General features: G+C 39.4%; 1 long non-coding RNA gene and 1 pseudogene across 2 annotated transcripts; one reads left to right on the top strand and one right to left on the bottom strand.

Annotated features, from left to right (window-relative positions):
* Window positions 1-16,297: 16,297 nt before the first annotated feature.
* Window positions 16,298-57,312, top strand: LOC137204866 (uncharacterized). 2 transcript variants are annotated; one of them, XR_010933897.1, is made up of 6 exons: window positions 16,298-16,454; window positions 18,012-18,093; window positions 20,055-20,145; window positions 22,558-22,619; window positions 27,283-27,325; window positions 52,429-57,312. It is a non-coding gene; the product is annotated as an uncharacterized lncRNA (long non-coding RNA). The 2 variants fall into 2 exon arrangements; XR_010933898.1 differs by lacking the exon at window positions 52,429-57,312 and adding an exon at window positions 31,748-31,762.
* A 1,364-nt stretch (window positions 57,313-58,676) lies between these two features.
* On the bottom strand, window positions 58,677-59,321 carry LOC137204865 (centrosomal protein of 78 kDa pseudogene; annotated as a pseudogene).
* Between the last annotated feature and the right edge of the window lie 12,768 nt (window positions 59,322-72,089).

Genomic DNA, 72,089 nt, shown 5'->3' with positions numbered 1-72,089 from the left:
CAGTCTTTTCCCCCTTATTCTAATTGTTGCTACCATAATTAAGCACTTGCAATAATCAGCTATTTTCACTATCTGGAGTCCTGGCTCTCTATAATACATGATGTTCTCCACTTATAAATTTCAAAGGTTCAGCCCCTGAAGTTGAATGTAAAATACTACAATCAGATTTTGATCTGATTTTTAGAGGAAATCTATGATTAGAAAAAAGTTAAAGATTCCTTCTGTAAATCATCTTCTGGCACATTGCTTTAAATTTTTAACATTATTCTATACAAGTCTGTATGGATGTTCAGAGTGGACAGCTCATCTGTGCAATAGGATGTTTTATTCTAGATCAAAGAACAATTACCACTCTTAGTGTGTGAGATATTTTAATGGTTATATTTAAACAGTTTCTTTTCTTTAAAGTTTTTGTTGTCTATTCAAAATCATCAGTGAACTCAAATGCCAATCAACAGGGGCTTGGTTGAATCAATAATGCTGTATCTGCAAAGTAGAATACTATGTAACTATTAAAAGAGATAAATCTACCTGGCTTAACATAGAAAAATCCCCAAGATGGATTGTCAAAGAAGAAAGCAAGCTATGAGGGATTTTAGAGTAGATACACAATTTAGTTGAGAAAATAAGTATGTGTTTACATATGTACATCTGTATGTACAGACAAAGTTTGGAAGGCTATACCCTATTTTATTAAAACAGCTACCTCTTAGAAATAAATGTAAATAGATTTTTAAAAATTTATACATTTAATTACTGATTGCAATTTTCATTAGGAGCTTGTATCACTTTTATATGCAAAGTTGAAAGAAAAAAATGACATATACCATGAGCGTTTGTAACTATATAAGCAAGTCTAAAGTTAATATTCAAAGCTCCTCATAATTTAGCCTCTGCTGATATTTCCACCATTACTGTTCACCTTGTTAGGATCAGTTACAGTTTGCTTCTGGTTTACTAACTCTGTTTTGGCCAAAGCGATCTCCCTTTTCCCGAATATGCCTCATGTGAATGTCTCTGAACACCTCCATTCACAGGGATGAATCCTGGCCTCCTTTACATGTTAGCATGTGTTCTTGCATCATGTTTTCACATACCTAACACTCCTGCCTACCGATACCAAGAGCAGAATTGTCTGAATGACAGGGATTGTGTACCACTGCCATTGTTTTCTCCAGATCCCTGCGCAACCTGTGATTTACATAATTTATTTAGATTGCCCCATATTTTCTTTTTTTTACATGTTTATTGGAGTATAAATGCTTTACAATGTTGTATTAGTTTCTGCTGTACAACAAAGTGAATCAGCTATATGTATACATATATCCCCATATCCCCTCCCTCTTGAGCCTCCCTCCCACCCTCCCTATCCCACCCCTCTAGGTCGTCACAAAGCACCAAGCTGACCTCCTTGTGCTATGCAGCAGCTTCCTACTAGCCATCCATTTTAAGTTTGGTAGTGTATATATGTCAGTGCTACTCTTTCACTTCATCCCAGCATCACCTGCCCCCTCCCCTGGCCCTCAAATCCGTTTTCTATGTCTACATCTTTATTCCTGCCCTGCCACTAGGTTCATCAGTATGGCTTTTTAAAATTCCATATATATGTGTTAGCATACGGTATTTGTTTTTCTCTTTCTGACTTGCTTCACTCTGCATGACGGATTCTAGGTCCATCCACCTCACTACAAATAACTCAATTTCGTTCCTTTTTATGGTGGAGTAATATGCCATGTATATATATATGCGCCACATCTTCTTTATCCATTCATCTGTTGATGGACACTTAGGCTGCTTCCATATCCTCACTATTGTAAATAGAGTTGCAATGAACATTTTGGTACATGACTCTTTTTGAATTATGGTTTTCTCAGGGTATATACCCAGTAGTGGGATTGCTGGGTCATATGGTAGTTCTATTTTTAGGTTTTTAAGGAACCTCCATACTGTTCTCTGTAGTGGCTGTATCAATTTACACTCCCACCAACAGTACAAGAGGATTCCCTTTTCTGCACACCCTCTCCAGCATTTATTGTTTGTAGATTTTTTGATGATGGCCATTCTGACCAGTGTGCTGTGATACCTCCTTGTGGTTTTGATTTGCATTTCTCTAATGATTAGTGATGTTGAGCATCCTTTCATGTGTTTGTTGGCAATCTGTATATCTTCTTTGGAGAAATGTCTATTTAGGTCTTCTGCCTATTTTTGGATTGGGTTGCTTGTTTTTTTGATATTGAGCTGCTTGAGTTGTTTGTATGTTTTGGAGATTAATCCTTTGTCAGTTGCTTCATTTGCAAATATTTTCTCCCATTCTGAGGGTTGTCTTTTCGTCTTGTTTATGTTTTCCTTTGCTGTGCAAAAGCTTTGAAGTTTCATTAGGTCCCATTGGTTTATTTTTGTTTTTATTTCCATTTCTCTAGGAGGTGGGTCAAAAGGGATCTTGCTGTGATTTATGTCATAGAGTGTTCTGCCTATGTTTTCCTCTAAGAGTTTGATGGTGTCTGGCCTTACATTTAGGTCTTTAATCCATTTTGAGTTTATTTTTGTATATGGTTTTAGGGAGTGTTCTAATTTCATTCATTTACATGTAGGTTGTTTATTTGAGATGTTTCTTCTTTCTTAAGGTAGGATTGTATTGATAGAAACTTCCCTCTTAGAACTGATTTTGCTGCATCCCATAGGTTTTTGTGTCATCATGTTTTCATTGTCATTTGTTTCTAGGTATTTTTTAATTTCCTCTTTGATTTCTTCAGTGATATCTTGGTTATTTAGTAGTGTACTGTTTAGCGTCCATGTGTCTGTATTTTTTGCACATTTTTTCCTGCAATTGATATTTAGTCTCATAGCGTTGTGGTTGGAAAAGATACTTGATACAATTTGAATGTTCTTAAATTTACCAAGGCTCGATTTGTGACCCAAGATGTGATCTATCCTGGAGAATGTTCCATGAGCACTTGAGAAGAATGTTTATTCTCTTGTTTTTGAATGGAATGTCCTATAAATATCAATTAAGTCCATCTTGTTTAATGTATCATTTAAAGCTTGTGTTTCTGTATTTATTTTCATTTTGGATGATCTGTCCATTGGTGAAAGTGGAGTGTTAAAGTCCCCTACTATGATTGTGTTACTGTCGATTTCCCCTTTTATGGCTGTTAGTATTTGCTTTACGTATTGAGGTGCTCCTTTGTTGGGTGCATAAATATTTACAATTGTTATATATTTTACTTGGGTTGATCCCTTGATTATTATGTAGTGTCCTTCTTTGTCTCTTGTCTTTGTTTTAAAGTCTCTTTTGTCTGATATGAGAATTGCTACTCCAGCTTTCTTTTGATTTCCATTTGCATGGAATATCTTTTTCCATTCCCTCGCTTTCAGTCTGTATGTGTCCCTAGGTCTGAAGTGGGTCTCTTGTAGACAGCATAAATATGGGTCTTGTTTTTGTATTCATTCAGCCAGTCTGTGTCTTTTGGTTGGAGCATTTAATCCATTTACCTTTATGGTAATTATTGATATGTGTGTTCCTATTCCCATTTTCTTAATTGTTTTGGGTTTATTATTGTAGGTCTTTTCCTTCTCTTGTGTTTCCTGCCTAGAGAAGTTCCTTTAACATTTGTTGTAAAGCTGGTTTGGTGGTGCTAAATTCTCTTAGCTTTTGCTTGTCTGTAAAGGTTTTAATTTCTCTGTTAAATCTGAATGAGATCCTTGCTGGGCAGAGTAATCTTGGTTGTAGGTTTTTCTCCTTCATCACTTTAAATATGTCCTGCCACTCCCTTCTGGCTTACAGAGTTTCTTCTGAAAGATCATCTGTTAATCTTATGGGGATTCCCTTCTGTGTTATTTGTTGTTTTTCCCTTGCAGCTTTTAATATTTTTTCCTTGTATTTAATTTTTGATAGTTTGATTAATATGTGTCTTGGCATGTTTCTCCTTGGATTTATCCTGTAAGGGGCTTTCTGTGCTTCCTGGACTTGATTAACTATTTCCTTTCCCATATTAGGGAAGTTTTCAACTATAATATCTTCAAATATTTTCTCTGTCCCTTTCTTTTTCTCTTCTTCTTCTGGGACTGCTATAATTCGAATGTTGGTGTTTTCATGTTGACCCAGAGGTCTCTGAGACTGTGCTCAGTTCTTTTCATTCATTTTTTCTTTATTTTTCTCTCCAGTAGTTATTTCCACCATTTTATCTTCCAGGTCAATTATCTGTTCTTCTTCCTCAGTTATTCTGCTACTGATTCCTTCTAGAGTATTTTATTTTCATTTACTGTGTTGTTCATCATTGTTTGTTTGCTCTTTAGTTCTTCTAGGTCCTTGTTAAATGTTTCTTGTATTTTCTCCATTCTATTTCCAAGATTTTGGCTCATCTTTACTATCATTACTCTGAATTCTTTTTCAGGTAGACTGCCTGTTTCCTCTTCATTTGTTAGGTCTGGTGGGTTTTTACCTTGCTGCATCATCTGCTATGTTTTTACCTTGCTCCATCATCTGCATGATACTATGTATAGTATCATGTCATCAGCAAACAGTGACAGTTTTACTTCCTCTTTCCAACTTGTATTACTTTTATTTCTTTCTCTTCTCTGATTGCTGTGCCTAGGACTTCCAATACTATGTTGAATAATAGTGGCGAGAGAGGACATCCTTGTCTTGTTCCTGACCTTAGAGGAAATGCTTTCAGTTTTTCACCACTGAGAAAGATGTTTGCTGTGGGTTTGTCATATATGGCTTTTGTTATGTTGAGGTAGGTTCCTTCAATGCTCACTTTCTGGAGAGCTATTATCATGAATAGGTGTTGAATTTTGTCAGAAGATTTTTCTGCATCTTTTGAGATGATCATATGGTTTTTATTCTTTAATTTGTTGATATGGTGTATCACATTGATTCTTTTGCATATATTGAAGAATCCTTGCATCCCTGGGATAAGTCCCACTTGATCATGGTGTATGATCCTTTTAATGTGCTTTTGGATTCTGTTTGCTAGTATTTTGTTGAGGATTTTTACATCTATTTTCATTGGTCATATTGATCTATAATTTTCTTTTTTGTGTGATATCTTTATCTGGTTTTGGTATCAGGGTAATGCTGGCCTTGTGGCATGAGTTTGGTATTATTCCTCCATCCACAATTTTTTGGAAGAGTTTTAAAGGATAGGTTTTAACTCTTCTCTAAATGTTTGTTAGAATTTGCCTGTGAAGGCATCTGGTCCTGGACTTTTGTTTGTTGGAAGGTTTTTAATTATAGTTTCAATTTCATTACCTATGATTGGTCTGTTTATATTTTCTAATTTTTCCTGGTTCAATCTTGGAAGGTTGTAATTTTTCAAGAATTTGTCCATTTCTTCCAGGTTGTCCATTTTATAGGCATATAGTTGCTTGTAGTAGTCTCTTTTGATCTTTTGTATTTCTGCGGTGTCGGTTGTTATCTCTCCTTTTTCATTTCTAGTTTTATTGATTTGAGTCCTCTCCCTTTTTTTCTTGATGAGTCTGGCTAAAGTATTATCAATTTTTTTTTATCTCCTCAAAGAACCAACTTTTAATTTTATTGATCTTTGCTATTGTTTTTGTCATTTGTATTTCATTTATCTCTGCTCTCATCTTTATGATTTCTTTCCTTCTACTAACTTTGGGTTTCCTTTGTTCTTCTTTTTCTAATTGCTTTAGGTTTAAGGTTAGATTGTTTATTTGAGATTTTTCTTGTTTCTTGAGGTGAGGTTGAATTGCTATGAATATCCCTCTTAGAGCTGCTTTTTCTGTCCTATAGGTGTTGGACCATCGTGTTTTCATTGTCATTTGTTTTAAGGTATTTTTTAAAATTGCTCTTTGATTTCTTTAGTGATCTGTTGGTTATTTAGCAGTGCACTGTTTAGCTTCCATATATTTGTGTTTTTTACTGTTGTTTTTTTTCCCTGTAATTGATTTCTAATCTCATAGCGTTGTGATTGGAAAATATGCTTGATATGATTTCAGTTTTCCTGAATTTTCCAAGACTTGACTTGTGACCCAAGGTGTGATCTATTCTGGAGAACAGTCCATGTGCAATCAAGAAGAATATTCTTCTACTTTCGGGTGGAATGTTCTAAAAATATCAGTTAAGTCTCTCTGGTCTATTGTGTTATTTAAAAGCTTGTGTTTCCTTATTTATTTTCTGTCTGTATGATCTGTCTGTTTGTGTAAATGGGGTGTTAAAGTCCCCCACTATTATTGTGTTACTGTATTTTCCCTGTTTTTTGGCTGTCAGCATTTGCCTTATGTATTGAGGTGCTCCTATGTTGGGTACATAAGTATTTATAATTGTTATGTTTTCTTCTTGGATTGATCCCGTCATCATTATATAGTGCCCTTCCTTATGTCTTGTAACAGTCTTTATTTCAAAGTCTATTTTTTCTAATATGAGTATTGCTATTCCATCTTTCTTGTGATTTTCATTTGCATGGAATATCCTTTTCCATCCCCTCACTTTCAGTCTGTATGTGTCCCTACGTCCAATATGGGTTTCTTGTAGACAGCATATATAAGGATCTTGTTTTTGTATCCATTCAGCCAGTGTGTGTCTTTTGTTTGTGGCATTTAATCCATTTACATTCAAGGTGGTTATTGATATGTATGTTACTATTACGATTTTCTTAATTAATTTGGGTTTGTTTTTGTGGGTGTTTTTCTTCTCTTGTGTCTCCCACTTAGAGAAGTTCCTTTAGCATTTGTTATAAAGCTGGTTTGCTGGTGCTGAATTCTTGTAGCTTTTGCTTGTCTGTAAAGATTTTGATTTCTTCAGGCTTCCCTGGTGGCACAGCGGTTGTAAGTCCGCCTGCCGATGCAGGGGACACGGGTTCGTGCCCCGGTCCGGGAAGATGCCACATGCCGCAGAGCGTCTGGGCCTGTGAGCCATGGCCGCTGAGCCTGCGCATCCGGAGTCTGTGCTCCATGTCGGGAGAGGCCACAACAGTGAGAGGCCTGGGTACCGCCAAAAAAAAAAAAAAGCTATGAAAACAAAACCTATGGATGGAGACCTACATGAAAGATGGAAGAGTATAATAATGGTCAGAGTACATTATTCTGGCAGAAGCAACAGCCCTTAAGGAGGACAACTTTATAAATTACAAATTGGATTTAAATAGACAGGGAATTGAAAGTGGAGACATTATATTCTGCAGAAGATGATGGACAGGGGAGAACAAAGAAAATAAAACTGAGATTGTTAACAAAATACAATGCTAAGCATATAAGTTAGGACTGAGTCCTTAACTTTCATTTTTATTAATGACTGGGTGAGTATAGATTACTGACTACACAGAACCAAGCCTGGGAACACATTTTATATTTATGATCTTTGTGCCTAAAACTAGATTCTCCTGCAATTTAATATGACACTAGGACAATGACTGGCCAAGTTTTAGATTAATCACTCTTACACAAAGATTTTTCATTCATATAATCTCAAACAAATACTGCGTCATCAATTAAGTTCCAGATCCTATGCACTCTGGCTGAAGATATAAATATCTTGCAAGCCCAGCGTCACTTTCCTCTTTCTCTGGTAACAAATCACGCTTTCTATTATGACAATGGCCCCAGTTATTGGCCCAGGAATAAACACTTGACTCAGGAAGAGCCAATTAAAGCCCTCCTTTAGAGTTGATCAAGAGCTTTAAGGTTAGAGTATTTCAATCTTATGAAATTTTTGTAAAACAAAATTATTTCAAAATCTACTAATTATTCTTTAAGTTCTAGAAACTGCATTCTGTGACTAAGAGGACAATTTATTTGCTGTCGTTTCTGCTCTGCCCACTTTATGTTTCTGTTATTGTGAGATAAAGGCAGTGAGGAATGGCAAACCAATTCTGATTCATTCAACACATGAGTGCTTCTTAGGTACAAAACACCATTCTGAACATTGTCCGAGGTAAAAAGATAAATAATACCTAGCCCCTTATAATACCTAGCCCCTTACCCTCAAGGATCTTCCAGCTTAGCAAGGGAAATAAAACATGCACACAGATGACTGCAACAAAAAGAAGATAATGATTGCTGCCAGATGTTTGGGGAGAATGAGTAAAGCAAAGAGAGAACACAGAATAAGGCAACATTCAACAGTCAGCCAAGAACTATTTGTTGAGCAATTGCAAGCTGTGACCTGGAAATGGAAGAGGAGAACATAGATCTTCACATGGGCAGGTGAAAACTCAAGTGTTATTACTTGTAACACAGCTCTTCAAATATATTTTTTGGCACCAAGTGCCTACTAAATAGCTTTAAATTAAAAACTAAATAAGGATACAGTCTCTATCAAATATAGCCTGAGGTACTGATGCCTAAATACTAGGATCACAGTATTTGTGTTCCCAAGGATGCCTTTCTATTGCTTTGCTTCTTTCCCCCTTTCCAAATTAGCTAATGCTGCCTTAACAGGATATCTATTTCACTTGTTCCAGCCTTTTGATCCAATGTATTGAATAGCAGAATAGGTGAGTTACAAGAGGATATTTTGACTTCAAACAACAAAAATAAAATACTTTATAATTGAAAAAAAAGAGGCAATCTTTCAGGCACATGTGGATCCAGGAGTTCACATGTTTTAACCAGGTCCCTTTCTCTCTTCCCTACCCCTTCTTCTCTCTGCCTTTTCTCCTCTCTGGTATCTCTCATTATGGGATTCAAATATTTCCCTGTTTATGTGGGAGCTTCTGGCACAGCTGCGGGCTTATGCGCTCGCAGCTCCAGGGCTGGCTGGAAGGGGCGGGCGCATCACAGCATAAGGTTGCACAAGGTGTGCACTTATATAGCAGGGCATCACATCTATGAGTGATTGATGATCACATTGTATACAGGGGTAGCTTCACGTAGTTTTTACACCACTTTTCTTGAAGATGGCAGTAAAATGGTATGTGTTTACAAAATCAAATAGTGTAACATTGTCCAAAAGATATACATAAAGCATTTAGAGGAAGGAGGCTCCTTTTTCTTTTAACTCCGGCACGGATTGTCTATTGGACAGTGGTAACCCTATGTCATCAACCTCGTTACTCCAGCAGAAGTCCAGGGATTAGCCCTGCATAACTCTTGTTAGCCTCTATTCCCTTCCTAGAACACTGTAGCCAGAAGGTTTTTTTTCCTCCTCAAACCTTAAGTATTGAAACCTGGAGGAGGGGCATGTCTGAAAAGAAAATGATGGACTGGACTCTCCCTAGAAGGAAGATAAATGGGTGGTCAACAAGAAAAAAAGAATCCTCTGTACCAGGAAACGTCTGAAGTGTTGTTTGGGTATCAAAAAACGGGTGCCCTACACATAAAGCAACAAAGGATATTGGTCTAAAAAGAACACCATGGCCAAAGGTGCATGGCCTATTTCAACAGAGGATTTGAAAGTTAAAAGTTAACCTGTAAAACATTCAATTCAATGTCATCATTTTACAGATGGGCAAAGTAAAACTCAGGCACAGGAACAGAAGTGCCAAGGTCAGACAGGTGGTTGGTGGAAGAGACAACCAACTTCCCAACTTCTGACTTTTTAGGTGCGTGTGTGTGTTGTTTTGTTTATGTGCAAGGACATTTTTCTTTAGTACACTAACATTACAACAGAAAGTATAGTCTTGTTTTGGTTTTCTCTGTGCCCTCAATTCTGTATAAGACAGTTTCGCTGCACTCCAACAGAAAGGCTCAGCAAGAGTAGAGACCACCATAAGCAGTACACGTGGGCACCAAGGGCAGATACATTGCCCTTCCTTGTGTAGGAACTAGGGCCACTTGTTGCTTTAATGGGCCAAGTTTGGGCTGGACCTGCAGGAGGGGACACCTTTGAAAAACAGCTTCCTAACTGCACTACAGCCTGCTCTGGCATCCTGATTCCACTCCCCAAACGCCCCAAATCTTCAGCCAGAAAAAAAAAAAAAAGAATGGATCACTGGATCGATGGGGAGATTTCTGTCTGCTCCTCCTACTGTCACCTCTTTCTTGCTATTTCCTACCCGAGGAAACCTGACATCAGCCCAAAAGCATCTCTGGAAATGGGCAGGAGGGAGCCTGTCAGCGCCAGAGAAGAAAGTGCGCTCTGCAGAGTTCTCAGTTGTTCCATCTCTCGCGATGAAAGGAAGAAAAGGAGCGAATCCGCCACAGATTTACTGGAGACCAGGGTTACTCCATCCGGCTCCGGCCACAGTAACCCCTGAAGACCAAAGATGCATTTCCATTCCCAGCATTTCTTGTTGGCGTCTTTCCCTACAGACTAGCCCAGTGCCTGGCCCCGGAGAAGTCCCTGCGTAAAGGTTCTTTAGGTCATAAATCAGGCTCCTGTGTGTATGTGTGCTTTTCTTAGGAAAAACTGGCACAGACGAATTAGCAGTAGAGACTGGGGTCTCCCTACTACCCTTCACGCTTGGCGGCATCACCTTCGACTACCTCGCATTCTCCGGGCGCTGACAGCCCCGGCTCCGGACCTCAGGGTTGGAAGCAGTTAGCCCCAGCTAGAACCGCCCTGTCCGGGGCTGATGCCACCCTGTGCCTAGAATGTGCGTGTGGGTGCAGGCGGGCGAGCGAGCCGCTTCTACACTGAGACCGAAGCAGGAGCTCAGCCTTCGCCTGCGACCTGCAATCCCGATTCCCTGGGGACCTCGAAACTCCCAATCGGAGGTACTCCCCCCCCCCCCGCAGCCGCCCACCCATTCCCTCCCCCCTTACCTCAGCACGCAGCCCCTCCCTGCGTGATGAAACAAAACCGTGGGGTGGGTGGGCGCTGGGAAGGGTGGGGAGAGCCTGAGAGCGAGCGAGGGTGGGAGGGAGTGGGCGGAGGAGGAGAGGGAGCCGAACGCGCATTTAAAGCGATAGCCATCCTCGCTCTCTCCCCAGTGCTGGGCTGTTGGAGAGCTCGAGCTGCTAGCCACCGAGCGCGAGCTCGAGCTCGGCGCGCTGGCCGGGGAACTCGAGAGCGCGCGGCGCCCCAAGCTGGCAGGCGCCGCGGGAGCCCCCACCCTCGCCGGCTGCCCTTCCCCGGGCGCCCCTACCCTCCTCGCCCGCAGGAGACCCTGGGCTTCCCCGGCGGAGCTCACCCCAAGGGGCCAGGACTCCGGCGAGCCCGCCACCGTCCCCTCGAGTGCCGCCGCCACCACCGCAGCCGCGGAAGCAGCATGGTCCAGCTGGGGAAGCTGCTCCGCGCCCTGACTTTGATGAAGTTTCCCTGCTGCGTGCTGGAGGTGCTTCTGTGCGCGCTGGCGGTGGCGGCGCGCGGCCAGGAGATGTACGCCCCGTACTCCATTCGGATCGAGGGGGACATCACCCTCGGGGAGCTGTTCCCGGTGCACGCGAAGGGTCCCAGCGGAGTGCCCTGCGGCGACATCAAGAGGGAGAACGGGATCCACAGGCTGGAAGCGATACTCTACGCCCTGGACCAGATCAACAGCGATCCCAACCTGCTGCCCAACGTGACGCTGGGAGCGCGGATCCTGGACACTTTTTCCAGGGACACTTATGCGCTCGAACAGTCTCTCACTTTCGTCCAGGCGCTCATCCAGAAGGACACCTCCGAAGTGCGCTGCACCAACGGCGAGCCTCCAGTTTTCGTCAAGCCCGAGAAAGTAGTTGGAGTGATTGGGGCTTCGGGGAGTTCGGTCTCCATCATGGTAGCCAACATCCTGAGGCTTTTCCAGGTAGGGGGGCGCTCCCTCCGGGGCAGAGCGCGCCGTAGCTCCCCGCGCTCTTTATCCTGAAGGCTGGCTTGGACTCCAGGGGTGCGGGGTCTGGTCAGCCTTCGCTCATTTCCACCCTGGAGATCCTGCCGAATCCCTCCCACCTCACCCGAGGAGGTACTTTCCCTGCTTGATTCATTTCCCTTCCATCTCTCCCCTGTCCGCGCTCCACTCCATCCGGCTTGACATTCTGGATTTATGGCCCCATTGACAAGAAACAGTCTCCGAAAAACAAGACGATGATTTAAATGAGTTTGCATTAGAGTGAAATATGGTTCCAAAACAGGCTTGTAAAAGTGCCGGGCTCCTGTGAGAGCCACTTAGGCGCAAGGAATATGAAAGATGAGAAGACGCCTAGAAACTAGGCATTTCTCAACTCCCCAGCTTCCCTGCCCCAAGCCGCCCGACAAGCTGCAGCTCCCTTGGAAAATTTCGAGAAGCGCTTAGGGAGGCAGTTCTTAAACCGAAGGCTAGGTCTTCACCTACATTTGGACGTGAATTGCCCATTTCGCTTGGGTTGGATTTCCCGACCTGTAACCTGTCTCTGCGAGGGTATGGGGCGGAAGGCGTGGGGACTGTCCTCAAGCGGGGAGAAGCCACCCGCAGACGTGCCCCCAGGTGATTTGCTCTGGGCAGTTGTTTGCACCGTCTAAACTGCCTTTGCGATCCGGCCACTGGCAGGAGCCGGGCGATCCGCTTTCTACTCCTGCCAGCTCAGAGTCCGGAGGTGAGCTCCTGCTAACTGCGAAACACAGTCGCTTTTTCTGCACCCACCCGGTGCCCATCCTTTCCCACGACCTCCCTAACGCAGCCCCCAGCCCCAGTCCTGGGTTTTGAGGACGATTCTCAGAGCCAGACAAGAAGGCGCCTGGAGGGAGGCAGTAGGGTGCACTGAGCAAGGCCGGGCGGTCCTCTAGCTCCGGGCGCAGGCGGGCAATGGCGGAAGATGCGAGGACGGCGGATCGGGCCCGCTGAGCGGTGGGCGGTGCTGCAGTGCTCTCTCACCGCCTGCTCCCGCAGCCTCGGCCCCACGGCTCCTGTGCCGCCCTGGGTATAGATGGATGGCTTCTGGATGAAGAAATTGAGTTTCAGGGGCTGCGTGACTATGGATTCTCTTGTTTCTCTGTCTTTCTTCCTGTGTGTCTCTCTCGTTGTGTCTCTTTCTCCCTGCTTTTTTTTTTGTCTCTCTGTTTTTATGTTCTCCCTTTCAATTTCTGCCTCTCTTTTCCTTCTCTACCCCTATCTCCAAGTTTTTTGTTCATCTCTGTCTTGAAGTGATCCTTTCCTAATGCACAGCTCTCTCCCTGCCTGGTAGGACCCAAGCTCAGTTAGTCCCTTCTCCAGATGTTCTGGCTGACCCTTATGCTCCCCGTAGCTAAAAAGTTGGCTCCCTCTCAAGTGCCTTTCCTGAAGCATGTTGGGTTTCTGGAGGGGACTCCTTGTGAGATTCAAGCTGTCACTACATCAGCACCCAGGGGTATGAAGTTTGTGTTTGTGCCAGAAGGAGGGGTGCCTGTCTAAGGCTGCAGCCTGGTATGGCCCCTCTGGGCCTCTGAGCATCCCTAGCACCTGTTGAGTATGCCACCTCTAGATGTTTGCAAGGCCAAAAGTGCTTCTGGGCAGCCTTCACTTTGAGGTAATGCTTTCAGGAAGAGCCTGGGTTGTTGTAAGCAAAACCCAGAAGCACTTCCTTTACCTCTGAGCTTAAACTAGAGAACCTGAGGAGGCAGCGCTGCAGGGAGGATGAGGCCAGAGGTCACCTGAGAACCACAGGGGCAACTCACAGTATTTTTACTGGAGCTCTGGGGGTTGAAGGCACATTTGCTGTTTGACATTTTAAAAATTATTTTGGTGCCTTCACTTGGAGCTTGGGCAGTACTGCAGATGGGCCTGCCTGTTGAAAAAAGAGTGAAATCTTAAAGTCAAGAGAGAGCTTGCAGACTAGGCTGAAGGATGGTGTTTGCTGAAAAAGATTCCAGGGGGAGCTGATTCCTTCTCTGGTGTGTGGATCTGAGGCACTTGCAAGAAAAGAGAACGCTTGCCTTATGCTTAGTTCCCCCGTTCCCTGGGCTGGGAAGGAAAGGAACTGAATACCAGCATTAGCAGTGTGCGTTGGGACCAAAACCATTCAGAAAAAACACTGTCATTTTCCTCTAATTTGCAAATTGCAGCTATTCATGTTGGATTGAACAGCTGAGGGAAAAGAGCCCCCAGTTTTCACCTGCATTTATTGAGAAGAGGCTGGTAGTAGGAGGGATGCACCAACTTGTAGCTTGTGCTGCAAGCTGGATATAAGCTTGGTGTGAGCATCCTGGTTAACCACTGCCCATGGTCAAATATACAGAGATAGATTCCAACAATCTCTTCCAGTAGCCTTATTTTTGCATGTGATCTTAGAAGCTCCTGGCATGTAAGTCCAGTCCCCAGTTTCCCAGCCTCTGTAAACCTGCAAAATGAATAGAGAGAATAGTGGAACACAGACCCCTTGTTCAAAGACACAGTCACTTTAGGGAAAGAGGAAAAGAACGGGTAGGTGAATCTTCTCTGGGATTGCAGGGTTCAGCTCAATGAAGACTGTCCTGTATAAAAGAAACTCCTCTAAATGGTTGAATTCTTAGCTCTCCGGAGATTTGAGTTTTCCTTTCCCCAGTCCCTGTGGGTTGCTGTGGGGAATGTGCCAAACCTATCATTTGAGATAAAAATTTATGGTGAGGTAAGCTTCTAGGCTGGGGGAAGGAAGACTTAGTGACTGAAATGGGGGATGCTAAGCACTGGGGGGCAGGAAGGAACAAGGAGCTAGTAATGGATGTAACAAATGCTGCAGCTGCCAGCAAAGCCTGGATTGAAGTTCCTTCCTGAAAATGAGGACCCGGGCAAGAATGACCACTCAGATGTAAACAGTGTCTCTGACTGGGAATTCTCATCTGCCTGCCGGTGGGCCAGAGCTGAGCAAGTCCTTTCTCTCCTCTGTATGCACACTGAGTTGGTTAGTAAGTGACATGTCACAGGACATGAATCATATTCAGTGGATCTTTCAAATCCAGGAGTTTGAGGCTAATGAAATTAGTGTGTGGCCAGGGCTCTGCCAACTAGAATTAAGTCACTGCAGCCACCCTGCAATGCATTTTCAGCCTGAAGGGAGCATCAGGAAGGAATTTCGGGAGATTTTTTTCTGAGCCTGTACAAAATAATACTCTCCTAATGCTAAGAAAGATTAAATGTAAATTAATATTGACTACGAGTAACATATTTAAAAAATAATCGCCGAGTGGGGGATGGCTTAAAGTGGAGAGATTATATAATATGGTGTCCAAAGAATAAATCTCCTCTGACCACTGTTTCATGGGCTATAAGTAAGATATATTACAATGGAAAGTAATGGGAACGTTTTTATTCAAGGCTTCTCTGCTATTGACTTGAGAGCAAACACTCTGAGAGTATAAATTACTCTTGCTATGTGCTGACTCTGAATGAACAATATTTCATGTGCAGTGACATGGTCTAAGCTATAGACTTGGAATTGAATGGCATGTTTCAATTGTTTCGTTCTCTCAAGAGCAACTAGATAGAAAAAAGTGGTCAATTTGACCCTTGTGGGAGCGTGTTGCAAATCTAAACCTGTGTCCCTCATACCATAAATGAAATACATTTGTAAATTTGTAAGTGTTTTCCTTCTGTTCATTGATGCTTGAGTATAATCTCAAACTTTGGGAGCAACATTTTATACATAAGTACTTGGTTTTCTTCCTTTCTTCTTTCTCTTTCTCCTCTCTCTCTCTCTCTCTCTCTCTCTCTGTTTCTCTCTCTCTCTCTCTCTTTCTCCATCTTATGTAATTGGATAGAACTGGGCACCTAGGATGATGTGGTGTTACTATAGTGGGATTTTTTTTTTTTTTTTTTTAAAAACAACTCTAACTTACCCTTTTAAAAATTTCATAAATACAGGTGTCAGTGCCATTTGGAATAGTCTCTATAACAATTTCTGTCTCCACATTTACTGTGTTTCAGCAAATTTACCTAACAGACGGTGAGCGGGCAATTTTTAAAGGGGCATTTTTTAAAAGAGCGGAGAGGGAAGGAATAGAGACAGGCACATTCTACATTTGAAGTTACCTCCACGTGTATTTTATGTATGTATACCCATACAATTAAGAAGTCTTTGGATGTTTTATCTTCAAGAATAATTCAGATAATGGATTACTTGAATTATCATAACCATTTAGGGTTTAACAGATTTGTTACATATAGACGTTGTATCATGGATTTAAAAGACCATAGCCAGCGGGCAGCGGCGGGCGGAGAGACCGAGGGGCGGCGCGGGCTGGGCGGCGGGCGCGGGGGTCCGTGCTTCCTCGCGGTGGAGGGCTGGGGTTCGCCGGAGACGCCGGGTTGCTCCGCGTTGCCAGGTTACCGAGCGCGTGCCCCGCGCCCGCTCTTCCGCCCGGGCCGCCCTCGGCGCCGCCTGAGCCGCGGTGCGGGCTGCGCGGGGCGCCGGTTCCGCGGAAGCCTGGGTCGGGCGCTGCGTGCGGGACTCTCGTCGCGCGTGGACAGGTAGCGAGCGTGCGGGGGACGTAGGGCCCCGACCTGAGGCTCCCCGGCGCTCCGGCTCCGCTCAGGGCGCCCGCTCAGGGGCCTCCGGCGCGAGGCCCCCTTTGTGGTCAAGATGGCGGCGCCCAGGCGGGCCGCGCCGAGGTGAGCTGGAGCCGGGCCCGGAGAGGGGCGAGTCTGCCACGCCCAGGACTTGGACCCCGGGCTGGTCTCCCGTCTCCCGGGGAGCGGCGGGTGAGTGGGCGCGGCCGCGCGTAGGTCCCTCTCGTGGGGTGGTCAGCTCTCCGTGCGTCCGCGGACTTCTGTCGTCTGATAGTCAGATCTGGGGTGGCTCAGGTTGGAGGCGAGGGTGCTTGATTGTGGAAACCTGAGGGGTTTAAGGACTCTCTTGGGATCGTTTCAGACCCCAGCAAGAAGCTGAGCAAGTTTCCTCCTGACTCTCTTCCCGGCTAAGTTTTCTCGCTTCTCTGAAGGCGCCAGGTTTTCTGAATCACCTTGTTACCCGGGGGGATACAGTTGGTGGTTGTGACCGTGGAACGTAGGACCCGGCGCGGGGAAGCCTGAGCTGGTTCTAGTTACTTTGTTTGCAAAGCGCTTGTCTTGTCTTTGGAATCTTTGTGTATGTAACCAACGTTGGGAAGAGCCAGCGTTTTCTCCTCCAGAACACTGCGAGGGGTAACTTTATACGTAAGAAACAAGTGGGCGTTCACATCCATCTCTTTTCCAGCCACTGAGTTTTGGTTGTGTTTCCTTTCTTTAAGTTTGTCTCGTTCTGAAGTGATAACAACAACAACAAAAAAGACCATAGCCAATTACACAAAGTATACTCTAGTCTCAGTCCTGCCATTAATTAGCTTAAGTCATTTAATTTTTCTAGGCCTCATTTTTCTCATGTGATGTTTTTTCTTTGAAAAAGTGTAGTTTCTAGAAGTCTCTAATCTCTGTGTCATAGTTCAGCTTGGAGAAAACCTGTTCTTATCCAAACTCCATGACATTGTATTTCCAGTTCCAACTTTGGACTTTGAGTGAGTTGGGGGCAACTTTTTAAGGATATTTTCACACAGCTTTTTTAGTTAATATCAGTCTAGCTGACTTGTCATACTCAGACTTTCTCCCATATTCTTTTACCAGTGTGTTCCTTAGTCATATATATAAAGACTGTTGTGGGAAAAATGACCTCCTGGGTCAGCTTACTGCTGATCCTATTCAGTGGAGTGAGAATTTCCATGGCACTGATTAAAACAAATCCTGAATTGCATGGACTTAAGATAGCAGAGAGGGGCTTCCCTGGTGGTGCAGTGGTTGAGAGTCCGCCTGCCGATGCAGGGGACACGGGTTCGTGCCCCGGTGCGGGAAGATCCCACATGCTGTGGAGCGGCTGGGCCTGTGAGCCATGGCTGCTGAGCCTGTGCGTCCGGAGCCTGTGCTCCGCAACGGGAGAGGCCGCAACAGTGAGAGGCCTGCGTACCGCAAAGAAAAAAAAAAAAAGATAGCAGAGAGGCTAAGAGGTTTGAAGTTAGACATCCCCAAGTGTGAATTCTACTCTGACCCTCTTCTAGCTCTAGAACCTTGAGGAAGTTGCTTAAACTTTTGAGCTTCACTACTAGTTTCCTCATCTGTATCTTTTTCAGGACTATTTATCAAGCATCTTCCTGTTCTCTATGCTTGGACGTATCAATGAATAAATTAGACAAGAGCCTTTGCCTGCGTGCTCCTTCTTGCATGCTTTCTCCCTCCTTACACTCTCGTGTGGAAACGGATGTTATAAATAAATTCTATGCTTTGTCACAGGTTGATGGGCGCTACGGGAGAAGGAAAAGGATGTGAAGCTCACTGAAGAGGCTTGGGTTGGGAGTGCTGGAGGAATGTACAGGTAGGTTCTGATTTTAAATAGGGTAGTCAGGGTGGATTTTATAAGTTGACATTTGAGTAAAGACTTGAAGTGAGGGAGTTGTCAGAATGTATGAGGGGGAGACCACTCCCTGGGAGCAAGAATAACCAGTCCCAAAACTCTAAGGCAGAAATATGCCGGGCAGCTTGGAGGAATATCAAGGAGGCCACCCTGGCTGACTTAGTCAGTGGGGAGGAAGAGACAGCAGGACGGCTGGAGGTCGGATATGTGATGGGATGGATTGGGTAAGTCCTGGGAGGCCATCACATGCATTGTGTCTTTTACTCTAAGTGTAGGCAGCCAGGGGCAGGATTTCAGCCGAGGTGTGGCATGAACTGTCTCTTGTTTGAAAAGCATAACTGTATCTGTGGTCTTGAGGATGTGGGGAGAGAGTGGAGTCAGGGAGAATCTCGGGAGGTGACTACAGGATCCTCGAGGTCTATGTTGGTGTCCTGCACCAGGCTGCTAGCGGCTGGTAATTCTCAGAAGTGGCACATTGGGAAGGTTGTGACAGCATTTCGTGGTAGATTGAATGCAAGAATGGAAAGGAAGAGGGGGTCAAGGGTGAATTCGAGATTTAGGGCCTGGGGAACTGGAAAGGTGTGGTTACTGTCACCTAAGATGGAAAAAGTTTGGGGTAGAGCATGTTTGGGGGATTAAAGACCAGTTTTGGAGGTATAAGATTTGAGATGTTTTCGTGACGTCCAAGTAGAGATGCTGAGTACACAGTTGGATACACAAGTCTGCAGTTCTGAAGAAAGGTCTAAACTAGAGATACACTTTAATACAATGGAGATATTAAGAATAATTACATGGAAGCGCTATTTTAAAGATAAAATGAAGTAATGCAATTAGCACTCTGTCTTCTCAAAACATTTAATAACTGTTAGCTAAAATAATTACCTGAAATGAAAAAATACCTATAGTTTCTTTTGTTGTTCGCAGTAAAAGTGAATAAAACGTCACAATTATTTTAATAGTATTTGTGACACAGTAGTTTTAGTTAAGACACCATGACTACAAACATTTACAATAAACCTTTCGATCTCCTACTTTTCACTCTGATAGGGTACTTGGAACCATATTTTGTAAGGTTTAAGTTAGTTGTTATAGGGTACCTCTTTAATTAGAAGTAATTCTGAACTGCCTAGTTCCATGCAGTTTTATATACATATATGTATAATTACTATTTTATGATTTATCAAACTCAGTTGAAACTTTGCATCACTGATATACATTAGAATTTAAGCATTTACCCAGGTATTCAAGGAAAAAAATGTACTTGTCTTGTAATTTCCATAGGGGTACTTACTTTCCCATCTTCCCTTCACTTTGCAATTGAAAACATGGCAGGGGAAATATTATCTTACTGGTCTTTGAGTTCCCCTTAGCTATCTGCAAGTCCTTAAACAGCCTTTGTGGCTTAACCAAAATTCTCTTCCATCTTCATTCCGCTAACAGATATTGGTCTAAGCATGTACTTATACTAAAAAATGCATGACCACGTTGTCTCTACACATCTATAATTTTATGTTAACACTATCATTATGTAAGCTATACTTTAATTGTAATTATAACAGATTTTATGTCAACACACATCCATTTCTAGTGTTCATCTGGTGTTCAAGGGGAGAGCAACATGTCGTAAATTTTATCAAAATATAACATCTGAAGAATAGAACAGAGGGTAATTGTGTAATTCTGTATTCACTCTAACTAAGTTCAGTGGAGTTGGCATAATAGAATTAAGATGAAAAAAAAAAGACATTGAGGTACCATGGCTCCCTCTCCTAACACACCCTGTTTGTATCCGAGAGCAGAGACTCGGCACCTTTCTGTACAGAAATGGAGACAGGAAGAGGCCAGAGGATGAATGACAGGCACGAATGAGGTGGAACTTGAAGAGCAACATGGAAATGAAATACTCCTTTTGTATTTGGTAGGTGGGGAAAATGTACCAGTGTGTATGCCTACTGGGACCACGTTTTCCAGAACAGTTAAGCCCGGTGTCAACTGTGCTGTCCCACCTTCCTCGTAAGTAGGAACATACTGTTACTTGAATCCTTGCTTCCTGTTTCTTGATACCTGGTTGAGAAGATTATCACAGGAACTGCATCTTGTTAGCAAATACACTGTTTTGAAATGATTGACACTCACTGAAGAGTGGCAACTCCAAGCTTGCTCTCTCTTGATCTTGGACTATTTAAGTCTGGAGTGCAGGAGTGGGTTATGGGGAAAGACCATTGGAATTCTTATGTCTTCAGCATAATGGTTAGGAGTGTAGGTGCTGGTTCAAATCTCTGCTTTCCACTTGCTAACCATATGAGCTTGGGCAATTTACCTGATTACCTGAACCTCAATACTCCTGCCTATAAAATGATGTTAATAATATTTCATCCTCATAGACTTGTTTTCAATGTTGAAATGAAGTCACTTACACCAAGCACTTAATACAATGCCTAGAGCATAGTAAAGTCTATTATTATTACTATTACTACTACTACTACTACTATTATTATTATTACTATCACGATGCCAGGTGCTATTTTTCCTATTCCTTATTCCATTATCTTCTGCCCTGTCCCCCCATTTCTGTCTTGTTTCTGTACAAGGGTAGGTTTGTCACAGAGCATTTTCTTTCCCTAGTGTCTGACTCTTAGTCATCAAGGTGACTGGTCCACGACCCGGCATTCATTGCTGCTCGTTGAAGCAACCCATTTTGAGAAGGGGAGTTGGATATTGATGCCAAGTTGGGTCAAGGAGAGAGAATTTTCTCTCTTCTGCACTCCGAGCACTAAGTGAAATATTCAGGCCTCAGAAGGAGAATCAGGCAAAGGGCAACATGCTTAATTTCATACCTTGATGATTAAGAACAAGTCAGACAGGCTGGATTTGAACTCATTTCCGTCATGTACTGACAACGGGATCTTAGGTGCATTTGTAACCCCTCTGAGGCTCAGTCAACATCTGAAAGAGACGAATAACATTATCAGGACCTAGCGTATAGCCTCGTTGTAATAAGTGAGTAAATCCTTTTAAAGCGTTCAGCACGTTGTTTGGCATATAAACACTTAATAAAATTTAGCTTCTTTGACTACTCCCGCTGCTAATATTATTAAGTAGCTGAGCAAATCTGAGGCCCATTTTTTTCTTAGATTGCACATAATCGTTTGGACAACCAGCTCACATTGATCAACCGTTGCTTATATATAAACCCCCATGAACCCAAAGGTGCTTTAACTCTCTCGCAGTCAGAGCCTGTTCTGGGGGCAGAAGCAACACCGGCACTACCCCCGTCATCTTTGCCTTTATTGTCACTACACTCGCCTGCCGTACTGAGCACTTTCTGTGTGCCAGGCACCAAATTTAGCCCTGCGTATGCACTATATCATGTAGTTCTCCCACTCAGGTGGGAGACATTATCATCATCCCCAGTTTTCAGATAAAGACGCTGAGGTGTTGGAAAGGTAAGAAACTTGACCCACAGCAAGAGATGGAGCCGGAGTATTCAAACCCTTCTCTCTGACCTCAAGAACCCTTAAATATTAGCCTACTACTACATCCTGGTGAGAAAATCTGCTTCCAGCCACTCTGGTGAGAGTAGAAATGATTCTCAATCCCCACATTCCTCTATTGCCCATGCCATCCTAGCCTCAGGACTAGGGGGGAAAGGAAGTGATCTCTTCAAAGAGCAGCCAAAGGGAACCTACTCCCTTCTGCCTTTTCGTAATCAACTAACCAATATTTTACTTCCTTCTTAAGAGTCCCCACATGTTCCTTTTGGTACTTAGCTTGGCGTTTTAGAATTCTGACGTTCTGTACATGACTCATCCACTGTATTTCATGTTAATTTATTGAGGTCAAGTATAGGGTCTTACTCATCCTGAAGTCCAGTTATCCCCTGTCGCATCTAACTCTGTTCTTTTCTTCTTGTAGGACATCTGCAGATATTTATTTGAATTTTGTTGAATTGTTCTCATCAATAGTACATTAAAAGTTATACAGAAAGTGCTTTCTTATAAGGAAAACCATCTAAATAGATTTCTAGCTGTTTACTTTTTATAGCACTATTATAGAGATTATAGATCTCCAGGTAATATTTTTTAGATTGAGTTCTTCATATCATCTTATTTTTACATATAATGATAAATCTGAATTTTCTCTATCAAAGCTCCGAGACTTCACTGGCTGGTAACTTAGCTTGTTGATTATGTGTTGTTGACTTTTCCATTTACAATGATATTTGATCCTGGTAAGGATGGGGCTGGGTGGGAAGGTACATCTTAGGGCCATAAATTGGTTTTGTAGAGAACTAACATAAAGATCTAAAGTCTCATCATATTTCTGCAGAACTCATGAATCATTTTATTATAATTCCATTCATTCAGGGAGTATAAAACCATTTTCAAATTGTTATTCCTAATTTGTTCATCTTCTCTTCCTTAGTCTCAGTGAGAAGAGAGCAGGCTGAATGGAAGAAAGTCATTACGACCACTGGGGCCACTAGGGTAGGCATCAGTCCCAGAGTTTTGTTTTCATCTCTCCGCTATTAATATTGGCTAATGTCTTGAGTGCTTACTTGGTGCAAATTACTTAGCCGACCATGGCAAATGGATTGTGTCATTTCATCCCCTGATAGTCATACAATTAATGTATGTATTATTATGATATCCCATAATGCATACATGGAACAGAGCCTCAGAAGTAGTTATTTGCTCATGAAAATATGGTAGATGTGGAATTTGGTCTCAGGTCTGATAGACTCCTAAATCACTCCTAGTGATTTTTACCACTAAATTAAAGTTGTATACCTCTGGAGAGTAGATAGTTTCTAAAATTTCCTCAGCTCTAACGTTTTATAATTAAATTTTTGTCTGATTGCAAGCTTAACAATTAAGATGGGTAGGAAGGAATGCCAGCCTGTTGAATGGAATTTCCCTGAAATAAGCCTGTTTTGTGACACCAGTTCACTCATTCATTCACTCAGCATGTATTGAATGTTTGCTCTGTGCAAAGGCATTTTAGGCATCACAGTGGCGTGAGCGCCACTTCCATAGACTCTCCTGCAGCACTCAGAGAAGTCTTGGACTGGTTTGCCTGTTATGGAATGGGGCTTGGTGATAGAAGCCTGGTTTGTCCTCCACTGATAAAACTAAGACATACTCATATGAGTTTATAGGCATCTTGAAGCCGTGGGATAGTAACACACATGAATCTTACCATTTTTGCCTGGAATTAATGATATAAAGGCTTTGGATTTGGGTATGGAAAATGGGTGCAATTATGGGCGTGTTGGTTCTACATATATATGGACATCACGTGTCATCAGCCTGCAGCTACCTGCCATTCCTCACTACTCCTTTTCACAAACCAAACAAGTACCTTCTTACCTCTCCTGTGGATAAGCTCTTGACAGTGGCACTAGGGCCTCCCTCAATAAGTACATCATTGGCTAAACCAGTGGTTTCTCAGATATGCTCATTGAACAGCCCTTAAGGTGGATTGACATTCCACTGCCTAGAATAGAATATGGTGTTCTTTAGAAATCGGGGGGAAAAAATAGGCCACCAGATGTACTTTCTTTAATTTAAATTGTTTTTTTTATATATATATATATATATATATATATGAACAATTGTTATATATGTGTATGTATACTTGTTCATATATATGAATGATTTAAAATTGAAGATATATATGTATATATGTACATATATTTGTGTATAAATATATATAAATATACACACATATATGTATATAAATATATATAAATATACACACACACATATATATGTATATTTAAATTTTGGCTTCTGTTAGCAAGTAGTAAATTAAATTATTAGCAGATCCATACTGCAGGGAAATAACCAATCAGATTTCATTCAATAGCTTGCTTTTTTGTAGATTTATGGTTGTGATTTTATATCTGCAGGTCTGTTTGCTGAAGAAAATATTTCTACCACTTTACACAAAATTAAATTCATTTAATACCAATGCAGCATGTCTCAAATGTCTTAATACAGTTTTAATCTTGAATCGCATCAGAAGTATGAAATTAGAAACATACCCCAAAATCATTTGAAGATACAATTACTTTCATTTCCCTTATACTTTTGAGACTTTTGAAAAATAAGTATTTAGTTGTACTTATCTGTTTCTGTCTCTCTAAGGATAGCAAACACTGAAACACAATTCTTTTTAAAAGTCAATATTAAAAATATATTGTCCAAGATGATCAAAACTAAGGAAGTGGCAAAGAAATTCAAAAATTTAAAATTTCAAAGGGTGCTTTTTCTGTGAATGTGTAGTACTTGTTCTTCTGAAGGAATTAATCTTTTTAAAAATTTAATTAACTTATTTTTTATTGACGTATACTTGGTTTACAGCGTTGTGTTAATTACTGCTGTACAGCACAGTGACTCTGTTATACATAGGTATATACATTCTTTTTCATATTCTTTTCCATTATGGTTTATCACAGGATATTGAATATAGTTCCGTGTGCTATATAGTAGGACCTTGTTGTTTAGCCAATCTATATATACCAGTTTGCATCTGCTAATCCCAAACTCCCAGTTCATCCCTCTCCCACCTGCTTCCCCCTTGGCAGCCACCAGTCTATTCTCTATGTCTCTGATTCTGTTTCTGTTTCATAGATAGGTTCATTTGTGTCATATTTTAGATTCCACATATAAGTGGTATCATGGTATTTGTCTTTCTCTTTCTGACTTACTTTGCTTAGTATGATAATCTCTAGTTGCATCCATGTTGCTGCTGCAAATGGCATTATTTCATTCTTTTTTTTATGGCTGAGTAGTATTTCATTGTATATATGTACCACATCATCTTTATCCATTCATCTGTTGATGGACATTCAGGTTGTTTCCATGTCTTGGCTATTGTGAATATTGCTGCTGTGAAGATCAGGGTGAATGTGTCTTTTTGAATTATAGTTTGGTCTGGATATACGCCCAGGAGTGGGATTGCTGGATCATATGGTAGGTCTGTTTTTAGTTTTCTGAGGAACCTCCATACTGTTTTCCACAGTGGCTGCACCAACTTACATTCCCACCAACAGTGTTGTAGGAGGGTTCCCTTTTCTCCACACCCTCTCCAGCATATGTTATTTGTAGACTTTTTACTGATGGCCATTCTGACTGGTGTGAGGTGGTACCTCATGGTAGTTTTGATTTGCATTTCTTTAATAATTGGCAGTGTTGAGCATCTTTTCATGTGCCTATTGGCCATCTGTATTTCTTCTTTGGAGAAATGTCTCTTTAAGTCTTCTGCCTATTTTTTTGATTGGGTTGTTTGCTTTTATTGTCATGAAGTTGTATGAGCTGTTTGTATATTTTGGAAATTAAGCCCTTGCTGGTCGCATCATTTGCAAATATTTTCTCCCATTCTGTAGGTTGTCTTTTCATTTTGTTTATGGTTTCCTTTGCTGTGCAAAAGCTTGTAAGTGTGATTCGGTCCCCTTTGTTTATTTTCATTTTTATTTCTATTGTCTTGGGAGACTGACCTAAGAAAACATTGGTATGATTTATGTCAGAGAATATTTTGCCTGTGTTCTCTTCTGGAAGTTTTATGGTGTCATGTCTTATGTTTAAGTCTTTAAGACATTTTGAGTTTATTTTCGTGTATGGTAAAAGGATGTGTTCTAACTTCACTGGTTTATATAAGGCTGTCCAACGTTACCAACACCACTTGCGGAAGAGACTGTCTCGTTCCCATTATATATTCTTGCCTCCTTTGTCAAAGATTAATTATCAAAGATTAACTGAGGTGTGTGGGTTTATTTCTGGGCTCTGTATTCTGTTCCATTGATCCATATGTCTGTTTTTGTGCCAATACCACGCTGTTTTGATTACTGTGACTTTGGAGTACTGTCTGAGTCTGGGGTGGCCATGCCTCCAACGTTGTTCTTTTTCTTCAGGATTGCTTTGGCAGTTCTGGGTCTTTTATGGCTCTGTATGAATTTTAGGATTATTTGTTCTAATTGCGTGAAAAATGTCCTGGGTAATTTGATAGGGATCGCATTAAATCTGTAGATTGCTTTGGGTAGTATGAGCATTTTAACAATGTTAATTCCTCCAACCCAAGAACATGAGATGTCTTTCCATTTCTTTGAATCATCTTCACTTTCCTTTATTAATGTTTTACAGTTCTCAGCATATAAGTCTTTTGCCTTCTTGGTGAGGTTTATTCCTAAGTATTTTATTTTTGGGGTTGTGATTTTAAAAGGCATTGTTTTTTTACATTCCCTTTCCGATATTTCATTGTTGGTATAAAGAAATGCAACCAATTTCTGTATGTTAATCTTGTATTCTGCTACCTTGCTGAATTCGTTTATCAGTTGTAGTAGTTTTCATGTAGAGTCTTTAGGGTTTTCTATATCTAGTATCATATCATCTGCATATAATGACAATTCTACCTCTTCCTGAAGGAATTAATCTTGAAGTTCTACTAAGACGTTTGGGATACCTGTTTTAATGAGCCACTACTTCCTGCCTGAGATTGCACTATGCACCAGAGATTCTAGAATTAGCATAATAAAACTAATAATGCAAACAACAACAACAAATCTTCACAAACCTTCCTTGCAAGGAAGTAAAGTCCACTGGAAAAGCAGACAAGTGAAACACACATTCAAAATGGCAGTGATTCTCAAACATTTATGTGCTGAAAAATCATGACAAGCATGATAACCAGGGCAATTACTAGACCCCTTCTCCAGCTGGTCAGGTGTAAGGTCCTGTAACTCTATTTTTGGTGAATGCCTCCAGGAGAGTCTGAGACAGATGTTCTCAGTTGTCGTCGACCTTTAGTGTGCATCAGATTTGCCTGAGAATATCGTTAAAACACAGATTGCTGGGCTCCAGTGCCAGAGTTCTAACCAGTTCCCAGGTGTGGCTGATATTGCTGGCCCAGGGACCACATTTTGAGAACCACCTTTCAAAACTCTGCAGTATGCGATTGTGTGTGTTGTGAATGAGACGGGCCCAGAGAACCAAAGGAGGGCAAAGGGACTCTGCCCTAAATTAGTCAAAGGTAACAATAGCAGCTAGAATTGGTTGACCCAAGAAAAAATTATAAGAACTTTACCTGCATTTGCTCATTTAATCCTTTCAGTAAGGTACATAGGTGCTACTTAGTGTTCCTCTTTTACAGGGGTGTCCAGAGAAGGTAACTACTTTGCCCACGTCCTAAACTGGTAAGTAACAGATTAAGAATTCAAGTCTAGGAAGTCTGATTCCAGAGCCCACACCTCTACCCTTTCTGCATGTAGAGAGGAGTAAAGGGTTGTCAGTGAAGCCTTCCTGGGGGCCCTGGCCTCTGAGTGTAGATAGAAGGATGAGTGGACATAAAGATCATTATTTGTGTGTGGTGGGGGGTAGGGGGGAAGTATCAGGGCTTCCAGAAGAGCCCACCCTCCCCATACATCTGCTATAAGCAAGTCTGATGATCAGGAGTCTGGAACATGAGTATGACTATGGGATACTGAGAAGGGTTCTAGAACCCTGAGGTTAGAGTTCTGGATCAGTTAGTAGGTGACAGAAAGTGAATGAGTGATTTACCTTACTTTCCACGGGTAGCAGGAAGTTTGGAGTTAGTCCCTCTAGCGTTAGTCCAGCAGCTGAAGGGCATCACCAGGGGACTGCGTTGCTTAGCTCTTCCAGCTTCCACATCTCTAGCACGTCCACATAGCTTCAAAGTGACCCCAGAATCTCCAATAGTGTTCCAGCAATTTGGGCAGGAAGAAAGAAAAGGGAAAAAAAAAAGAAATTAAGTAAGGAAAAAAAGGCAGTGTGTAAATCAGAGAGCAAATTTTTTACCACAGATGGTCAGCAGACTTGCACTTAGATCTCATCAGCTCGGATTTTAAACTGGCCACCTTAGCCTTAAGGATAATGGGGTCTCCTAAACCAGGGCTCTGATAGTAAGGAATAAGGAGAGAGTGGTACTGATTAGCAGTGCCTGCTGTCCCAAACAAATATTATCCCCAAACTATTTTTTTATCCTATATTTTACTTTAAAGAATGGAGGGGAAACATTATGTATCTGTAAATAGCCTTTTAGAAAGGGTACAATTATATAGTTATACAACCCCCTGGAGGGCTCCTTTCTTCTAAAATCTCTTTAAAAACTGTTCAAGGTTAAGGACATTTTTATCTTAATTTAGTAACTTGCAGTCGATTATCTTGGAATGACATCCTCTCTCTGCAGATGTTCTGTCAGGCTTTAGAAAATTCTAGAAGTGGACAGAGAAGTGTTATGGTACATGTATTTGCAATATGCACGTCTTTGAAATGAAATCCATTTAGGGACCAAAAGGCATTTCATGTCTTTGCTATACATTTTCACATATTTTCCTTTCCAGAATTCCTTTGAGCAAATCTGTTAGATGTAACCCATCCGTTTCTCCCATCTGAATTCTTTATTACTAAACATTCTTAAGTATGCTCTCACTCCCCTCTGTCAAAGGCGTTTCTCTGGGTCCTCACCCTTCTCATCTCATATGTGAATGTGTATCTTAAACTGAAGCAACAGTCTGCTATGACTTCTCCATAACTTGAAGAACCCGTCTTTGTGGGAAAAAAAGTAGACTTACTAACTTAAAATGCGTGCAATGTTTCTGAGAATTAAAAACTAAGATAAAAACATAAGCAATGGAAAAAACTTACAGTTGATCCTTTTCAAATACTTTATTTTACAGAGAAGGCAACTGAGGTTTAAAGAAAAAATGCGTTAGTTAAACACTAAATAATAAACCTTAAACCTCAGTGGAGCAACACATGGACGGTTCATTTCTCACTCACTCAGGAGTGTAGTATGGACTTTGGTGGTCTGAGGGTCAGTTTTCTGCTCAGTTATTCAGGGACCCACCACCTTCATCAAGTGGCTCTACGTTTGTCCTAAAAAGGAAAGGAGAGAGGAAGCTGCAAGCTACAATTATCAACTCGTCATCCTTCAGACATAAACTCTTCAGGTCACCTCTGGTCACATTCTTTGGAATAGAACCATACCCAGATGCAAGTGGAGATGGAGAATGTTGTTCCTGTCTTGGTCCTAGTGAGGCCTCTGCAGGCTGGAGGAGCTAATTAAAGTGTAGTCAACAGCTCGTTGTTTCTGCCACAATGAGTGATTAGCCTAAGACTGTGGATTAATTATGTGTGTGTGTCACATATACATATAATACACACAAACATATATATGTGTGTGTATATATACATTTTTTAGCATGAGTTGACACATGGGGCTTCTGCCGTATCAAAAGAGTACAAACTGCCTCTTGTTGCTTTTTCTTAATTGAAGTTGACTACTACTATCTATTTCCCTTCATTTTGCTACCTCCCCCCCGCCTTTCAGTATTATATGAAAATTCTGAAAGAAAGAATTTCAGAGTTTCCAGTGCTTTTAAAGGTAATAGAATACTCAGACCTTAACAATTTTCCTGTGTGAAACTTTTGCTAGACTAAAATAATTAACTTATGAAAAGAGAAAATAAGCTGATTTTTTTTTTTTTTACACAAATACCCTGAGCCAGGGTGGAAAATAAATGGAAAATTGGAGGAATTTAGATCCTTTTGTTGTAAATTTAAATATTTTTAATTGTAAAAATAATACAGGCTCATTGCAGAAACTCCAAAATTGAAAGGATTTAAAGAAGAAAGGAAAAATAACTCAAAATCCCATTTCTGATAAATCATCTCTGTAACATTTTTGAGGGTATCTTTTGAAACTTTTTTGTGACGGGGTGCATATAAATACAATGCAAGTATAAAATACCTTTAATTATTATATCAAACTACAAAACAGTTCTATAAGATTTTTATTTAGTAATATAAGTATGATTACTCATCACCTAATAAAAATCTGCAGCATCATTTTTCATGGTTGAACAGCATTCTGTTATTTATTTAACCAGTCCCTACTGTTCAACATTTAGATTATTCCTGTTTTGCTTTGCTAAACAATGAGACAAGCATCCTTGTTCATATGTCTTTGAGCATTGTTTATTTCCTTAGAGTGGACTTCTAGAACTTGAATGGCAGGTTGTCAGTTCTGGTACATACTGACATGTTGTCTTCCAGAAAGGTTACCGTGCTTTTTATTTCTACCAAGAATTTAACATCCAGTGTGGTTTCTTACACACACTCATCAGTACCAGTATTATCAATATCAATACCAGTAGTATCAAGTTTTTTAAAACTTTGTCATTCTAGTCAGTAAAATATGACACCTGAATTATTTTATTTGTATTTCTTTGATTAATAATAGCAAGGTTGAACATATTTTCATATCTTTATTGGCTGTTAATACTTTATGTTTGTGACTTTATGACATCCATTTTTCATCGATGTATAACAGCCTTTTATATATCAATGTGTTTATTTTGTTTGTTGTAAATGCAATTTTTTTCTCTTCATTTATTAATTTTTATTTTGTGTGTGTTGAACTTTTTTAATACTGTCAAGTCTATTCAAAAACCCTTTAAGGAACACAACAAATGTGGAAAATCAGTCATTCTCCTGCATTTTGTAATCAATGTATTTCCTTTTGGGCAGTATGGAAATGTAAGTTCTTATTTCATCTTATGGTTGGAAAGAATCTATTCCCTTGGAAAGGGATTATAGTCTCCATGATGCAGTAATGGGAGATTTTATAGGGTAGGCAGGGTCTACAGAAGAAAAAACCCTAAATCACACTCCATTGGTGGTTGCCTTATTTATAAAAACGGCATTTGAGGTTGTGTGACTGCCATCAGGTAAGCAAAATTAATTTTTAGCATGAAATACTCCTATCAGCAAGAACAGCCTAGGATAGGCTAGCAGTAAGAAGTGAGGGGTTATGGGATTGGGGCATAGCCTCTGTTTCCTCCAATGCAGCTGGAAATTTAAACTCTGGGGCTCCTGCTTGATCCAGTCAGCCCAGCTAGTATGTGTTGCCAGGTAGGGTGAATAGACTCAGAGGTACAAGAGCTCATCCTTGGTCCCCTCTGGAAATGAGCAGAGAATACTGTGTCAAGCAGAGGTGATCAGTCCATGGTCTGGAGACTTGGATCTCCTCACATAGTCCTTAAAGTCAGGGTGAGACAAAATGCCAATACAAATTATATTGATGACATTATCAATGAGGTGACATTGAGTCCTTTGACCCAACGTGTGTCTGCAGTGTGCCATCCATTAGTAAATGGGCAAAGCCATTTGACAGATCTATCTGATACAATGAATGAATGTGACACTCATATTTTGAAAAACGGAAACTGTATCCATTTGTCAAGAACAGTGGCTACTTGTTCTGCTTTATTCCCCCTGGTAGAACTAGATAGCATTGCAGACAGTAAGACGTTCCGGCATTTCACCCTGGAGTAGCCCCAAAACTGAAGAAGCTGTCTTATCGGTAGTTAGCTCCTTGTCACCAAGAATATTAAAGTAGATTTGTATGATTAGCAAATTAAAGAGACTGTAGTGCCTACCACTACTGTAGTCACTAAGGCACCCAAGTTATTCTAAAGAAATCCTCATAATACATTAGGACCGTTTTGAATATTTTTATTTGATTAGCCATAATCTTCTAGTTATAACATCCATCACCATCTTGACCGCTGAAACTTGGCCTTCTTTTCTTACAGCCTAGCCCTGTGGTCTTGGGCTAATCACTGACCTGCTTAGATACAATTTTCTTCTCTATGAAACAGAAACAATATTATATGCTTTGAAGGACTGCAGGAAGATGAGCTGTAATGTTTATCAAGTGCCTAGTAAGTAGCCTGGCCCATAACAAATACTTGGCTAATTGTAGATGTTTCATTTTTAGTTTCATTTCCAAACATTGTTCTTTACTTTTGGAACTCTAAAATTTGTTTTGAGAGTGGAGGACTTGTTGTTTGGATTCCTCCAACACTCTCTGTATATTCTGTACTTCTATCCCTACATCATTTATATTAATGGAATAAATGATCTTCGGTCTGGTGATTCCAAGGTGACGAGGAGCTAAGTGGAGGTTCAGTATACACCTGGAAGTATGGATTTTCATGCCCAGTGCAAATGTGGGAAAGGCATTATTCCCACATTATAAAGGGGGTAAAGACCTCCAACTTGAGGAGCCTCTGGGTTGAGAGATGAGAGATTTACAGGTACTGTGTTTATCCTACAGGGTACCACAGGGGCTTTTATGTTGTGTAGCAAGAATTTGCACCTTATACCCTTGTAGTTAGAAGTAAAGCATACCACATAACTAATATCTAGTAAGCATTAGAGTTAGAATAAATACCATTTATTTAACGTTTCCTTTGTGTTAAGCACTTTACAGTTACAACATATGGATGGATACTATATTGTAATGGTTAAGAGTGTAGTTTTTTGAGCTAGATAATCCTGGATTGGAATCTCGTCTTTATTACCTCTTTTTTTTGTTTTATTGAGGTATAATTGACAAAATTGTAAGATAGTCAAAGAGTATATCATGATGATTTGATATACATATGCGTGGCAAAAGGATCCTTCCCATCACGTTAATTAATACATCTAACAGCTCATGACACCTTTTTCCTTTTTTTCTTTTTGTGGTGAGAACACTTAAGTTCTATTCTCTCAGAAAATGTTAGTTATACAATACAGGATTATTGACTGTAGTAACTATGTTATACAGTAGCTCCTCAGACCTTATTCATCCTGCAGCTGAAAGTTTGTACCCTTTTACCAATCTTCCCCTCTTTTCCCCACCCACACCCCAGCCCCTGGCAACCAGTTTTCTACTCTCTCTTTCTATGAGTGTGGCTTTTTTTCTTTTTAGATTCCATATATAAATGATATCATTCATATTTATCTTGTCTGGCTTATTTCATCAGTATAATGCACTCCTGTTTCATCTATATTGTCACAAATGAAAGGATCTCCTTCATTTTTTAAGGCTGAATAATATTCCATTACCTCTTAAATGAGTGACTTTTGGTACATTGTTTATACTTTCTAAGCCTCAGGGTTTCTTTTCTTCTGAAAAAAAAAATATGTATATATATATATATATATATATATATATATACACTAACAGGTTATTTTCTGATATGTGGAATGTTTGTTGAATCAACAAATAATTAGTTGAGATCATAAATGTGACACTTAGCACTGTATTAACATTTATTAATACTCTCCCTGTTAATTTCTACAATAAATTGTATAATAAGTAACAATAATAATAGTACTAGTAGTAGTTTTAGAAAATGCATAGGATGTGCCAGGCATCATATACTGTACTACCCTCCTTCATGTGTACCACAAGTTACATGTGGATATCATCTTCCACGTTGTTTCCTTTAAAGAAAATTGAAGCTCAGCAAGATTGAGTAGCTTGCTCCAGATATGAACTCAGGTCTGAATCACTCCACATATAGGTTCTTAATTACTCCATGTCTTTAATTCCACATCTGCATTTGTTTGTTGTTGTTGTTTTTAACTTTTCAAGCATCTGAAATTCCTTTCTATTTGGGGAATTTTCCACTTTGTGGGTCTTGATGAGAAACAGAGCCTTCCTCTCGTTATACAAGCTGAGCATGTCAGATACACTGTTTACTCACATGCTCAGTCTCCCTTACAGATGGAAAACAGTCGGGCGACCTCGGGTTGGCCAACTGCACTCCTCTCTTGGATTTTGAATTACAAATAAATGATGTAAAGAGGCAAGGCCAGCAGTGCTGGGTCAACCTCCTGTTTCCTGTTCCTGCTTGGTAGCAAGGCCAGCTAGGACTTATAACATCACTTTGGCCTGATCCTATAATTGCAATAGCATAGCCTTGGCTTTCGGTTGTTTAGTCTGCTTCTAGTTACTGAGACCTAACCATAAACTACCAAAAGTTTCCTTTTCTGCTCAAATTAGCCATATATGGTTCCTGATGATTACAAATAAGACCTTTCCTGATATACAATGGTGACCTACTTATCCAGGCAGATGTAACATCGTCCTGGCAGGGACAGAGGGCAGGCAAGTTCCTTGAACAGCTGAACAAGAAGGAAAAGACCTAAGAAGGAAGAATTGAAGCCAGTTCTGCTTGTGTTATAATTCTACCCGCAGCTGCCTCTGTTTCACAGACCACATGCTAAGGACCATGTCCCTTCCCCTGTAACAGACAAGCAAAGTAGACCCAGGCCTTCCAACCCAGAGACCAGCTGAGCTGTACCGTGGACAATCTAGGATGTGAAAGACTTCACTCAGTGTCTTTGTCACTTGACACATTGTTCCTCTCTTTGGGAAGTAGTTTCTTTGTGTGACAAGAATATGCTAAACCAACACTTAAGTGGACAGAGGTGAAAGATGCCAAAATTAGCTACAGAAAAAAAGGCTAAAGACTTGTATTTTCTGTTATTTGAAGGTGTTAAGACCCCACATAGAATATGAGTCCTTTAAAGGAAAGTTGTGAATGGCCCAGGGAATGTTGGAATTTCCATGTGGCAATATGTTCTTGATCGGTCATGATGATGATGATGGTAGCATCAGTAGCATTTATCAGTGTTTCCTGGGTGAGAGGCACTTTATCCTAATGACCTTTTATCCCCATGACGACCCTGTGAGGTAGGAAATACTGTTTCAGCATCTTCAGGGTTTTTCTTCTTTTTTTTTTTTAATCAGGAATTTATCCTACATCACAGTTGGGTGGTAGAACGACCAGAACTGGACACTAGCCTTTCCTGAATTCCCAGAGTGTGATCTTAGCAGTTGTATTGCCTGATGCAGAGCCATGTAAATGTTGCCAAAGCAATGAAACGTATACCTATTTCTAACAGATTCTAACTCAGAAGCTCTGGGGTTAAGTGCAGAGCAGTTGAGTGTGATTGTCTTTACAGACAGTAGATAACTTAAGAGAAGTTGTTTAAAAGTATATTTGCATATTGCACTACACTGTCATATCTGTGATTGGTTAGCTATTGAGTAACTAACACAAATCCCAATCCCATCTCTAATCTCATTCATCTCTTGTATGATATTTGACCTAATAGAGGCAGTTTTTTTTTTTTGTTCTTTCCCACAAACACACATCGAACATCCAAAACATGCTTACCATTTGTGAGCATATTCTCTTAGTTATTTAGGAGTTGAGTAAGAGTGAGAGGGAAGGGCTTCCCTGGTGGCGCAGTGGTTGAGTGTTCTGCCTGCCGATGCAGGGGACGCGGGTTCGTGCCCCGGTCCGGGAAGATCCCACATGCCGCGGAGTGGCTGGGCCCGTGAGCCATGGCCGCTGAGCCTGCGCATCCGGAGCCTGTGCTCCGCAACGGGAGAGGCCACAACAGTGAGAGGCCCGCATACCGCAAAAAAAAAAAAAGAGTAAGAGAGAAAAAGACACATAAATATGAAATACGGTCATCATTTTTTTAATATGCTTTATGTTGTTAATCCCTCTTAGCATTTACTGCCATTCACTCATTTGTATTATTTGGGGTATAGCAGTTTATTCACACAGCATTTTTACATATGGCTTATCATTTGTATTCTATTTTAATAACACTAATAATTATAGACTATCGACAAACTCATCAGACCCTACATATTCATTTCAAAATCATGAAAATAAGGTGGAAAATGAGGTGTAAAGTGGAAAATCTATGTGTATGTTTTCATTGGTGGAGTGAGCAGCTACCTGAATATCACTCCTTTAGCTTTTCCTTCAAATGGTGCACTTTTTCCTCCATGCATAGGAGTCACTTCCATTAGGTAAACAGTAGTCTTGAGGGCAAACCTCAGAAGTAGAAACAGGAGAACTTTTCAGTTATGGTAAAATCAAACATATTTTTCTTCAGTAGTGAAAAAAAAATTCTTCATGAGAAGTTCAACCACTGTGAGTTCCATGGTGAAAAACTTTCCCCTTATAGATGCAACTTCCCCCAGAATTCTGAGAAATGTTGGTAGTAGAGAGGGGTGTTGCATACACCTGTTTCATTTCCCTCTGACTTTTCCTTCTCCTTTCTCTATTGACATTAAAATCTATAGTGAAAGCACGTAGTAAGCAGTCTAGGACAATTGATATGACATTTGATCTAAATCTCCAAAGTCTATTTTAGATGGGATGCTATGAGAGTCACAGGAGGGGAAAAAATCTAGAATTATTCTTATGTGATCAAATGTACTAAAATAACAAAAGCAAATCTTATTTCTAGCTAATGAAATAGCATTCCTTATATGATGTCATATTATGGCAGAAAAGAAATATATGCGTCTATTTTCTTCTATATTAAAACTTCTAAGGAGTGGGGACCGATGAACTAAATCAATTGTTTTGGGTTCAAGTTGTAGTTTTTAGTAGCCATGCTTCTTAGCAAGTTTTCAGAAGCAAATGTAGTTCGTTTACTATCACCACTAAATGTGCAATTGTGTAGATTTGTGGAAAAAAGTATTATCAAATATATATACTTTAAAATGATTTGTGTAAATTTATCTATTCATATGATTATTCTCCCCAAGTAAATCAAAATCTACTATATACTATGTTTTTCTTCTATAGCTTAAAAGGGGAATGTATGTTGAAACTTATTCAAATATTTATTAGGTGTCTACTAAGTGCCAGGCACTCTACTAGGCAGTAGAGATGTTGTATTAGAGGTGGAAAATGTCCTTGACCTCCAGAACTGATACTCTTGTAAGAGAAATACTGGGTCAAACTAAGTCAACAGTTTCTTTGGCTACAGAGCTTTTTACGAGTCTTGTGAATTATGAGTCTCTGATAAGGAGATGTAGTGGACAACAGATCCCAAATTTACTTGAAATCTTTTCCTTCATGGACTGTCTCATAGGATTTATGATCCACTGAACACACCTTGAGAGACACTAGTATTCTGCAGTGGTTAGTTAATTGTTTTCTATTAAACAACTATATACTGAATCCATGATATTATTGTCTGGATTTTTTGGAGGATACAATGATGTACATGGCCACTGTGATGATAAGGGGGTCCAGTTTAGTTAAGAAGAGAAACCACAGGAGTTATAACTTAATGTAACAAAGAAATACACACACATATAATATATTTATATGTAAATTACTATTTATATAGTATACAATGTCTTCTGAAGAAGATAGAGTTGTTTGTAACTTGGGATCTCACAGGAGGTTTCACAGAGAAGGTAGACCCTGAGCTGGGCAGAATTTCAGTAAGTTAATTTGGTTCTGACCGTACGATAAAATCAGGTATTTGCACTGGTCAATCTGACCTTGATGGAACAGCATTCCATTTGCAGGGAATAGTGTGATCAAACATGCAGTGGTGGAGATTGCCATCAGACTGTAATATTCCAGTACCTGGAAAGTGTTGGAACATCTGCTTTCTCCACGGTCTAGAAAAGTGAATCTCGAGTGAAATGCAAGTATAATGGAGGCCAGTGCTCTTTGCTTTGCACACTGCTTTGATTCTACAGCATGCAACCATGTAGTGATCTGTTTCAGATTGTCATTATTCGAGAGGGTTCTTAGTAACAGGAGTGGAAAAGGAAGACCTCTCTTCCTGTGTTTCTGCCCTATGCTCTTAAGCCAGAAAAGGTACCAACATCACTGACCTGACCTTGTCTCAGGTATCTATCAGGATCTACTAGAATCATTCTAGTGAAAGGTAACTAGACGTCCAAAGGACTCAAAAGATACACTATAACCTTTGTATACTTTATCTACCTGGTGAAACAAAAAGGTCACCTGAGTGGTCCCCTTCCCTAGAAATACCAGTATGTTTTTCCAGTGCATGGCAGAACTTTGCAGGTAAAACTGGGATAAAGGTGAAGAACAGTCTTAAAATTCTAGTCCTTGAACAGCACCTAACACACAACAGGTTTTCAATAATCTTAGCAACAGTATTCACAAATAATGACCATCAGCGTAACTGCTCTTTTGTGCCAAAATACATTACCATATTACTTTTTTTCCTTCAGCTTTACAACTTGGGTTCTATTATTGTTTCCATTTTACAGATTAGGAAAGTGAGGCTCAGAGATGCTAAGTCACTTGGGCAAGGTCACAGAGCTTGTAGGAGATAAACCTGCACCCTTACTGTTGGATCCTACAAACCAGACCATAATTTAAGTCCTTCAAAATATACCTCAGAACATTTGAGTAAATTAATGAATAAATCCTCCTAGTCAGACTGACCAGATCATTATATTAGGTTCAGCTGTAAGTGGAGGAAAGTCATAATCATAGTTGGACAGTTAATACAGTAATTTACTTGCTTTGAATTTTCTAAATGATGTTTAGCTAGTAGTTTCATGATGATAACCATCGAATAAAAACAGGCATATTTTTGGTGTTTGGAATAAGATCTCATATTGAGTAAAATACATATTGATTCCTAGACCTATATGATGTGAGTAACAGATGACATTGAGATGCCATCTAGAAGTACTCCTGTGCAGTTCATCATGTCAACCCAGCTAATAATTTTAGAATGTTCAGAGTGAATAATATATGCAACCATAAAGCATATTTCTAATCAATGCAAATAAAATTTTTCCTATGCTAAACCCAGAGTTAAGTTATAACACGCATCATAAGATTAATGGGCCATTTTTTCTTCATCACTTTGCTAAATTACTTAGTCTGGAAACCATTCAGAAGGTTGCGAATTGGGGCTGAGCAGTAGTAGTGAGACTGTGCCTCTGATGATGAAACTATTTCCACCCCGACCCCTACCGCTCCCTTCTTGGGAAAGAAGGCAACATTTCTCCTAGAAAAAGTCACAGGTTCATAAGCTGGCTTGTATAATACGTTTGGAGGAATAGTGTGTCTTTTAAGCAGAGCCTATCTCGGCATATAAAATAATTTTTACCTACCATTTAATGAAATTAACACTCACTTTGAGGCTAGGTCTTTTGCCATTTGACTCCTGGATCACGTCTATGGATATATTTTTTTCTTGAGACGAAGTGTGAACCTAATATAGTATCCATCATTCAGTCTATCTAGCTGATGTACATCCTCTGAAGCACAAGCTCCGTGAGGCCAGGCACTTTATCTGCTCTATCAGTGTAGCCCTGATGCCTAGTGTCTAGCTTTTGGAGATTCTTAATAAACATTTGTACTGAATAAGGTATGTATATGGTGAGCAAAAGTTGGCTTCCCATTTTACCGTCAAGAGTACCCCACTCATGTTCTGTGAACACTGGATAGCAGAATCTTACTATGTTATTTTTCTGTTCCCTTTGCAAGTTTCCTGAAAGGGCATTCCTGTCCTTAGAATGTCCATCTCCTCCCATCTTCCTGGAGAATAACTCTTCTTTCTTAAATACTTAGCCCCATTATTGACTCTTTAAGATTGAATGTATTACCTCCTTACAAACAGAAAAATGCAGTTTTTTGGACATTGAATGTATTACCTCCTTACAAACAGAAAAAAATGCAGTTTTTTGGACATTTAATGTATTACCTCCTTACAAACAGAAAAATGCAGTTTTTTGGACATTTATCACCAGAAAATTATTCTAACACCTGAAATTCTGGACCTAAAATGCCTGGACTAGTGGTTCTCAAAGTCTGGTACCCAGACCAGCACATCAGCTGCACGTAGGAATTTTTAGAAATGAAAGTCTTGGGCCCTGCTCCAGACCTACAGACTCGGACACTCTGTGGGTGGGGCCCACTACCTGTTTCAGCAAGCTCTCTTGGTGATGCTGATGCATACTCAAGTTGGAGACCCACTGCTTAGACCTAGAACTTAAGGTTTAGGCTTTGGACAGATCTGAGTCCTAAACACTACAGAAACACTGGAGTGACCACGAGCAAGTTACTTCTGGGAACCTCTTAGCATCTGTGTGCCTTGCTTAGCTAATAGTGATTTTAATTAATTAGAATAATGCACACGGTGTACTCGAGAGTAACCAAAGCATACTTTATGTTCCATAAGTTCTAGCTGTTTACCATTATCATCAATCAGAGCTTACTGACACGTCCTGAAGACATTCTTCTAATAAGTGTAATAATGTGGTTTGTAAAATTAACAGCTTAAAAGAGCATATTACGAAGTTCATCAGACAGGGTCTCAGCAGCAGATCAGGGGTACATCAGTAAGGATAAATTGAGCCCAATGTAGAGAATCAAGAGATAGTGTAGTGCCCTGGGTTCAGTAAAAGTGTGGCTACTTTACAGGAGATGAAAGAGAAAGGAAGCCTTGCTGGAGAGAGAGTCCTCCCCAAAGATGCTGTGACGCCCCACAGAGAAACACTATACGTTAGTTGGGGGATGCGGCCAACTCCCAGCAATTTGGCAAGAATTAATACCCTAACTTCACTCCCCTCCTTCATTCCCTACAATCTTCTATTGGTACTCTTCATTGGTGAGCCAAACAGAAGCCAGAGCAAGGACACTTACTAAGCTAGGCCATGCAAGCCATCCATATAGAGTTGGGTGGAGAAAGGATGTGGAAGGGCAAATAGGACATATTTCCCACAGGTGGTGAGCGAGCTGTAAAATCACTCGCCCTTCTAACATCATTGCCATTGCAGGAGCACGGAGGAGCAAGTGGTTAGTTCTGACTTGGCAGATCCAGGAGACTGCAGGACAGAACTGGTATATGAGCTGGGCTTTAAAGGTAGATTTGAATTTTAATGGAGAGTATGGAGTAAGAAATGGTGAAGAACCAAGGGAAAGGGAGATTCATTGCAAATGGAGAAAAGAAAAGTGGCATAAAGACAAGGAAAGTCAAGACTCATGGAAGAGATAGCAAATACTCTGCGTGTGACTGGAGCAGAGAATGGGTAGACGAAGGCTGGAAGTTAAGATGAAGTCATCCTTGAATAACATTAAAGTTTCCTCCTTTAACCTCAATTTCCACCTTCTACTCGCTTCATTAACATTGGAAAATTAAAAGTGAATTTGAGTGGGCTGGTGACAATGGCAGTATGAAGCAAAGAGAAGAGAATAAGAGTAAAAAATTTAGTAGTACCTTGGTGAAGCTGGGTAAATGATGGGTGGTGGTGTCATGTCAAAGCATGGGCAAGTGATTGTGACAAATACAGGCTTATTTCTTGACTATATGACTTCAGTTAAGGTACTTAAGCCCTCTAGGCTGCAGTCTCCCAACCTGTAAAATGGGGATAAAACCTCGCTTCCTCCAAGGTTTCTGTGAGGATCTAATGATCAATGGAAGTAAGAGTTCAGTCCAGTAATCAGTTTTTAATACATATAAACTAATGTGAGGATAAGGGTAAGAATACTTGCTATCATTTATTGAATACTTATTATGTGTCCAATATTGTGCTAGTCTATTTACATATCTTTTCTCACTTAGCTTTCTTTTCTCTTATCTGCCTTTCTATAGGCAAGAGATAACTGATGGCTCAGTTATGAGGAAACGCAGTTGTGAGGAAAATGTCAGAGGGAAAATGTACCAGAAAGTTAATTCCTAATGGATCTGTCAGCCTTAAACAGAGCATGTCTGTGCTAAAATGTGTAAAATATCTGTGCTAAAACTACTTAATTGGACAAGTTTTGATAAAGTATTAACTTAATGAATAGGCATAAACAGCTTGGAGCTTTTTGGAGGGTAGGTGGTAATATTAGTATTGGTGTGATGACTTTTGAAAGTTCTATGGCGTATAGAATTCAAAAAGAAGACCCGGAAAGGGGGAAAACTCTCTCTGAAAGTTATTGGGGAAGTCTGGCTAGTAAGACTCCAAAAGGGAGAATCAGTAAGAGGCCAGGTTATTCATAGGCCTTCTAAGAATGTGTCCATGAGAAATACTTACAATGATTGGATGCCGGAATAAAGGAGAACACTGGCTCCATAAATGGTAACTTATTTTATACAAACAGGCTAATGATAAAAATAATGAAAATCTGATGGATTTTTGAGAGTTTCACTGACCAAACTGAGACAAAAGTGCATAACAGCTAGATGCTCATAGTTTTAATCAGTTCACTTTGGAGTCAAGTAAAGATAGCACCTGAAATGGTAAGGGACGTTTATGCAAGGTCACAAAGATTTGTGGTGGTGCATTTGGGATATAAACCCATTTCCATAAGAATTCTTTCAGAAGTCAAATGTTTGCTTGTCAAAAATAGCATGAACTTACTTCCAGGAAAAGTTCCTAAGAAAAAATAATTTGAGTAATGAAGCACACTGATGTAACAGTTAATTTAAGAACCCAGAAATAGAGGTAAAGAGTACAGCAATTATGGGTTAAGAGTCTGCATAAATTCCCCTGGAAGGGGGATATGGTCAGAGATGGCAATTTGAAAACAGTGAGTCACCAAAAGTAAAAGTTTAAATTACAAGCTGTTTTGGGGGTCTTCAAGAGAGATTTTATAGATGGAACAACAACAGCAGCAAGGATAAGATATAACGCTGTCATGTAGACTGCAGCCTGAAAAGAAAGCATTGAAGAGAAGCCACATCATCCTGAATTTATATTTCCGTGCATTTGAACAGATTGGAGAGCAGTAAAGTTGTTTTAAGAGCGAGTGATTTAAGTCAGCCAGCTTGTGAATAATATGAGATATTTTTGCATTTACATTAACTTATGTCCATAAATAACGAACTTTAACAATGAACAAAATCCATAATCCTGATAATGCTAAGAAAACTGGAAAGATACCTTTACCTTGAAAAGACAGGATAAAGAAGACAGCATAGAAATTTAGGGAGATTGCAGTTTTGGAACAATCATATTAACATTTATTAGCTGCTACAGCTTTGAAATGTGATGACTTAAAGAAGTAGACTGTTGATTTCTAAAAGGTAATGTGTTGGCTGAAAGAGAAGAGAATCTTGTTGAGACCTAAAGTGTTCTTTTAAGGATATATTTCAATGTCATTTCAAAAAATAAACACATTTCCCATAACCAAACAGTGAGGTTAATAGAGTAATGCAGGTGAAAGCTTTTTGGCCCAAAGGAGTTCCATCCTTTGGAACAAAGTTTTATTGTTAAACACACCATGACCCAGGCCTGTGAGTGCCAGCACAGTGGCTGTTTTTACAAGATCTGGTACAATAGTCACAGTAGTTCTGGCCTTAGCACTAGGCAAGGACCATTCTTTTTGTATCTTCCTGATTGCTTCCTCTACAGAAATGGGATAATCCCTCCTCTTCTAAACTGGAAAATAGTTTCTTCCCTCAATAAAACTAGTTTCTTCTCCAGGTTTAGCTTTTCCAACTCTTAGAGGTCTAAAATGAATGATATGAAACATACTATATTTGCATCTATTTTTATTTAAGAGTTATCTAAGGAGATTTATCTAATTAAATAGGAATTTCCTAACAGATGCCAAAATAAACAATCAACAAGTTTTCTTTAAAGATCATATATATTATATAACAAATCCACCTAAGAGTTAAAATATAAGTAGGTATACAATTTAACTATTTGAAGATAATTTTTCTTCTTACCACTGAAGCAATAAGCAGGTAGTAGTACAATTTGGGGAAAACAATATTTCTGGCTTTTGTTTGTTTTATTTTAATTTGTGATATTCATGAGATCTTTTGTGAAGCCTTTGGGTATATAGTAAAATTAATGGGTTTTTAACTTTGTATTGACTCGTATTTTTGTATGTTTTAAATTTTTCTTCTGGCTTCAATTTATACTATCTCCTTTTACTTCTTCATTTAGAAATAATGTATTTTTCTCAGGATTGCAATCTCAGTGCAGTCCTCTACTTTTCTGTTTGTTGGACGTTCTCTTAGACATCTACATTTTTGTCTAGTTAGTACATTTCTAGTTTTTTATACAATTGATAAGAACTGTTTAATCTTATGAATTCTTTATATTTTCTCTTTGGTGACAAGATTCATAGGGATTTCCTTGGGCTTAAACTAGAAAGAAAAAAATTTGCATATGAAATGTTGAAGGCTTTGTTACAAAGTGGGTTAACATTATATGTATGTTTGAAATAAACTACTTCAACCAGAGCACCTAGCTGTTAACCTCCAGATTAATATCTATCATAAAATATGTGCATGCTTCCAACACATGGCATTGCCTCCTATTACTGCATGTCCAGGAGAAATTGTTTTGTCTTGTAGCAAAAGGCATTAGCTCTTTGCACATTTTTTTTTTTTTTAATGACAGCTATCCAAAAATCAAGCTGAACCCTTTTATGTGAGGGCAGAAAAGGACAATTTTTAGACGGGTCTAATATCCACTTGTACCTTTCAGTCACTTAGAGAGAAGGCTTAGACCCCTGAAGCCCAAAGTCACAGGTTTTTTAGGATTATGGTGGTATATACCTCCAGTTTATAGGAAAAAAATGCGTTGTAGAAAATCCAAGTTAAATTAGGACTAAAATCCAAGTTAAATCTAGAACTAAAGTTTTACTGCCCCAAATACTTGTAAACTCTAGGTTACTGCTCTGTTGTCCATTTCGTCAGTTGCAGAATATTCAAGTTAGTCTTTCAGTGCTAACAAGAACATAAAAATGCATTATGTCTAAAAGCAGAACATGATTGCCAAGCCAGATCTGCTCATTACCTGAGAGTTTGGGGGGCCACCCAAGCGGCATCTACTTGTCTGCTACTGACCTTCAGTTAGACTTGCTCAAGAATTGTTACAATGTAATAACATACACCCTTATGTACTCTTGAGTTTATTGAAAACACACAGCAAATGTGCACACACACACACACACACATACACACCAGCACACCAGCACGCACCTACTCTAGAGCCTAGCATTTTAAGAGTCAGAACTGTTTATTTGCTTCTGGATTAAGATGGACCCTGTATTTCCTCAGCATGCTAATTAGAAACTCTATAAACAATTCAAAACCAGCTTCTTAAAATTCTGTTTTACAAAAATTGATGTTAAATATTGTCCTCAGAGAGTTCTACTCTGACTTTTCAAATTGTTTTTTTCTCCCTTCATGGGATAAACAGTTAGGGTTTCTTTTTCTTTGTTTTTTTATCTTTCATTGTAAAAAATTCTATCTTAAAAGCTGATTTATTATTTCTTCCTTTGCATGGATGACATGGGAACAAAGATGATATTTCATCAGTCTTGTTTTCATTTAAGTTGAAAGGTTATATATTTCTACTATCTACTGCAATAATGCTAAATATTTTTATAGTGCTTGTAAATCTTATGACATTATTTTTTTAGTTTGTATTTAAGGCATTTACTCAAAAGGGACCATATGCCTCAGTTCATGTCACTCTATCATCAGTGTGTATGGTCACTCTATTTTCTAATACTTTTAAGATTGGTTTTGGCCCCGATGTTCCTCTGCCAGATTTATTTCCTTTATTTTCCCCTATATAGCACCATTTGGGCCATTTAATATGTAATTTCCCAACTCACCTTTCATAGTTATTTTAAACATATGTATATATTTGAAATACCGAATTGTTTTGTATTTTCTAATTTTTGCAAAAGTAGTATCGACTAAAAATCACATCCTATTCTTTTATTTTTTCTACACAAAATTATTGTTTTAAAATTTGTCTATGTTGCTTCATAGAAATTATTGCTTCTGGCCACTGTCTAATATTCCACCATATGTTAATACCATGTTTTGCTTATCCATTACCCTGGTGATACATACTTAGGCTATTTTCAACACTTTATGTCCACCATAAAGCATTAATACACTCTTTCCACATGTCCCCTTGAGTAACAGTGCAGAGTAACAGTGCAGCCGTGGAATGGCTGAGGTGGAAGTCATATATATGCCTTATTTCACAGATTCCTCCCCAGAATAGCTGTACCATTTTCCCCTCACCAGCAATACTTGGAATTTCTCTCTTGCCATATCCTTTGTCACCACATGCTGTTAATCTGCATTTTTAAAAAGTAATCAATTTATGTATTTTTGGCTGCATTGGGTCTTCGTTGCTACACTCAGGCTCTCTCTAGTTGCAGCGAGTGGGGTCTACTCTTCGTTGCGGTGCGCAGGCTTCTCATTGCAGTGGCTTCTCTTGTTGCGGAGCACAGGCTCTAGGCGCGCGGGCTCAGTAGTTGTGGCTCCCAGGCTCTAGAGCGCAGGCTCAGTAGTTGTGGTGCGCAGGCGTAGTTGCTCCACAGCATAATTTGCATTTTAACTTCTGGAAATTTGGCATGTGTGGATTCATATGAAGTAAGGTGTTTTAATTCTGCATTGCTCTGATTCTAGAAAAGTTAGGTCTTCATATACTTTCTTGCTATTCATGTTTTCCATTCTATGAATTGCCTATCATGACCTACGCTCATTTTTCTATTGAGTATTCAGTGTCTTTAGAGATGTAGAAGTTTTTGTATTCAGATTTTGAGTCCTTTATTGGGTTTTAGATAATGTATATGTCTTCTACCCATCAACTGTTTTTCAGTCTGACTTTGGTATCCTTTATTGTACATAAAATTCTAATTTTTTATTAAAGTATAATTGATTTACAATATTATGTTAATTTCAGGTGTACAACATGGTGATTCAATATTTTTATAGATTATGCTCCATTGAAAGTTACTATAAAATATTGGCTATATTCCCCATGCCCTACAATATATCCTTGTATCTCATTTATTTTATACATAGTTGTCTGCACTTCCTAATTCCCAGTCTGTATCTTGCCCCTCTCGCTTCCCTCTCCCCACTGGTAACCACTAGATTGTTTTCTATATCTGTGAATCTGTTTCTGTTTTGTTGTATTCATTCATTTGTCTTATTTTTTAGATTCTACTTATAAGTGATATCATTACAGTATCTGTCTTTGTCTGACTTATTTCATTAAGCATAATACCCTCCAGGTCCATCTATGTTGTTGCAAATGGCACAATTTAATCATTTTTTATGGCTGAGCAGTGTTCCATTGTGTATATATGGCATGCATTCTTTATTCATTCATCTGTTGATGGACACTTAGGTTGCTTCCATATCTTGGCTATTGTAAACAATGCTGTTATAAACACTGGATGTGGGTGCATGCATCTTTTCAAATCAGTGTTTCTGTTTTCTTCAGATATATACCCAGGAGTGGAATTACTGGATTATATGGTTGTTCTGTTTTGTTTCTGTTTTTATTAACATCTTTATTGGAGTATAGTTGCTTTACAATGGTGTGTTAGTTTCTGCTTTATAACAAAGTGAGTCAGCTATACATATACATATGTCCCCATATCTTCTTCCTCTTGTGTCTCCCTCCCACCCTCCCTATCCCACCCCTCTAGTGGCTACATCAGTTAACATTCCCACCAACAGTGTACCAGGGTTCCCTTTTCTCCACATCCTCGCCAAGGCTTGTTCGTTTTGTTCTTTTTTATGATAGCCATTCTGACATGTGTGAGGTGATCTCTCATTGTGGTTTTGATTTGCATTTCCCTGATGGCTAGTGATGTTGAGCATCTTTTCATGTGCCTGTTGGCCATCTGTATGTTTTCTTTGGAAAAATGTCTCTTCAGCTCTTCTGCCCATTTTTTTAAATCAGATTTTTTATATTAATAAATTTATAATTTTAATATAGTTAAATTCATCACTTTTGCTTCATACAATGTATGCTTCTTTATTTTTCAAAGATCTATTTCATCTCTTACCCTGAAATCACAAATAAATTACCTTGCAATTTCTTTTATTCTCTCTAGATTTTATTTTTCACATTTAGATATTAAAACTATTGTATTTTAGTTTTGTACATTAGGTGGAATTATATAACATAATGGTTAATAGAATGATTTCTGTGGGGTTTAAGTTCCAGCTCCACCATGTACTTCTTAGGCTAGTCATTTTATCTCTCATACCTCAGTTTTTCCACCTGTAAAATGAGGATAATAGTTTATGCCTTGTGGATTTTTTTGTGAAGATTAGGTGAGCTATATAGGACTGGGTACAACATAAGTGATATCACTAGGTTAAGATCCAGTCTCATATCTCTTTTTAAAATGAGACTGTTGGGCTTCCCTGGTGGCGCAGCGGTTGAGAGTCCGCCTGACGATGCAGGGGGCGCGGGTTCGTGCCCCGGTCCGCGAGGATCCCACGTGCCGCGGAGCGGCTGGGCCCGTGAGCCATGGCCGCTGGGCCTGCGTGTCCGGAGCCTGTGCTCCGCAACGGGAGAGGCCGCAGCAGTGAGAGGCCCGCGTACCAAAAAAATAAAAAAAAAAATAAAATGAGACTGTTTCCCCAAAAGCTGTAATTCAGCTTCCTCCATTGGACTATGATTCCATCTCTTTCATGTGCCAACTTCCTATCTGTATATAGCTCTATTTCTAGGCCACCTGTTTGATTTGTTTTGTTTGCCGTTTCTTCCAAGGGCATCACACAGTTCTTATCTATCATGACTTCCCAATATATCTTAATGTATAGGGCACATTCTCCATTTTGAGCTTATTTTTCAAAACTACCTTAGCTGTATGAAGAACTTTATTCTTCCAGATACATTTTATTTTATTTTATTTTAATTTTTTTATAGGATATAGAACAATCTGCTCTTTTTTTTTCTTTTCTTTTTTTTTTTTTGGCTGCATTAGGTCTTCATTGCTGCGTGCGAGCTTTGTCTAGTTGCAGCGAGGGGTGGGGCAGGAGGCTACTCTTTGTTGTGGTGCACAGGCTTCTCATTGCAGTGGCTTCCCTTATTGCGGAGCACAGGCTCCAGGCTCGTGGGCTTCAGTAGTTGTGGTTCGTGGGCTCTAGAGTGCAGGCTCAGCAGTTGTGGTGCACCAGCTTAGTTGCTCCGTGGCATGTGGGATCTTCCTGGACCAGGGATTGAACCCATGTTCCCTCCATTGGCAGGCGGATTCTCAACCACTACGCCACCAGGGAAGTCCCCCAGATACCTTTTAGAATCACTTTTTTATGCTGTCCCTCAAAAAAAAAAAAAAACAGCTTGGCCTTTTATTACAGTTGCATTTAATTTTATAGATTAATATAAGGACATTTATATTTTTATAGCAAGTCATCTCATCCGTACCTGTGATATATATTTCTTTTACTCATGTGTCCTCTAATAAAGTTTTCATTATGAAGATTTTCTGCATAATTTATTAGGTGAAACCCCATACTCTCTATAGGTTTTGTTACTATGGTAAATTCATCTTGTATTGTATCTAGATATTGATGCTATGGAGGAACACAATTGATTTTGGTGTATTAATTTTTTTCCAGCCCCTATGTTGAGCTCTTTTCTTAGATTTAATAGCTTATTGATTTTCCTGTGTTTCCAATGAAATACATAATCAAAACAATCTATAAATATGACATTTTTATCTATATTCTTCTAAACCTTCTCTCTCTTTCTATTTCTCTCAATACACAGCTCCAAAAAGGTCAGTTCCAATAGACCAGTAATGTTAGAAATCTTTATCTCAATTCTCTCCTTAAAGGAAATGCTAATTTTTTAAAAAAATTAGTAGTATAATAATTTTTGTTAGTGTATACATGTGCCATGTATTTTTGGTATATAGCCTTTATCAAGGAAAGATAGTTATTATTTGGATCTAGTTTTATAAAATTTACCCTACCCAATAGATTTTGAACCTCATGGGATGCTTTTTATCTTCTGTATCTAAAAAGAATGATGATATGATTTTCTCCTTTTTTTTAACTAATACAGTGAATCACATGAATTGATTGGCTGATACTGAACCAACCTTGCATTCTCAAGGATAAACCCACTTGACCAAATCGTATTAGAGTATAGATTAGCTTTTGCTGTATTACAAACCACCTCACAACTTAGTGGCTTAGGGAGATCAGCTTGGTGCTTTGTGACCACCTAGAGGTGTGGGATAGGGAGGGTGGGAGGGAGGGAGACACAAGAGGGAAGAGATATGGGAACATATGTATATGTATAACTGATTCACTTTGTTATAAAGCAGAAACTAACACACCATTGTAAAGAAATTATACTCCAATAAAGATATAAAAAACAAAACAACAAAAGACTTAGTGGCTTAAAATAGCAATTACTTGGCAATTTGGGACTGGATTCATCTGGGTAGTGTTTACTTTTGGTTTTATCTGGGCTCCTTCGTGCAGTTTTAGTCAACTGATGGATCAGCTGAGTGAGAGCTGGTCTGAGACAGCCTCACTCACAGGTTTGGTGGTTGGCATGGACAGTGGGAGCACCTGGTCCACTTGTCTTCAGAACCTAGTGGGCTAGTCCTCGGCAACTGAGCCATCAAGCTCTTTTGCTATTGTCTCATCATGTGGGTTGAGTATGCCAAAGCCCAGTCCTGCTGAAGTGGTGACTCAGGAATGAGGGTGTCAGAAGGGGATTGTACCATAATTTTTGAAACATCCTATCACAATGTTTTTAATATACCTTAAAACTCCGTGGAATAATAGTGTATTTAGGTTTTTGACTTATATTTTTAATAAGGAAAATTTGATTGTAATGTTTTTTTATATTGTCCCTGTTTGGTATAATATTCTTCTTGCACCTCTAGCCCCATTATTCTAGCTTGGGGTACTTAAAATGTATTGAAGGGGATAGAAATGAGTATTGCATCTTAAATAAAATAGTCGTGGACAAGTGGTTCCCACTTATCACTGAGGTTGTTCAAAAGGCTGCATTCTCACAGTGGACTATTGAACCCTTATGCACACCAAGCATTACATCTCACTTACACCTTACTAGCATTCTTGTGCTGGTTCCTTGATTTTAATTTCAAAAGTAATAAGTACTTGAAAAAATACAAAGTAAGAAGCAAAAACCCTCCATCACCCTAGTCTCTTTCCCTCACAGGGGAAGCAACTATAAAGTTAAGATGTCAATTTAAAAATATTTACAAGATGAAAATGATTCTTAAAAGTCCTTGGGGGCATTTAATCATTGAAGGGTATGCTGAAGAAGGTAAGTAACAGTTTGACCTCCAATCCAGAGACTATTGGCAATAAGTGTAAACAGTGCTCTAACAACATGGCCTAATAGAACTATAGAACTAAAGAAAAAGCTAGGATTAGGATTATTGGGTCCAAATTCACATTGTTCATAATGAAGAACCTTAAAATCATGAAATATTGACTGATCTCTAATTCTAAGTCATTCCAGAATGCTATTTTCTATGTCAAAGAGTGGAGCTTGAGAGAGAAATAAGAAGGAATAAAGTCCAATTTGGTTTTAAAGAATCATGGAGAAATGAAGATTATTTCTGTCATAATTTCCCTGTAGATAGAGCTCTTCTATGAGTGACTGTTTCACTAAAGCAGGGAAATACAGGGTGTTATCCAGAAAATCATATCAGTTTACTTCAAGTCAGTCCTCTTCTGGGCAAACACATCTTTAACTTCATTTGTATTATATAGTATTTTAAATTATGAATTGTTTTGTCTTCTCAGGTCAGTTTCTTCTAGCCACGTGGGTTTGTTCTCTATTTATTCCTTCCGTCTTCCCTCTCTTCCTTCTTCTCTCCTGTACTCCCTTTTTTATTAGTGAATTGGAAAGACGATTTCCTTATATATGCTAAACTATGCAATAGCAAAACCCCAAAATATAACTAACATTTTATGAAGAAGACAATAACAAAAAAAATTATAGTGGAAAAATCTTAGGAAACTGGAAGGAATTTGGGGGTCTTTCTGTCTCGAAGTAGATTTGGAATGTGCATTTCAGGTTCTCTTTTATAATGCGGGGTTGCTAGTTGAGCCTTTATTTTGTTTCCAGAAAAACAATCAGCTTACATATTTTTTTTAAACAAGGTTTTCTTCACCTTTGGAAATTAGTAATGATTAAAAAGAATATTATACAGTTAAGTGATGTCTAATTTTTTTCCTCATGAGTTCACCGTACTTCAGGTTATAGCCCTGATCTGTTTAATCCTCCAACAATCCTGAGAGGGAGCAAAGGGGCAGATGTTCTTTCCTCATTTCACAGATAAGAAAACTGAGGTTCAAAGATTCAAAGTGAGGTTAAGTGCTTCTGCCAAGGTCATTCTCTGAGGTGAAGCTGGAGCCAGGAATAGCACCTCATCCTCTTGTTTTCTCTCATGTGATTCTCCATCCGCTGACCCACTCTGACTATAAAAACGCACTGTACCAGGCCTCACACAGTCCCTGAAACGTCCTTTTAGTAGGACACTATGGTAGTGACAAGATTGAACAGATATAAAGAATGCTGTAAAAAAGGACCTGTCTTTTTTGTTGACTCCATCCCATAAAATTCCACAGCCACACTGCATGAGAAACATGAGACATCCATTAAGATCATGTTCCCATTAGTTCCCCAAATCTAGCTAGAACTAGATTTTGCAGAAATTGAAGACACATCTTGTGGCCTGACTGCTGAAAATGAGTGTCTCGGGAGTCAGAGAGGCATTGCTGCTCAACGAAGTCAAGAATGCCCTTTGCTAATTGTTTCTCCTCCATTTCTGAGGGAATTTAAATCCATGATCGGCACCATATATTATACTTCAATACTGTTCATCATCCATCTTGTACGTATTTGCAGGAAAGAATGTTGCCCAAGTCATTATATCCCGCCATGATTCACAGTCGTATGACCTTAGGTGGCAGCTCAGCAGGAGCTTACCGGTGCCTTAAATCATCCCTGTTGTGGACATACAAGAGCGTGACCTCTGACTTCCCAAGCTGTCTCTTCATGAAATGAAAATGGAACTGAGAGTTTAGGGGAACGTTTTGAAAGTGTCTGGCTCTTGTAGTCATCTAATGAGGTCCTCATTTCTAGCTGCTAAGCATGCCCTTTAATTGGTGGTCACTCGAAAATCAATGATAATATAACTGTCCAACTCTTTGGAGCTATTTTTCTCTCTGCTTTCTATCCTGCAAGTACACGATAAAAAGCAACCACCCATTCAGCCATTATCTTGTGTCACTTACTATTCAGAGATCAGTCTTCCTTTATGTGCTCCTTCAGGAAAGACCTGGGTTGTACTTTTCACTTGCCTTTCAGGCAGAGAGTAGAGTCCTTGGCACAGATTAAGTCCTCAGAAATGTTAGATGGGTGGATGGGTGGGCAGTGGATTGCAGCACATGAGCAACTACAGTAGCATTGTGATACATGACAAGGAAATGACCTCAGTTGGGGAAATAAATGCCTAGCACATATGCCGCCACTTTCCCCTTCCATCTTCATTACAGTCCTTACTAATCTATTATGACATTTTTCCCCATTGGGTCTAGACATGACCTCAGGATGCTTGTAGAATATAAACAGTCCTGTGCAATGTATACCTTGTATAATGTAAACAATGCTTTACTGTTTGATTTGAGTTGGGACACAAGAAGAATCCTATTTTCCGTCCATAACATAGACGTTGGGAATAATAACTAATGCTCATGTAAACATATAGATTCATAGGATAGAAAAAATAATTTTTAAGAAATGACCTAGTACAGACTCAGGGGGAAAATATATGTTAACTTGATTATAGAAATTTGGTTCAGCCACTCAGCTTCAACCTTCAAAAATCATGTCACTTTTTATTTTAAATCAACGTATGAATCCAAGGTATAGCAAAATAAACCATTAACCTTGCAGAACAGGGCACTTCTAGATACGATCTCGTTAGGACCTGATCCTCCATGGTTGTATCTACACAGAGGGGTAATGCCAGTCCCCTACTGGGAAGTTGAATTGGAGGAAGAGATAGACAGAGATACTATGGATAATTCTAGACTGACATGGTCATCAAGAAGTCCTATGAAAAATAATTTCTGGTGAGTATAGAGTAAATCATCAATGAGAAATGGAGAGGATTGGAATTAAGTAGACTCATCACTAGTCCGTGGTTATTACCAGTGTACCAGTTTAGCAATGAATTACTCAAGGTAATTGATGCTAGGTGGTATAACAAACACTCCTGAAAGCCAAGTGTCTTAACTTAATAAATGTTTATTTCTCTTGTCAGAGACCCGTGTGAATTAGGTGGTTCATTCTTAGCAGATTGCTTTCAAGTAGTGAATCAGGAACCCATGCCCCCTCCACCTTGAGGTGTTGTCTTAAATGCATGACTACCTAAACTACAGCAGAAGGGAACATGGGCAATCATGCATAATATCTCCTGGCCAGGCCTGAAAGTGGTAGACCCATACCCTTTCAACAAGAATGCAAAAACTTGACCTCTGCCTGGCTCCAAGGGAGGTTAGAAAAGGTCATTGTTCCGTGTGTCCAGGAAGAGGAGAATGAAATGCATCTCACTGTCTCATCCATAGCTGAAGGCAGGTAATCTGTGACAGAGAGCAATGTTTGCAGATGGTGATACATGAAGATTGAGGAAGATTGATTTCTCAGTCATTGAGGAGTACTGTTCCATCTAACTGAGTTCGGAATGGTAATAAAGTCATCCACTGAAAACTTACCAATCTAGTTTGTGTGCAAGGTATTATGAATTATAGTCTTACCGTTAATTTAGCGGACCCACAAATATTTACATCTACCAAGCACCGTGCTGGCAACTGCAGCTTACCAGTACTTCTTTCCTGGGCCCTGGATAATTTCCAGTAGTTGGTATCAGGATCTAAGCTATCCACTTGATGTGGACACTAGTCCCCTTGTAAGCCCTCTCACAGGAGCCTTTAACCATTCGTGGCCAAAAACAAAGGAAATGGGCAAGAGTTACTGCTCTGCTTATCAGAAAGTGTCTCCTAAAGTCTTGTCTCCTAAATCATTTTTCTGGCCCCTTTATAGTAATTCTTTCTTTATTCACATTTCTTGGCCTACTGAACACTATAATCAAATCCGCCCTCAATTTTCTTTTTCCTGAAGTATATAAAACTACATTTTCTTCAGCCTTTTTTTAAAAAAAAAGGATAATTATCTTGTTTATTTGTATTTGGAAAATCTAATGAGATCACACATTTAAAAATCACATACTATCAAAAGATAGATAGTAGTAGTAATTCCTTCTGGAATATTTTTCCCCCTCATCCAACCAATGTTAGGTCCCTTACCCCCTTTCTTAGCAACTTTTATTAATTTCTTACGTGTCTATCAGAAGTTTTTTGTGGCAAAGGTACATGTGTATGTTTCAGAGGTTACTGTTGTCATGAATTCACAGAAGCCAGAGCCTGGAAAGCATTAAGTGGTCCTGAGCATCCCATTTCCAATGAGAGAGCGTAGCAGTGCTCAAACGGCTGGGTGTCCTATAATTCAACTCAATTCTGGCACTATCTACCTGTAGATAGCATCAGATCTCACATGTTAAGGGCTCAGTCCAGCAGGAATGCACACACACACTTCAGGTGCCAGTCACCAAGTATATGTTGTCACCTGTGCTTCTGACCCTTGTACCACAGATCAGAGGTTCCAACGACCCCCTTCTTAGCTTTAATTAATTTGCCCAAGTGACTCATAGAACTCATAGAAATATTCTATTAACTAGATTAACCGGTGTATTATAAAATGATAAAACTCAGCAACAGCCAGATAGAAAACATGTATAGGACGAGGTATGGGGAGAAAGCATGGAGCCCACTCTCCCCAAATCTCCATGTGCTCACCAACTGGGAAGCTCCCTGAACCCTGTCCTTGGGGGTTTATGGAGGCTTCAGTACACAGGCGTGACTGAATAACTAATTGGCCATGGGCGATTGAGCTCAGTCTTGAGTGGCTCTTCCCTGCCCTGAGGGCAAGGGGGTGGGACTGAAAGTTCCAACCTCTAATCACAAGGTTGGCTCCACAGGCTGCCCGCTCCCATCCTTAGGTGCTTTCCAAAGATCACCTTGTTAACATAACAAAAGACACCATTATCATCTCATCACTTAGGAAATACCAAGGGTGTTAGAAACTCTGTGGCAGAAACTGGGACAGAGACCAAAAATATAATTCTTATTACTCCTAAAGCACAGTTATCTAGGTAAATGTTTGTATCACCCCAAACAGGCAGTAGTCACCAGGGAAAATAAGTTAATTGCCAGTCTTTTCTATTAATTTTTAAAAATCAGATTTAAGAAGAGAATTTTTTTAATGGCCAGTGAAAATGTCTCTTACTTTAGCTCTTGCCCTTTTCTACTTATTATTTATTTTTTCAATTTTTAGTTTAGTTTTGAAAAGTGTCTTTAAGTTATTTTAAGGTTAGAACCGAACCTTCCAGGGTTAAAAAAATATTGCGTCTCTTGAAAGAGATTATTTTAGACTTAGTGAAATGGATTTGATGCTAGAGAACATGTGACATCATACATTTGACCTTTTTGAAATGATTTACGTTATATCAGCTACACTTTAAGTCCAGCAACTGTAACCAAAAAAAAAAAGAAAAAAAAACCCTACTAATTAAGGCAACTTTGCAGATTGATGGCATTAGATTATCAATTAAGATCTCAGTTTTAAACCAGATTTTTCCTCTAAATAGTGATCCAAAGAACACTAGTTTTAGGGTCAGTCTAATTAGTCAGACAGCTTCCTGATTGTTTAGCGCCTTCACTTGAAGTTTGTTAAATATTTTGAATATCACCTATGCTCCCATGGGACATTAGTGAATGTGAAGTCAACAAAAGAAAAAAAAAGTAAGAAAAAGGATTTTGTAGTAAAATAAACTTGAGAAATCCTGGGTTCAGTAAATTTAAACATGTTTCGTGACTGCAGGACTTTTGAGATGTGGAATGAGCTATAACGTGCTCTGTGAATTTCACTGTTAAGTAGAGTTTGGTCTGAAGTGTTTTTAAACTTTATTTGGCTCTACAACCCTTTGTCAGTGGAACATTTTAAAGGACTCTTTGTTTCCAGCAACTTTGGAAAATGCTGTTCTGGTCTCAGTTAAGCCCTTGAAATCTTAGCATTTGGAAGGAGATCCACACACAAGCTCATCCAATTTCTGGTACAGAAATCTACCATGTATCCATGCTATAGGCTCACTCAGCTGTGGATGAGTATTTTGATAACAAAATGCTCACTACCCATAAATCAGCTGATTCTATAGTCGGAATGCTGGTCTGTTAGGAAGTTTTAACCTTTTAAGTGCCTTTTACTATTAGAAAATTTTAAGTTTTAAAATTTTGTCTATTGGACCTAGATCTGATCTCTGGATTAAGATAAGTCCTACTCAAGTAAAAGAATCCTTATTTTTCAAGGATGATTTGTACATGAAAAAAAAAATCCATATACTTAAAATCATCTGTAGTGACTGAAGAGTAACTGAAAATACATTTGAAAATAATTTTCATTTGAAATTTATGTCAAAATATGTTATTATATAAACGAATCCAGTATATTTTCTGTTATAGCCAGTAAAATTTAGGTTAAATTTTAATTAAGCACAAGTGCCACAATTAAAAAAAAAGAATTACATTTTGTTTTGAGTGATTATTTCAGCAAAACTGGTTTATGGGACAGTAAACTGTCCTTCACTGCATGTTCAATGTTAGCAGCTCAAACAGGCTAGAGTCCTTAATTCTCCATTCAGCATTAAATTATTGACTATTTTGCCACAACTACTGAGCCTGCGCTGTAGAGCCTGCGAGTCACAGCTACTGAAGCCTGTGTGCCACAACTACTGAACTCCATGCACCTAGAGCCCGTGCTCTGCAACAAGAGAAGCCACCAAAATGAGAAGCCTGCACACCGCATAGAAGAGTAGCCCCCGCTCACCGCAACTACAGAAAGCCCGCGTGTAGCAATGGAGACCCAACACAGCCAAAAATAATTATTTTTTAAAAAGTGGATGTATTTAAAAAAACCCCAAAAGGTCCTACTGTATAGCACAGGGAACTATATTCAATATCCTGTGATAAACCATAATGGAAAAGAATATGAAAAAGAATGTATATAAATGTATAAATGAGTCACTTTTCTGTGCAGCAGTAATTAACACAACACTGTAATTCTATACGTCAATAAAAAATAAAATTTAAAAAAACTGCCATAAAAATCACCACAGAAGGGGGACTTCCCTAGTGGTCCGGTGGTTAAGACTTCGCCTTCCAAGGAGGGGGTGAGGGTTCGATCCCTGGTTGGGGAGCTAAGATCCCACATGCCTTGCGACCAAAAAACCAAAACATAAAACAGAAGCAATACTGTAACAAATTCCATAAAGACTTTAAAAATAGTCGACATCAAAAAAAATCTTTAAAAAAATCACATAAATCAGAAACAAATGAAACATAATAAAGTCCATACATTAAAAAAAAAGAGCATGGGTTCTGGTCACATCCCAGCTTCCCACTTACTTACAGCTGTGTAATTCTGGACAACTCACATAATGTCTCCTCAGACTCCTCATCTATAAATGGGGATGGTAATAGTTCCCTACCTCATACTGTTGCTGTAATCCATAAACACGGTTAAGTGCCTTGGTAAATTCTTTGATGCTCTCTGTGAATTAAAATATGTCAATGGCTTCTGGCCATACGATTTATAATAGTTTGACAGTTAACCAAATGGTAAAACTATGCCATTTATTATTCCCATCTCTTTTTACCCCTTACCCTGTTTTGTTGTTTATGTTTTCTCCCACCACAGAGTGTTAGTTCCAGGAGAGCAAAAGCTTTATTTTGTTCACTGCTGAAAGCAATAGCACCCAGAAAAGTACTGTACATATGAAGCCCTCAGTAAACACTAGCTGAATGAATGGTGCAAACTGTCACAAGGAAAAATACACCAAAACTTTCATTATAATAAAAAAGTATAGATAAATCTTTCTCTAATGGCTTCCAGTCAAGTATTTTAAAACACCATATGCTATAATAAAAACATAAGTAATTTATTAAAATTTGAAGGCAAAAACATAATTTTAAAAAATTTTAAAATATTTAGACCTATGTTAGGTGTGATGGAATATGGATGCTTTCTGGAAATTCACAATCAGATCCAAGAGTATCACTTTCAGAATGTTCTAGTAGACTGAGTTTACTTTTAGTTGTCTTTGAAGAAACAGTCACTATTGTACTCTCTTTCTTAACAGAAATGTGTTTTTTCGAAGACTCACTTCTAATTGGTTCATTAAGCAAAGAATTATTTTGCCCAATTCCTTTGCTTTTCTGCTTTACAGGTGAGTCAGAGCAGGAATGCAGGTCCTTCCCAGGTTGTTTCTTAGCAGAGTAGTTTTTCGTATATTATGCTCTGGTCATTTTCTCTGAAGAAGACCTGCTATATCTAGGTAATTCCTCTTCTTTTCTTTGACTTCCAGTTCCAGAAATGACGTCTGCTGAAGGAGAACATGTTCTAGCAATGAAATCTTCAAAAGACTCCTGCTGCTGCTCTGTGACTGCGACCCCCAGGTTGTCTTTGGAAGTTTCTAAGGCCTCCTGAGTAGAGACTGGGACATGGAAGGAGTCGACAGGCAAAGGAATCCCAGCATCACCTGTAATTTTCTGAAACTGGAGGGAAAGACAAAAGACAAGACAAAAATTCAGTGATGAACAAAGCCAACCATTAAAAAGTAGAGTTCAAAACTTCAGTGTTACTCTGTGATCTTATTATTAACACAGTCAATTGATTATTCAGAAGATTTCAGAGCCAGTTTTTCTCTAATTATATCCTGCCAAGTGATTCTCAGCTTAACCTAGCTATATCCAAGGCTATGTCCGCTACATTTTCAGACTTTGGTGACTGGGGTAGTTATTACCCATTTCCTTCCCCTCACGAAAAATAAAACCCTACTCTGTAAGAAAATTAATTTCTTTGCTATCCTCCAGGCACATGTGAACAGTATATAATATAGTTTGTGACCAGACTGTCAGTTCCCAAGACCAGTCAGTTCCCAAGACCAGTCTGAGATTGGCTGAGCTGGGCGAAGGGGGCTCCAAGTGAGGCTGGAGGAAAAGCTGACAGGTTTCCCCTCCCATTCCCATGACCAGGTGAGTCACTGTAATATCTTACGTATCAGCTATGTCAAGATTACTTATTTTAAAAATTATATCAGTACGTGTACCTCCATTAGTGTTCCTTCATTGTTAAGCTGACTGCATACAAATAGAAACCTAGATAAAATATGAATAGAACAGACATTTATACAACTTAAAATTTGGGATATTTTCTGTAATGTTTTCTTTCTTCATTAAGGAGAGTTTGCTTTAACTCATACACTTTCTAAAGAACTTCCAGTTTTCTTATGTACAACAATACAGTATCATGAAACGGGCCCACATTTACTAATCTCAGATTTGGAGAGGACTCCAGAGTCTTCTAGCTCCCGAGCACGTGAACCATTAGAGACTGACCATTATTATTTTCTCTCTGACTTGGTCATTTCCTTTTTGCTAATCACTCTTAGAATCCTTAAGTGCTGTCCTCTCCACTTACTTGGAGATTTTGCATTGGTCCTGGGGCACTCTGCTTTGACTCTGATTTTTCTTCTTCAAGTGCCTTCTTTTCTTCTTTAGGTGGACTACTAACAGTAGAATTCATCTGGGGACGACCTAGTAAATGAAAATCTGACTGATCTATACCAGCCATTGTGGCCAGCTGCCCAAGCCTGGACCAGAGGAGGAGAGGAGAAAAGATAAAGGTTATTATAATCACAGAAGAGCAGTTTAGATTTCCCCAGACCTACAATCATGAAATACTTCTAAAATCTTAAAAGCCAACATCCTACTCCATACTACAAGCCTCTCTCTCCCCCAAATTCTCAGCCCTTTCCAGATTCATCCTCTAGGAGACATCCCACTGTCTCACTAGCAGCTTCAACATGTACCGTGCACCCCGTCCACTGCCAGTCACACCTCCATTCCCACACTTCTTTACCACCTTTCCTCCAGTTTCCAAGAATGTGTTTGTTCCTTCCTTCCCAACACCAACTCATTCACTGACAAAACACCACTCCATCAACTATCAATCTCCACTTCCCTCTTTCAGCAAAATTGCTCACGGTTGAGAACCACTGACCTATATCTTCCCTGCAGATTAATAATAATTTTTATGTCTAAGACAAAAATAACTTTAATTCAAACTTATCAAACAAGCAAAGTAAATGAAAGATAGGAAAATTCTTATCCATTCCCGAATATTTTCAATGAAAACTGCTTTCAATTTAGTCTTTACAAAAAACTGTACCTACTAATTACTCTGTCTACAGGTTACTCTTTTATAATGGGCTCCCCACTCTACCAAAGCAGGCTCCCCTATTTGCATTTCTTAAAAAATTTAATTCCTCCTTTTAAAACGTCAACTATATTACCTATAATTACACTAAATTTGGCTAAATATGGCCACGTAAGTGATGAAAATTGCTCCAGTTCCTCAGCAAACTACCATTATAGTCGCAAAGAGAAGAACGCCATGAAGAGAAGTGAACTAACCCAGCATCTTTAAGGAGATCCAAGAAAGCATGGAACTTCTGAAAAGAATTCTCAATGCTGCCCAAAACACCTTCATCATCCAGGATCATGCTTGTGGACATGAAGGGCTTCAGACAAAGAGAAAGTTACATTTCTTAACTGGGCATTTTCATGTTCCAGCTATAAAAGAAGACGGAAAATGTCTGACATGATTTTTTCTCATTGTCATCAAAAGTAGTCTTGCCTAGTTTCAAGGAACAAAACTGAAACACTCAAAATGTAATTAATCTGTAATTAACCTAACTCTCCACCAGTAAAGACAGAGACCATTATCACATAATAACCAACACCCCCAGGCACCCAACAAAGTTTCCTATATAACGCTTAGGTGGTATATAAGTAAACCAAAGTTATCGTTTTATTAATGATCTTTCACGAAAGATCGCATTTCTAACTGGTTCAATTCATAATGGAGCCTCATTCCACATCAGAAAATTACCTGCTTTAAGTTTCCCTTAAATTAGAAAGTGAATTATAGAATCTGATCTGAACAAAACATATTACAACTCTGCTGAATGTTAAGAATTAACTTTAGTGAACAAAATATCTAATGCTTACGTTTAAAAGTCCTAAATCATACCCAACCCAATTTATTAAATGTACGATCACCAATGTTTTCTTTGGCTCCTTCAAAATATTCACTCCCGTGCACTCTTCCCCTTCCGCTCATCACCTATGCACTTAAAACCCCCTATAAGGTCAACTCCAGTATTTCTCAGAAAGGCTGTTATGTTCATGATGCCCCTTTTGCCTTATATAAGCAGGTGCTCACCATTTATTGAATGAGTGTCCGCCAATCCAGTGGATATGCACTTTGAAAAATTCCTCCCTACGCTCAACCTCTGATAAAGTATATTCAGAACTTTTTAGATTATGCCCTGCTTTCATGCACATTACCTAATGTAATTCTTATAGTATATATTTTTATCTTTCATTGCATTCTTAGAAGTTTTCCAATATCTTAAATTTATTTAAATGATTCACTTTCCTAATTCATTGCCAGGAGAGTCTCATCATGTCTTTTATGCTACTGTATATATAGTATATGCACAAAAAGTGCTTTCTTGAATCAAAGAATCATGAACAGATCATAAGCTAATGTCATAAAGCGCATGTGCGCGCGCACACATACACACACACACAACGAGATTTTCATATTTTTAAAAACATGCTTTCTGGAATATAGATCATATGATCACTAAATACCAGTAAATGCAAAAGTCCATATGATACAACCAATTTGCAACATATTACAGTTTTAAAGTTTACAAACTATGTGTATATGGATTAAAATCAAATCGAAATAAAACCAAAACACTCCCAAAAGTATAAGCAATTGTTTACTTCATTGACTCATTTATCAGCCTTAAGTCTTATTACTCTTTCCTCCTTTAACTGCTTTAGGCACTCCTCCAGTTTTTCCTAAACAGAGTAAATGTTATAACTAATTCGTAGTATAATATCCAAAAGCCTTTCCAGCTATAGGACTCATCAGGATTTAGGGGCAGAGCCAGAAGTGAACTCAGCTTTTAGTCTGCTACTGGTAATATCGTACCATGCTAGTGAAATGAATTATCAAAATCTATCAAATTAGCATAGTAAAGATTTATTTAAATTCCACTTTTTCCAACATAAATTTGTGGCAGCCCACCATAAAAGGCATATGCGTATAACATAGCAAGTCAGAAATAAATAGTTAAGAACAAGAAAGAAAAGTTCTATTTTTATTTGTGGGTCTCTTTATAGTAGGAACTCCTATTAATGAACATGCTTAACACACCTGAATTGCATAATTGCAGATTCAAAAGCATTTTTTTTTAAAGTAAGCACTTTATTTTATTTTATTTTTTTTATTGCGGTACACGGGCCTCTCACTGTTGTGGCCTCTCCCGTTGCAGAGCACAGGCTCCGGACGCGCAGGCTCAGCGGCCATGGCTCACGGGCCCAGCCACTCCGCGGCAAGTGGGATCTTCCCCGGATCGGGCATGAACCCGTGTCCCCTGCATCGGCAGGCAGGTGGACTCTCAACCACTGCACCACCAGGGAAGCTCCAAAAGTGATCACTTTTAAAGCAATTTACAGTCAAGCACTGTTCCTGGAGTTCCCTGGGCATTAAATCTAATCATCAAAACCCTACGAGGGGGCTTCCCTGATGGCGCAGTGGTTAAGAATCTGCCTGCCAGTGCAGGGGACACGGGTTCGAGCCCTGGTCCGGAGAGATCCCACGTGCCTCGGAACAACTAAGCCCGTGCGCCACGACTACTGAACCTACGCTCTAGAGCCCCCGAGTAAAAACTACTGAGCCTGCGTGCCACAACTACTGAAGCCTGCGCGCCTAGAGCCCGTGCTCCGCAACAAGAGAAACCACCGCAATGAGAAGCCCGCACACCACTACGAAGAGTAGCCCCCGCTCGACGCAAGTAGAGAAAGTCCGAGAGCAGTATCAAACACGCAGCGCAGCCAAAAACAGATAAATAAAATAAATTTATTTAAAAAACAAACCGTACGAGGAAAGAACAATCACTAACTCCATGTTATTTTACAGATGAGGGAAACAGAGGCAGAGAAGTAGAGTAAGTAGAGCAGCACAGCCAAGGTCACACCACTAAGTAGCAGAGCCACACTGTGGACTCAGGAAGCTGGGTGCCATTCCTGCTCACGGAGGTGGTAGTCTTCCCATTCACCAAGGTCACTGAAATAAAATGAACACTGATAAACTCCCTTAGGAGTTTCAGGAAATAAGACACTTCGGTCCGTGAAGTGGGGACACTGCTTGCAATAGGCAGAATTCTAACAGAGCCCCTAAGACTCCTACTCACTGAAGTACACAAACCTTCCACTTATCCAATCAAACTCTAAATCTAGGTGCTGTGCAGTGAAGGGATTTTGCAGACGGAATTAACGTTCAAAATCAGTTGTTTTTTTTAAGATGGGGAGATTATTCTAGGTGGATGTGACCTACTCAGGCACCCCATGAAAAGGACCTGAACTCTTCCTGAATTGAAGTACAAAAGGGACAAGAGGGAGACTCTCCATTGCTGGCTCTGAAGAAGTCCAATGGTGTGGCAGGGAAGGCAAGTGAGAGGCCTCTAGGAGCTGAGACTGTCCCCCGAATGACAGCCAGCAAGGAAATGGGGACCTCTGTCCTGCAACTGCAGAATCTGAATTATGCCAACAAGCCGAAGAATCTCGGAGCCATTCTTTCCCAGAGCCTCTGGATGCTAACACAGCCAGACTGACATCTTGATTTCAGCTCTGTGACCCACACAAACTATGGTGAACATCCAACGTTTGGGGCTCAATGTCTTACACTTAAATTTCACGTGCTTTAACACTCTCAGGAGGGAACTCACATGTTCCCGTGTGGATCTGAGCAGGAAACCCAGTCATGCTGTGCCTGGACTTCTGACCTGCAGAACTGTGAGCTAGTCAAATAGGTATTGTTTTCAGTCAGTAAGAGTGTAGTAAAAGAATCAATATCCTACTCAACCTCCAGGTTCGTGAACAAAATAAATGACTGTCATTGGTTTAGGCCACTGTTTCGGGGTGGTTTCTTATGCAGCGATAAACAATCAGAATTCCTATACTTATGAAAACAGTACGGTATATTTATACCTTTTAACTGCTCTGAACAATCACTTAAAGAATGAGGAACTCTATTATATGCCATCATTGGGAGAGGAACTGGTATCACTTTCTGGAGAGTAGCTCTTGGTACCTAACAACAATCCTACATCAGGGGTTTACCCTAAGGAAATCAAAGATGTGGGCGAAGATTTATCTACCAGCATGATGTCATAAGATTGTTTATAACCAAACCCTAGAAGAAAGCTAAGAGCCTCCAAGTTGGGACTGGCTTAAAGAAAAACAGCTCACCGTCTGAAGGAATGCGCCATGAAGCCACTAAGAAAAGAATGACAAGAGGTCTCGACCAGAGTTAATGAATGGGCTTCAGGAGTTCTACATTCATGATATATCTGTGCGTTTTTCCTGGGAGATGATGCAAAAGCTTAATCAAATTGTCTGATGCAGAAGAGTATTTAGTGACATGGCAAAATATTTTGGATACTTTTTTAAGACAAAAGAGCAGATTAGGTGTGTGGACATGCAGAGGTGGCTTCTATTTCCTTCAAGAAGCTGTTCATTGTTTACAAACATTTGCTCAATGAACATAATTTTTATATTCAGAACATGTTTAAAAAACTGAGTCTAAGAACTTCAAATTCTTTAATGTTTCATTACTAAAGCCAGTCAAGTTTTCAATGGGGAAAAAGGAAAAAAAAATGCAAAATTCCTCTACTTTTAATACGATGGTTTAATCAATCTTCTAGTTGTGTTAGAAGTGTTAAATTTTTGTGAAAAAGTGTATCCTCCTCCTACAAAGTATTCATAATTCATGTCCCTTACACGGAAATATGGAACCAAAAAAGTTAGAAAGTAAAATTGCTTGATATTCTATTACTTAAGTAAGACTAATGATAAGGCTTTGGAATAATTTTCCTTCCTGTCATCTGCTCTCCTTCCTCCCTTCTGTACACTGGCTAGGGTGATTTTTCTGGGACAAAGCTTCCATCATATTGGATATCAAATTTTATGTTCAACTTTTCTCCATTTAACATTGAAATCAATCATTTCTCATATAATCAGGGGATTCATAACCGTGATTTTTTTTCGTGGGCTACAAAATATTCCACTGAGTGGGTTTACTGGTTAACCATTTTACACATTTAAATTCTTACCAACTTTTCAGTATTATCAGACAATAACCGTTTTTATGCATGAAAGCTTTTTTCCATATTGAGAATAACGTTCTTACAATAAATCCATAAAAATGAGTTTGAGGTCAAAGCAAATGAACATTTTTAAGGCTCTGAGGTACCTGTCTCCAAACTTCTTTGCAAAAGATTTCTGAGATCTTACACTGCCATCAGCGATGTATCACTTGGTATATAACCTCTACTGTAACTGTTGGCTTCCTTCCTCACTTAGAGTGCAAGTTGTTTGAAGATGGGGGGTATTTTATTAAGTGTTTACCCCCAGCACCTGTGCCTAGCACAGCGTAGACGGTCAATAAATAATTGCTTAATAAGGAAAATCCCTGCCAATACAAGATGTATGTGTGTGAAAGACAGACTGTGTGTTTTTCTCTAACTGGATAGATGAAAACGTGTCATCTTCTTTAATGTGCAATTTTTTTGCTTATAATTAGTAATTAAATTTCTCTTTTAGATTATATTGTAAAAATTCAGATTCTCTGAGGCAAATGGGCCTGGCACTACCCATTAGCTATATAACCTTGGACAAGTTCTATAACTCTAGGCCTCAACTTCCTCCTCTATAAAATGGAGATAAGCTCCCATATCACAGAGCTCTTGTGAGGATTACATGAGTTAAAACACATATAAAATTAGAAGAGTGCTTGGTACACAGAATATGTTCAATTAATGCTGAATGAATGAACATGCGAATGCAAACAGTAGTGAAGGGCTTAAAATGAAATGGTCTCATCCCACTCCCACATCCAGCACTCAAGAAGCGACCGATTCTTTACGCAGGTTTTTAATTGTAAAATACGGTATGTGTACTGAGAAGTGCACAGAACAAAACTGTCAATGTGACAAATAAAAAGAGAATACTCACATAAACACTACTCGAATCTGAAAGTATTGATACTTGTCAGCATCTCAAACCGCCCCCCCCATATCCTTTTCTCATCACAAGCTCCTTCCCTCTTCCAGGTTAAACACCATCCTCACTTCTTGACAATCATTTCCTTTAACCTGCATGCATCCCTAACAAAAGAGTTTAGTTTTGTCAACATCTAACTTTATGTAGAGGATCATAGTATATGAAGTCTTTTCTATCTTATTTCTTTCTCTCAACGTTGGTTTAAAAAATTCATCCACATTGCTGCCTGTAGCTCTAGTTCATTCAATTTTATTGCTGGATAGTGTTCCCACTGTACGAATACACAAAATTCATTTAATTTTTGACTCTTAATGGACATTTGGTTTGTTTTCAGTTTGTGCTAATGCAAATCATGGACAGGAATCCTGCTGTACCGGTTATTCTGGTGCCTTTACACAGGGCGGGGGTGAGGGCTGCTGGCTCACAGGCTATTTATGTACCTTCAGTTGATGGAGAGTGCTAAATGCTTTCCAAAGTAGTTGTGTCGATTTGTACTCCAGTATAAACAGGGTAGAAGATTCTCATAGTACTTCAGGTCTACAATACCTGATACCGCCAGACTTTATTTATGTATTTGTCAATCTGATTGGCATGTAGTTTCCTTGGTTTTGACTCACTTTTCTCTTATTAATGAAGTCATACACTTTTCTGTGTTTACTGGCTGTTTGGATTTCCTTTTTCATGAGGTTTACATCAATATTGTTATTTTTTATTTATTTATTTTTTTATTACTATTTATTTATTTTTGGCTGTGTTGGGTCTTCGTTGCCGCGTGCAGTCTTTCTCTAGTTGCGGCGAGTGGGGGCTACTCTTCATTGCGGTGGCTTCTCTTGTCATGGAGCACAGGATCTAGGCACGCGGGCTTCAGTAGTTGTGACACGTGGGCTCAGTAGTTGTGGTTCACAGGCTCTAGAGCGTAGGCTCCGTAGTTGTGGCGCACGGGCTTCGCTGCTCCGCAGCATGCGGGATCTTCCCGGACCAGGGCTCGAACCCGTGTCCCCTGCCTTGGCAGGCAGATTCTTAACCACTGCGCCACCAGGGAGGTCCAACTATTGTTATTTGAATTCTTCTCCATTTCCAAGTAATACTCTTACATGACTATTTTCTCACTAATTTGGAGGCATTATCTGTTCACTTTCTAACTTACTAATAAGTAAGGGTTTAGTTCCTTTACACTCTTTCCTATGTCCACACTGCTCTGTAATGTCATCATGAGTTATTCCACTGCTCATGATCTCTTTGACTTGTAGTGATATACTTAAAAACCTACATTGTTGATCAACTATAAACTCTCTCAACGTCATGCTTTGTAAAATGAGGACATTCATGCCATCTTCCCTTTTTTCTACCTCCTGTCTACCTTCCAAACCTAGCTTTTACGTTGTCAAAGTTGAAATTTATATTCTGTTCTATGTGCAGTTAAGTCTTCTGTTATTCGAGAGTCAGTAAGGAGTAAGGTTTAAGAGAACAGGCAGAGAGCCTCAACTCAAAGCCTCAATCCAACCTTAAAATAGGTACAGCCTGGGCAAGTTCCTTCCCTGTCTTAGTTACCTGTTCTCAAAAGTGGGAATGGGGCATCCCTGGTGGCACAGTGGTTCGGAGTCCACCTGCCGATGCAGGGGACACGGGTTCGTGCCCCGGTCTGGGAGGATCCCACATGCCGTGGAGCAGCTGAGCCCGTGAGCCATGGCCGCTGGGCCTGCGCGTCCAGAGCCTGTGCTCCGCAACGGGAGAAGACATAACAGTGAGAGGCCCGTGTACCGCAAAAAAAAAAAAAAAAAGTGGGAATGATATTAGCACCAACCTCATAAGGCTATTCAGAGGATTAAATGAGTTAATATATGCAAAAACACTTAGAGCCTAATATATACTAAGTACATACTAGTACACAATACATTTCAGTACATACCAACTTAATACTAATACATACTAAGTACAGTTTACTTTAGTTATTAGTGATTACATGCAAGTTGACGATAAAAGCTGCAAACCAAGACAGTATTGCCATTATTACAATTACATTAATATTGCCCACTGCAGATGTACTGTGTCTCTGTGTACAGACTACACCTTGTTCCATACTGTGCCAGTGTCACTGCCCTTGTGCAGGGTGACCACATACCCCAAGCCGCCTTGGGCTGTTCCAGTTTATACCTGTTGTCCTGATGTTACAGCATTAGAGCGCCTCCTTACACTATTCAAGTGTAAGGAGTTTGGACAAGTTCTGGTTTGGACAACAAATTAGACAGGTGGTCATTACCCCTGTGTGTCACTGAAAAGGGGGACATCTATAGTGTCAAGTTTAAGTGGATTCTTCTCTTCCTCACCAATAGTACGTTAAAAATCAACGATAGTTTAGTTTGCTTCATGTTTATGTCCATATAGCCTTTCGTCCTCTGGAGTTCAAGCTCCTTCTCCTCTTCCTCTCCCTCCTCCCTTCCAACAGTGCCTAATACCAAGTAAGTACAATATGCCTCAAGGTGTTTCTAAGCTCTCAATCACACAATCAATAGAAGCCTCTCCACCCTAGACTAGCTGCAATCTGCACCGAATCCCCTATTACCTTCCTTCTTGGTTTATTGCCTCATTTTGCTGGATTATTTCTATAAATAGCTTAAGGTGTAGCACAGGAGGTCAAATTTTCAAATTTCTTTGTGTACAAAATATCTTCTTCAGCCTCCACTTATGACTGATAGTTTGGCTGGATACAAACCCCTAGGGTGAAAATTATGTGCCTGAAAAACTTTGGAGGTATCTTTCTAATGCCTTCCAGGATCCATGGTGCTGATGACAAGTATGATAAGGTCAGATTTTAACTCTTTTTTTTAGGTGGCCAGTATTTTTCTCTCTGGAATGGATGTATCCTCTCAGTATCTTATTCTATTTTAATTTATTTTTTCAGTATTTTAAAGTTTCACAATGAAGGGTGCCTAGGTAAGAGTCTATTCTTGCTCATCTTGCGTAACTGTTTTCAATCTGAGGCCTGATGTCTACTTTCAGCTGTGGGGAATTTTGTTGCCCTTTGACAGCTTCCTTCCATTTTTGTTCTGGGTCTGGAGTTTCTAATAGTAACATGTTGGATCTCCCAGATGCAGCCTCTCTAACATATTTCTATCACTTTTTCCATTGTGTCTTTCTTTTTTATATACTGAGAAATTTTTTAAATTCCTACTGAATTTGTTTCAGCAACCATATTTTCATTTCCAAGAGACCTCTCTTGCTTTCTGACCATTCTCTTTTTAATTAACACCCTAATCTTATTTTATAGCTTTTTTACAGCTCTTTTTAAACCTCTCTCAGGATACTAATTAGGGTTTTTTCTTAAATTATTTTGTTCCCTAAATTGTCCCTCGTCCTACTAGGATACGTTTTCACTCTTTTTCCCCCTCTCACGTTGGAAGCTTTACTCAACCATCACGCAAATGACAGTTATTTTCTATTTAAGAATGAGTGCAGAAAGCTCCCTGAAGTCAACGATTGATTGGTTTCTTATGCAGGAAAAAGCGGGGAGTAACTGTAATAGGATCTCCCCCAAACACAATTTTCTAGGGTGTAAAAACTCACACTAGCTGCCCTAGTTCTTGCCAGTTTCACTGGTTTCAAAATGAAATCATCTCATTTCAGGAGTGTGAGGGCGGGGCTGGGAGTCCACTCCTCCAAACACAACCCTTCAATGAGCTCCCCTATTTCAGTCACACTTTTAACTAACTCCACCCTCTCTCCTACATGCGCATCTGAGCATGGGCCTACTTCTGCAGGTGGGGTCAGAATCCTCCTCAGTTGCAGGTGGTCGCTGTGCATATTCTAGGTGATGCTTTCCCTCTGTTCTACTGCTTCAGTTTCACACTCTTCCACTTGTCTTCCGTCTTTCAAAACTATGTTGAAACCTCTTGATTCTTGTGGGCTTATATACTTAAACCCTTTGATACCATCATTGTAGTGTCTTGTGAAAACGGAGAAGAGCTAAAAGGGTTCTCAGTACCTTCTGAATCTGCTATTCTGTGGTCCAGTGTTTAAACTTCTTGGTCTTCCCCAGTGTCTATCATTGCTTTTAGAAATACAATCTCCTGGTCTATTCGTGAAGGAAATGAATACATCACATCTAAAATGACAAGGAAGGCGGGTTAGATGCTCTAGGGCCTTGTCGTACTCTGCCATTTACTAATAAACCACTACGTGCTACAAATTGTAGGTGCTCATTTATAAAACGAAAGGGGGTAACCCTACACGAACTATAGATTTCTCCTACTCTAACATTTCATAATTTTCTAAGTTCTTTTCTTAAAATTTCTCTATATTATCATTAATTTTAATTAAAAAAATAAAAATCTAACTTTCTCTTTTGAAAATCAAAGAGTAATTCCCATAGTCCTACAATAATGGGATAATTAGTTCTGAAACCTGTCAAGTTTCATGTTTCATATGAAAAGAAAATCACATTAAATAATTTTTAAAAATTAAACATGAACTCTGTAGCACAAAGACAAGGTCCCCCCAAATGGTGTTCCTTTATTTACTAGAAATGTTCAGCTCTGCATTAAAGCTGAAAAAAAAAGAAATATATTATTTTTGAGGTACAAAAATTTCTTATGAAAATCAATTTTTCTTTTCTGTCCATACAAACAAAAATATGGAATGACATTAGAGGTCAGGTTTAGTTGGTAATAGAATGTAGCTTCTTGATATTTTTTATTTTAGGAAAGGAGAATATCAACATGAAAACTTTTTTTTTACTTTTATTTAAAATGAGGCCATATTTTCCTCTTATAAAAACAGAGTTCAGCTAGAACTGTCAATTTCCTCATCTGTAAAACAAGAACACTGAATCAGCTGACTATATTCATTCAGAACTCAATTTCTTTATCGTATGATCACTAAGGTTCTCCCTAAATCTAATATACTAAGGTTCTAAGGAAAGGAAAATATATTACTAACGACATGTTTTGATTTTTATTTCTTAGAGTTCAAATGTCCACCATTCACCTTGGTCTAAGCTTAAGGAACCATTCAAGGGGATACAATGCAGATGGGAGGGGAAAACAGAACCCTCACACAAGCTGTGGCGTGTTGCAATCAGGCTTCCATTTGAAAAAGAATCTTCTCTATAGCTTTAAAGTGATAACTTTGTACCTGCAGTGCTTCTTGTTTCAAACGGATTTTCTCTGGCTCTTCCTGAACACTTTCTGAGGA

This window comes from Pseudorca crassidens, chromosome 13, assembly GCF_039906515.1.
Source record: "Pseudorca crassidens isolate mPseCra1 chromosome 13, mPseCra1.hap1, whole genome shotgun sequence".
NCBI lineage: Eukaryota > Metazoa > Chordata > Mammalia > Artiodactyla > Delphinidae > Pseudorca > Pseudorca crassidens.
The sequence above is the reverse complement of the archived record's forward strand: the minus strand, read 5'-3'. Positions and strand labels throughout refer to the sequence as shown.